The sequence below is a fragment of the Oryctolagus cuniculus genome, chromosome 19, assembly GCF_051225735.1.
Source record: "Oryctolagus cuniculus isolate XC-2025 breed Fujian yellow rabbit chromosome 19, ASM5122573v1, whole genome shotgun sequence".
Classification (NCBI taxonomy): domain Eukaryota; kingdom Metazoa; phylum Chordata; class Mammalia; order Lagomorpha; family Leporidae; genus Oryctolagus; species Oryctolagus cuniculus.
The window spans coordinates 11,730,535-11,801,181 of NC_142885.1; the positions used below are offsets into that span (position 1 = coordinate 11,730,535).

General features: G+C 57.2%; 3 pseudogenes; all 3 read left to right on the plus strand.

Moving 5' to 3' along the window:
• The first annotated feature begins 24,106 nt into the window (after nt 1–24,106).
• On the plus strand, nt 24,107–29,911 carry LOC149120351 (MAP/microtubule affinity-regulating kinase 4 pseudogene; annotated as a pseudogene).
• A 15,815-nt stretch (nt 29,912–45,726) lies between these two features.
• Nucleotides 45,727–51,502, plus strand: LOC149120352 (MAP/microtubule affinity-regulating kinase 4 pseudogene; annotated as a pseudogene).
• A 14,440-nt stretch (nt 51,503–65,942) lies between these two features.
• LOC149120353 (MAP/microtubule affinity-regulating kinase 4 pseudogene) lies at nt 65,943–67,186 on the plus strand (annotated as a pseudogene).
• The last annotated feature ends 3,461 nt before the right edge of the window (nt 67,187–70,647 follow it).

Consider the following 70,647-nt stretch of genomic DNA (forward strand, 5'->3'; position numbering starts at 1 on the left):
TAGTGAGGACAGCACGCCCACCACGTGGCAGAGCTGTGGCTCACACTGCACCCCTGCAGGCCAGAGGATAGTAGAGGACAGCACGCCCACCAGGTGGCAGAGCTGTGGCTCACACACTGCACCCCTGCAGGCCAGAGGATAGCAGAGGACAGCATGCCCACCATGTGGCAGAGCTGTGGCTCACACAATGCACCCCTGCAGGCCAGAGGATAGCAGAGGACAGCACACCCACCACGTGGCAGAGCCGTGGCTCACACCTCCCCCATGTGGCAGCTTCATGGGCCACCACGGCACCTCCAGCCACTGCTCACTGAGCCTCCTGCCATTGCATGTCACACTCTGCAGCAGGGGACGTGGCTTGGCCCAGGCCATGGGATGTCTGGAACCCTTCCTCCTGTAGCTGACTCCTGGCAGGGGTGGAGAGACCTCACACCCTGTCAGTCTCGTAGCAGGCCTGACTAGTGTGAGGTCAACACGGGGTCACTGGGATGTCCTCTGAGACACTGTCCCTTTTGCCGTGGTGCGGGCAGGAGTGAGCACAGGCTCTGGGCAGGACAAAGGGAACTGCTGGCCTCCCAGGGAGCACCCGGCTCCAGTTCTCTCGTGCAGGGACACCCCAGTTGTCCTACCCCAGGACTCAGGGCTCCCACTTGACACGTGCTGGCACTGGCACTCACAGTTGCAGCACAGAGCCTCTGAGGGAGCAAGGAGGGCCACCGGGCTGAGGCCGGACACAGGAGCAGGGCCTCCCATGGCGACACGGAGACCGGGGGCGCTGGGACTGCTGCCCACCTGCGGTGGCCTCCCCACACGTGTGCTGACCTCTGAAACCTCTGTCACACTAGCAGCTAATGGGTCGGTGGTGCAGGGATGGGGCAGGGCCCCGACCCAGTCCTGGTGTACGAAGGCTTCTACAGAGTGGGTGGCCGGATTGGGTGGCCAGGTGGTCCCGGCTGCATAAGGAAAACCCCAGAGGGCAGAGGACCTGCTGCTGTCTGTGCTGCCTGACATGGCCTGGGCCCTTCCTCCTGGGGGATGGCCATGGTTGACCAGTGCCAGGCACACGTGGCCAGGCCCTGCCTACCAGCCAGCCACAGTCAGCCTGGGGGCCACCTGCTCCCGCGTGCACACCCACTGCGCCAGGGGTGTTCTTTCTGGGCTCGCTGAGGCACACAGGATCCGTCCCCAAGAGCCCCAGGCTCCATCGCCGTGGATGGGCACGGCCCAAGGCCATATCAGTGGCAAGCTCCCCAGGGCCCGGGACTTTCTCCGGTGTTGGCCAAGGGCGGCCTCGGTGCGACAGCTCCTGACTGTGTCAGTTACGCCAGATGAGCCATGCCCTGCGGGTGGCCCTCCTACCCCCATCCCGGGAATGGTATCCTCCCATGGATGTCACTGCGGCCTCTGCCTGCTGGGGTCACTCATCCACTGCGCCCCTGACCCTGCTGCACCACCCAGGCTCTGCACTTCAAGACCTTGGGTCCTAGCTGGGAGCTCCTTTGTGGGGTGGCAGCCCCCGGCCCAGCCTCCCCCAGCCCTGCACCCAGCCTCTCCCAGCCCCCTACCCTGCCTCCCCCAGCCTCTGGCCCTGCCATCTCCAGCCCCGCACCCAGCCTCTCGCAGCCCCCCACCCTGCATCTCCCACCCCCCGGCCCTGCCTCCTACAGCCCCCACCCTGCCTCCCCCAGCCCCAACCCTCCCTCCCCGACCCCCCACCTTGCATCTCCCAGCCCAGGCCCTGCCTCCTACAGCCCCACCCACAGGAACTGAAAGGCAGCGACGGCCCCCAGGCTCTGCCTCCACATAGCGCTACACAACCCCACCATGGACAGACATGCATGGCCACATGGACAGACATGACAGGATCAGTGAAGGAAGCCTGGCACAGAAGGCAGCAGGCTCCTCTCCCACGAAACGTCCGCGACAGGAGGCAGAGCGGTGCGGCCAGGACTGAGGGGCTGGGGTCCCAGTGGGCTCAGGGCTCCTCCTGGTGGGAGTGGAGGTCCAGGAGCCGGAAGGCACCCAGCAGCTGAGTAGTCCCTGTGGCGACTGTGAACCCTGCACACCGGGCGGCTCACTCTAGAAAAACCTCCCGCCCATCCCTCTGCCCTCGGATGCGGTTCTGGTGGTCACGCCGGAGCCAGCCATGCCTGTACACGCCCCCAGTCCAGCTCAGGTAAGCGAAGCACAGGAAGGCATGGCAGAGCCGTGGTTCCCCCCCATGACTTCACTCCTGCCCGTGCACACCACCACGTGAGCAATCCCATGAGTTCCCACCATCCTGAGTTTCCCCTGGCAAAAATAAGCAGGTATGTGAACTACTTCTTTATCAAAAAGATTTATGTTTATTTCCTTTACTTGAAAGCCAGATTAGAGGGAGGTGAAGAGACGGCTCGTGTCCGCTGCTTCAGTCCCAAAATGGCCGCAATGGGCTGGGCAGGAGCAGGAGCCAGGAGCTCCCTCCGGGCCCCCCACGTGGGTGCAGGGATGGACCCCCTGGGCTGTCTTCCAGGGCTTCCCCCGGCCACCAGCAGGCAGCGGGAACAGAAGTGGGGCAGCCGTCCTCGATCCAGCACCCACGCGGGATGCCGGGGCCACGGGCGGCTTCACCCACTGCACCACAGCGCCGGGCCCCTCTGCAAACTCCTGGACCTCTGGTGCAAACTGTGATTTCCTCACAGAGCACCCAGCACGAGTCTCCAACACACAGAGAACATGCCAGCGTCCACCCCACGGCACCACCCACACCTGAGCTGGGGATCACACAGCATCCCAGCGTCCACCCACAGTACCACCCACACCTGAGCTGGAGAAAAGAGCATCCCAGTGTCCACCCCACGGCACCACCCACACCTGAGTTGGGGATCACACAGCATCCCAACGTCCACCCACACTACCACCCACACCTGAACTGGTGGACACAGCATCCCAGTATCCAGCACACAGCCCCACCCAACGTGAGCTGGGGGACACAGCATCCCAGTGTCCACCCACGACACCACCCACACCTGAGCTGGGGGACACAGCCTCCCAGTGTCCACCCACGTCACCACCCTCACCTGATCTGGACACAGGAAATCCCAGCGTCCACCCACAAAACCACCCACACCTGATCTGGAGAACAGAGCATGCCAGTGTCCACCCACAGTACCACCTACACCTAGGCTGGGGGACACAGCATCCCAGTGTCCACCCACACAACCACGCACACCTGAGCTGAGGGACACAGCATCCCAGTGTCCAGCCCATGGCACCACCCACACCTGAGCTGGGGCACACAGCACCCCAGTGTCCACCAACGGCAGGTCAAGGTCAGGCTGTGAGGGGCAGGAAGGCCACAGAGGTCACTGTGGAAGCTCCAGACAGAGAAGCTGCCCCAACAGGTCTCAAGTCTAAGTAACCGCTCCTGGGGCCAGCACCAGGTGGCATAGTGGGCAAATCCGCCACCTACAGTCCCAGCACCCCATCTGGGCACGAGCTCAAGTCCCGGCCGCCCACCTACGATCCGGCTCCTGGCTACAGCCCGGGAAAGCAGCGGAAGATGGCCCAAGTCCTTGGGCCCCTGCACCCGCACAGGAGACCCGGAGGAAGCCCCCGGCCCCTGGCCTCAGATCAGCCCAGCTCCAGCTATTGTGGCCAACCAGGGAGTGAACCAGTGGATGAAGACTTCTCTCTCTCTCTCTTTAACTCTTCCAACAACAAAAAAATAAATAGATAAATAGCTCCATGGGCCAGTGTTGGGCGCAGCAGTGAGGCTGCCACCTGTGCGTCCTTAATCCTGTGGGACACTGGTTCAGGTCCCGGCTACTCCACCTCTGCTCCAGCTCCCTGATGATGGCCCAGGAAAGCACCGGAAGATGCCCAAGAGCTGGGACCCCTGCACCCACATGGAGAGCTGAATGAAACTCCTGGCTTTGGCCTGGCCCAGCCCCAGCTGCCGGGGCCATCTAGGGAGTGAACCAATGGATGGAAGCTCTCTCTGTTTGTCTCTCCCTCTCTGAAACGCTTCCAAATAACACAATAAATCTTTTTTTTCAGACAGAGTTAGGCAGAGACAGAGAGAGAGACAGAGAGAAAGGTCTTCCTTTTCTATTGGTTCACCCCCCAAATGGCTGCTACCAAAGGCTCCCTGTGCCGATCCGAAGCCAGGAGTCAGGTGCCTCTCCTGGTCTCCCATGTGGGTGCAGGGCCCAAGCACCTGGGCCATCCTCCACTGCACTCCTGGGACACAGCAGAGAGCTGGCCTGGAAGAGGGACAACCGGGACAGAATCCGGCGCCCTAACTGGGACTAGAACCCAGGGTGCCGGCGCCACAGGTGGAGGTTTAGCCTAGTGAGCCACGGCGCCGGCCCACGATAAATCTTAAAAGAAAAAAGGAAACAGACCAGGCGTCTCTCCAGTGCCATAAGACTTCCTGCAGGCATCAGGAGAGGGCGTAACAGACAAGTGCAGGGGGCAGTGGTGAGCTTGGGGCACGGAGGCGGTGGTGTCGTGAGAGCACAGTGCTGGGGGCCGTGGTGAGCTGGGGGCCGTGTTGGAGCACAGTGCTAGGGGCCGTGGTGGAGTACAGTGCTGGGGGCAGTGGTGAGCTGGGGGCCGTGGTGGAGCACAGTGCTGGGGGCTGTGGTGAGCTAGGGGCTATGGTGGAGCACAGTGCTGGGGCCATGGTGGAGCACAGTGCTGGGGCCATGATGGAGCACAGTGCTGGGGGCCGTGAAGGAGTACAGTGCTGGGGGCCATGGTGAGCTGGGGGCTGTGGTGGAGCAGAGTGCGGGGACAATGGTGAGCTGGGGGCCATGGTGTCCTGAGAGCACAGTTCTGGGGGCCGTGGTGAGCTGGGGGCCATGGTGGAGCACAGTGCGGGGGAAGTGGTGAGCTGGGGGCCATGGGGGAGCACAGTGTGGGGGCAGTGGTGAGCTGGGGGACATGGTGGAGCACAGAGCAGAAGGCGGTGGTGACCTGCAGGCCATGGTGAGCTGGGGGCTGTGGTGGAGCACAGTGCGGGGGAAGTGGTGAGCTTGGGGCCATGGTGTCCTGAGAGCGCAGTGCAGGGGACAGCTCACCGCGGCCGCCAAGATCACTGCCACCTCTGCACTGAGCTCCCAGGGGCCAGACCCTCAGGTAGGGGGTAGAACACCTCTGGAGAACACGACTAGCCCTAAGAGAAGCCTAAACAGGGGCCGCGGGGCCTCATTAAGGCTTGGGCAGATGACCCACCAAAGGCAGATCCACACGCACCTCCCGGGCAGCCAGCTCAGAGCGGGGTGGAAGGCGATGTTTGCTGAGTCACAGCAGGGCCTGAGGCGGGGGCTCAAGTCCTCATGTCCCTGCTCCCACCCCAGACCAGGTGGAGCTCCCGGCTCCCAGTTGTTGTGGGTGTTTGGGAGTGAGCCAGTGAATATAGCTATCCTTTCACTCTTTCCAATAAATAAAAAGAAAGCTAAAAAAATGAAACCAAACCCTGCGATCACACACACACAGGACACTCCATGTGGCATCAGGGTTCCATGTGGCACCTGCTGGGCTCGCTCTCAGGAAACCGGCCATCCCCCCCTCCCCAGGAAACCAGGGGTGCAGCCCTGCACCTGCTCCCGACTCTTCCCAGGGTGGCGTCTGCAGTCCCCGCTCATGGGCTCACCCACCACCACATCTGCCTCTGCCCCTTCTCACCAGGACGGGGTTGTGACACAGCGGGCTCACCAGGACCCGGGCATCCTGGCCCTCATCTGGGAGCCTGGGCCACACTCCCCTCCTCCCCTTCCAGGGCATGGGCACCCCTCCCTTCCCAGCCCTCCAGGCCGAGCCCCAGTACCCTCAGTGCCCGATAGGGCCAGACCCTGTGCCACTACTCGTCCTACTGGGCCTAGCCCTGCTCCCATTTTTGCCCTCCAGGGCCGGGCCCTGCTCTTCTCAAAGCCCTCCAGAGCTGGACGCCAATCTTCTCCTCACCCTTCAGGGCCTGGGCCCCACTCCCTCCTCGCCCTCCAGGGCCTGGGCCCCCACCAATTGCACCTCGCCAAGGCCGGGCTCCTTCCCAATGCATCCCAACAGGGAAGGGCCACAATATCCTCAACACCCTATAGGGCCAGACCCTGCTCCCCTCCTAGACCTCCAGGGCCTGGGCTCCACTCCAATTCTCACCCTCCAGGGCCTGGGTCGCACACCCCTCCTCACCCTCCATGGCCTGCGCCCCATTCCCCTCACCCTCCAGGACATGGGCCCCACTCCAATTCTCTCCCTCCAGGGCTCAGCCCTGCTCCCAACCTTGCAATCCAAGGTCAGACCCCACTCTCCTCCTCACACTTCAGGACCTGGGCCCTGCCCCCCACACTGCTCTCCAGGGCTGGGCCCCACTCCTCTCAAGGCACCCCAGGGCCAGACACTGCCCCCCTCCTCGCCCTCCAGGGCCTGGGCACGCTCTGCTCGCTGCCCTCCAGGGCTGGACCCTGCTTCCCCTCCTTGCCTTCCAGGGCCTGACACCACTGCCCTCAAGGCCCTTCAGGGCTGGATCCTGCTCCACTCCTAGACCTCCAGGGATTGGATTCCACTCCCCACGCTGCCATCCATGGCCCAGCCCCACTCCCCTCAAGGCCCTCCAGGCCCGGACACTGCTCCCCTCCTCACCCTCCAGGGCCTTGGCCCCATTCCCCTCCTTGCCCTCCAACGCCAGTGCCAGCTCTCCTCCTCACACTCCAGGGTTGACCTGACACTTTCTTGTTGAGAAAAATAAAGCAGAGGAAAACAGACAATATTGCAGGGAACCGAACCTTTTATTCTGTAACAGGGTTAGGTCCAGAAAGGTCTCTGGACCTTGGACAATCTCTGCTTTGATTTGGAAACATTGCTCATGGCTCGGTGAGGTCTCAACAGTGAGGCTGTGAGCATGAAGTGGCCTTTGTCCTTTGTCCTATAGACTGTGTCCTTTCGCGTATGTCCTATGTCTTGTGTCCTGTAGGTCCAAGGTCCAGAGACCTTTCTGGATCTAACCCTGTTACAGAATAAAAGGTTCGGTTCCCCGCAATATTATCTCTTTTCCTCTGCTTTATTTTTCTCAACAAGAAAGTGTCAATTCAACCAGTGGTGGGTGAGGAGGAGAGCAGGCACTGGACTTTGTCCTTTGTGACATAAGTCACAGGACACATGCTACAGGATGGAGGCCACAGGCTACAGGACATAGGCCAAAGGCTACAGTACACAGGACACAGGCTACAGGAGATAGGACAGAGGACACAGGACACAGGCTACAGCACACAGGACATAGCCCAGATGACACAGGACACAGGATATAGGACACAGAATATGGAACCCAGGACACAGCCTAGAGGACACAGGCTACGGGACACAGGTTGCAGGACACAGGACATAGGCGACAAGCTACAGGACACAGGACAGAGGCTACAGGACACAGGCTACACAATCTAGGACACAGGCCACAAGACACAGGACACTATCCTATAGCCAGTGTCCGGTGTCTTGTTCCCTCTCTCTTTCAGCCTGTGTCGTGTAGCCTGTATCCTGTGTCGTGTAGCCTGCAGCCTGTATCCTTTGTTCTGTGGTCTGTTCTGTGTCCCATAGCCTCTGTCCTGGATCCTCTGTCATGTGTCCTGTGTCCTATGTTGTGTAGCCTGTGTCCTGAATCTTGTACCCTGTGGCCTATGTACGCATCCTGAATCTTGTGGCCTCTGTCCTGTAGCCTGTGACCTCTGTCCCCTAGCCTGTGTCCTGTGTCCTGAGCCTGTGGCCTGTAGTTTTTGTCCTAGTGCTGGTGTCCTCTTTGCTGTAGTCTGTGTCCTGTGTCCTGAAGCCCATTTCTTGTAGCCTGTGGACAATGTCCTGTAGTGTGTGTCCTGTGTCCTGTAGCCTGTTCTCTGAGCTCTGGGGCCTAGGTCCTGTAGCCTGTATCCTGTGATGTTTGTCATATGTTGTGTAGCCTGTGTCCTGTAATCTATGGCCTATGTCCTGTGGCCTATAGCCTGTAGCCTTTGGCCTTTTCCATGCAGGCTTTGTCCTGTGTCCTGTGGCCTCTGTCCTATAGCTGGTGTCCTGTGTCTTGTTTCCTCGTTCCTTCAGCCTGTGTCGTGTAGCTTGTGTCCTGTATCGAGTATGCTGTGTCCTGTAACCTGTGTGCTGTAGCTTGTAGTCTGTATTCCTTAACCAGTGTCCTGTATTCTGTGTCCTGTGTCCTTTGTTGTGTATCCTGTGTCCTGTAGCCCGGCTCCTATAGCCTGTGGACTATGCCATGCAGCCTTTGTCCTGTGGCCTGTGGCCTTTGTCATATAACCTGTGTCCTGTGTCTTATTTCCTGTGTCCTTCATCCTGTGTCATGTAGCCTGCGTCCTCTGTCTTGTAGCCTATGGCCTATGTATGCATTGAGGATCCTGTGTCCTGTGTCCTGTAGCCTCTGTCGTGCGTCCTGTGTCCTGTGTCCTGTGTCCTATGTCTTGTATCCTGTGTTCTAAATCCTGTGGCCTCTAGATGTAACCTATGTCCCATAGCCTGTGTTCTAGCCTGTGTCCTGGGTTCTGTGTTCTGTGTCCTGTATCCTGTGTCCTGTATCTTCTGGCCTATGCCCTGAATGCTGTAGCTTGTGTTCTATCTTGTGTAGCCTGTGTCCTGTAGCCTGTGTGCTGTAGCCTGTGTTCATGTCCTCAACCCTGTGTCCTGTGTTCTGTAGTCTGTGCTATATCCTGTAGCTGTGGCCTTTGTCCTGTGGCCAGTGTACTTTACACTTTGGCCTCTGTGCTTTGTCCTGTAGCCAGTGTCCTTGTCCTTTAGCCTGCTCATGTACCCTGATCCATTATCCTGTATCCTGAGCCCTTAGCCTGTCCCTGTGTCTTGTAGCCTGTGTCCTGTGTCCTATGTTTTTTAGCCTTTGTCCTGGCTCCTGTAGCCTGTAACCTCTGTCCTGTAGCCTTTGGCTCGTGTCCTGTAGCCTGTAACCTGTGTCCAGTAGCCTGTGTCCTGTGTTCGGTATTCTGTGTCCTATGTCCTGTGTCCTGTGTCATCTGGGCTATGCCCTGTGTCCTGTAGCCTGTGGCCTATGTGCTGTAGCCTGTGTCCTGTGGCCTCTGTCCTGTGTCTTGAGTCCTGTAGCCTGTATCTTATGCCCTTGTTCTGGGTCCTGTAGCCTGTGTATTGTGTCCAGTAGTCTGTGATGTCACAGGACACAGGCTACAGCACAGAGGCCACAGGCTACAGGACACAGGACACAGTCTATAGGACAAGGGACACAGGCTACAGGACAGAGGCCACAGGACACAGGACACAGGACATAGCCCAGATGACACAGGACACAGGATATAGGACACAGAATATGGAACCCAGGACACAGCCTATAGGACACAGGCTACAGGACACAGGTTGCAGGACATAGGACATAGGCAACAAGCTACAGGATACAGGACAGAGCCTACAGGAGACAGGACACAGGCCACAGGACAGTGGCTACAGGACACAGGCTACAGGACACTCTATCCTATAGCCAGTGTCCGGTGTCTTGTTCCCTCTCTCCTTCAGCCTGTGTCGTGTAGCCTGTGTCCAGTGTCGTGTAGCCTGCGGACTGTATCCTTTGTTCTGTAGCTCTGTCCTGTGTTTCATAGCCACTGTCCTAGACCCCCTATCCTGTGTCCTGTGTCCTATTTGTGTAGCCTGTATCCTGTGTCTTGTACCCTTTGGCCTATGTACACATCCTGAGTCCTGTGGCTTCTGTCCTCTAGCTGGTGTCCTGTGTCCCCTAGCCTGTGTCCTGTGTCCTGAGCCTGTGGCCTGTAGTTTTTGTCCTAGTGCTGGTGTCCTCTTTGCTGTAGTCTGTGTCCTGTGTCCTGTAGCCCGTTTCTTGTAGCCTGTGGACAATGTCCTGTAGTGTGTATCCTGTGTCCTGTAGCCTGTTCTCTGAGCTCTGGGGCCTAGGTCCTGTGGCCGGTGGCCTGTGACCTTGGCCTTTGTCCTATGTCGTGCAGCCTGTGTCCTGTAGTCTGTGGCCTATGTCCTGTGGCCTATACCCTGTAGCATGTGTTCTTTGTCCTCAATTCTTTGTCCTATGTCCTGTAGCCAGTGGCCTTTGCCCTGCAGCCTTTAGCCTGTGTCCTGTGGCCTCTATCCTATAGCCAGTGGGCTGTGTCTTGTTCCCTCTTTCCTTCATTCTGTGTCGTGTAGCCTGTGTCCTGTGTCGTGTATTCTATGTCGTGTATCCTGTGTCCCATAGCCTGTGTCCCATACCTGTGTCCTGTGTAATGTGTCCTGCAGCCTGTGTCATGTGCCCTGTTTCCTGTAGTCTGTATCCTTTAACCAGTGTCCTGTAATCTGTGCCCTGTGTCCTATGTTGTGTATCCTCTGTCCTGTAGCCCATCTCCTGTAGCCTGTGGACTATGCCCTGCAGCCTTTCCTGTGTCCTGTGTCCTCTGTCCTAGAGCCTGTGTCCTGTGTCTTGTTTCCTGTGTCCTTCAGCCTGTGTCATGCAGCTTGCATCCTCTGTGTTGTAGCCTGTGGCCTATGTATCCATTGAGTATCCTGTGTCCTGTCCTGTAGCCTCTGTCCTGTGTCCTGTGTCCTGTGTCCTATGTCTTGTATCCTGTGTTCTAAACCCTATGGCCTATAGTGTGTAACCTATGTCCCTTAGCCTGTGTTCTAGCCTGTGTCCAGGGTTCTGTGTTCTGTGTCCTGTATCCTGTGTCCTGTATCCCTCTGGCCTATGCCCTGAAAGCTGTAGCTTGTGTTCTATCTTGTGTAGCCTGTATCCTGTAGCCTGTGTGCTGCAGCCTGTGTCCATGTCCTCTACCCTGTGTCCTGTGTTCTGTAGTCTGTGTCCTATATTCTATAGCTGTGGCCTTTGTCCTGTGGCCAGTGTGCTGTACACTGAGGCTCAGTCCTGTGACCTGTAGCCAGTGTCCTCGTCCTTTAGCCTTTGTCCTGTGTCCTGTAGCCTGGGTCCTGTGTCCTGTATCCTGAGCCCTGTATCCTGTCCCTGTGTCCTATAGCCTGTGGACTGTGTCCTATATTGTTTAGCCTTTGTCCTGTCTCCTGTAGCCTGTAACCTGTGTCCTGTAGCCTGTGGACTATATCCTGGAGCCTGTAACCTGAATCCCATAGCCTGTGTCCTGTGTTCAAAATTCTGTGTCCTATATCCTGTGTCCTGTGTCATCTGGGCTATGTCCTGTGGTCTGTAGCCTGTGGCCTAATTCCTGTGTATTGTGGACTATATCCTGTATCATGTAACCTGTGTCCCATAGCCTGTGTCCTGTGTTCGGTATTCTGTGTCCTATATCCTGTGTCCTGTGTCATCTGGGCTATGCCCTGTGTCCTGTAGCCTGTGGTCTCTGTGCTGTAGCCTGTGTCCTTTGGCCTATGTCCTGTGTCTTGAGTCCTATAGCCTGTGTCTTATGTCCTGTATTCTGGGTCCTGTAACCTGTGTATTATGTCCAGTAGTCTGTGATGTCACAGGACAGAGGCCACAGGCTACAGGACACAGGACCAAGGCTACAGGACAGAGGACACAGGCTACAGGACACAGGACATAGCCCAGATGACACAAGACACAGGATATAGGACACAGAATATGGAACCAGGACACAGCCTAGAGGACACAGGCTACGGGACACAGGATGCAGGACACAAGACATAGGCGACAAGCTACAGGACACAGGACAGAGGCTACAGGACACAGGACAAAGGCTACACAATCTAGGACACAGGCCACAGGCCACAGGCCACAGGACAATGGCTATGGGACACAGGCTACAGGACACTCTATCCTATAACCAGTGTCCGGTGTCTTGTTCCCTCTTTCCTTCAGCCTGTGTCGTGTAGCCTGATTCCTGTGTCATGTAGCCTGTGGCCTGTATCCTTTGATCTGTAGTTCTGTCCTGTGTCCCATAGCCTCTGTCCTGAGCCTCTGTCCTGTGACCTGTGTCCTATGTATATAGCCTGTGTCCTGAGTCCTGTAGCCTGTCCTTATGTCCTGTAGCCTGTGTCCTGTGTCCTATGTTTTTTAGCCTTTGTCCTGTCTCCTGTAGCCTGTAACCTGTGTCCTGTAGCCTTTGGCCCATGTCCTGAGCCTGTAACCTGTGTCCTGTATCATGTGTCCTGTATTCGGTATTCTGTGTCTTATATCCCTTGTCCTGTGTTATCTGGGCTATGTCCTGTGTCCTGTAGCCTGTGGCCTCTGTGCTGTAGCCTGTGTCCTGTGACATCACAGACTACTGGACACAATACACAGGCTACAGGACCCAGAACAAGGGCATAAGATACAGGCTACAGGACTCAAGACACAGGACAGAGGCCACAGGACACAGGCTACAGCACATAGGCCACAGGCTACAGGACACAGGGCATAGCCCAGATGACACAGGACACAGGACATAGGACACAGAATACCGAACACAGGACACAGGCTACTGGACACAGGTTACAGGCTACAGGACACGAGCCAAAGGCTACAGGACAGAGGTTACAGGCTACAGGAGCCAGGACAAAGGCTAAAAAACATAGGACACAGGACACAGGCTACAAGACACAGGGACAGGCTAAGGGCTCAGGATACAGGATAATGGATCAGGGTACATGAGCAGGCTAAAGGACAAGGACACTGGCTACAGGACAAAGCACAGAGGCCAAAGTGTAAAGTACACTGGCCACAGGACAAAGGCCACAGCTACAGGATATAGCACAGACTACAGAACACAGGACACAGGGTTGAGGACATGAACACAGGCTACAGCACACAGGCTACAGGACACAGGCTACACAAGATAGAACACAAGCTACAGCATTCAGGGCATAGGCCAGAAGATACAGGACACAGGATACAGGACACAGAACACAGAACCCAGGACACAGGCTAGAACACAGGCTATGGGACATAGGTTACATCTAGAGGCCACAGGATTTAGAACACAGGATACAAGACATAGGACACAGGACACAGGACACAGGACGCACGACAGAGGCTACAGGACACAGGACACAGGATCCTCAATGCATACATAGGCCATAGGCTACAAGACAGAGGACGCAGGCTACATGACACAGGATGAAGGACACAGGAAATAAGACACAGGACACAGGTTATATGACAAAGGCCACAGGCCACAGGACAAAGGCTGCATGGCATAGTCCACAGGCTATAGGAGCCGGGCTACAGGACACAGGATACACAACAAAGGACACAGGACACAGAATACAGGACACTGGTTAAGGAATACAGACTACAAGCTACAGCACACAGGTTACAGGACACAGCATACTCGATACAGGACACAAGCTACACGACACAGGCTGAAGGAACGAGGAAACAAGACACAGGACACCAGCTATAGGACAGAGGCCACAGGACACAGGACAAAGCCTGCATGGAAAAGGCCAAAGGCTACAGGCTATAGGCCACAGGACATAGGCCATAGATTACAGGACACAGGCTACACAACATATGACAAACATCACAGGATACAGGCTACAGGACCTAGGCCCCAGAGCTCAGAGAACAGGCTACAGGACACAGGACACACACTACAGGACATTGTCCACAGGCTACAAGAAATGGGCTTCAGGACACAGGACACAGACTACAGCAAAGAGGACACCAGCACTAGGACAAAAACTACAGGCCACAGGCTCAGGACACAGGCTAGGGGACAGAGGTCACAGGCTACAGGACAGAGGCCACAAGATTCAGGATGCGTACATAGGCCACAGGGTACAAGATTCAGGACACAGGCTACACAACATAGGACACAGGACACATGACAGAGGATCCAGGACAGAGGCTATGGGACACAGGACAGACCACAGAACAAAGGATACAGGCTGCAGGCTACACGACACAGGATACAGGCTACACGACACAGGCTGAAAGAGAGAGGGAACAAGACACCGGACACTGGCTATAGGATAGTGTCCTGTGTCTTGTGGCCTGTGTCCTAGATTGTGTAGCCTGTGTCCTGTAGCCTCTGTCCTGTGTCCTGTAGCTTGTCGCCTATGTCCTGTGTCCTGCAACCTGTGTCCCGTAGCCTGTGTCCTCTAGGCTGTGTCCTGGGTTCCATATTCTGTGTCCTATATCCTGTGTCCTGTGTCGTCTGGGCTATGTCCTGTGTCCTGTAGCCTGTGTCCTGTGTACTGTAGCCTTTGGCCTATGTCCTGTAGCCTGTGGCCTCCATCCTGTAGCATGTGTCCTGTGACTTATGTCACAAAGGACAAAGTCCAGTGCCTGCTCTCCTCCTCACCCACCACTGGTTGAATTGACACTTTCTTGTTGAGAAAAATAAAGCAGAGGAAAAGAGATAATATTGCGGGGAACCGAACCTTTTATTCTGTAACAGGGTTAGATCCAGAAAGGTCTCTGGACCTTGGACCTACAGGACACAAGACATAGGACATACGCGAAAGGACACAGTCTATAGGACAAAGGACAAAGGCCACTTCATGCTCACAGCCTCACTGTTGAGACCTCACCGAGCCATGAGCAATGTTTCCAAATCAAAGCAGAGATTGTCCAAGGTCCAGAGACCTTTCTGGACCTAACCCTGTTACAGAATAAAAGGTTCGGTTCCCTGCAATATTGTCTGTTTTCCTCTGCTTTATTTTTCTCAACAAGAAAGTGTCAGGTCAACCCTGGAGTGTGAGGAGGAGAGCTGGCACTGGCGTTGGAGGGCAAGGAGGGGAATGGGGCCAAGGCCCTGGAGGGTGAGGAGGGGAGCAGTGTCCGGGCCTGGAGGGCCTTGAGGGGAGTGGGGCTGGGCCATGGATGGCAGCGTGGGGAGTGGAATCCAATCCCTGGAGGTCTAGGAGTGGAGCAGGATCCAGCCCTGAAGGGCCTTGAGGGCAGTGGTGTCAGGCCCTGGAAGGCAAGGAGGGGAAGCAGGGTCCAGCCCTGGAGGGCAGCGAGCAGAGCGTGCCCAGGCCCTGGAGGGCGAGGAGGGGGGCAGTGTCTGGCCCTGGGGTGCCTTGAGAGGAGTGGGGCCCAGCCCTGGAGAGCAGTGTGGGGGGCAGGGCCCAGGTCCTGAAGTGTGAGGAGGAGAGTGGGGTCTGACCTTGGATTGCAAGGTTGGGAGCAGGGCTGAGCCCTGGAGGGAGAGAATTGGAGTGGGGCCCATGTCCTGGAGGGTGAGGGGAATGGGGCGCAGGCCATGGAGGGTGAGGAGGGGTGTGCGACCCAGGCCCTGGAGGGTGAGAATTGGAGTGGAGCCCAGGCCCTGGAGGTCTAGGAGGGGAGCAGGGTCTGGCCCTATAGGGTGTTGAGGATATTGTGGCCCTTCCCTGTTGGGATGCATTGGGAAGGAGCCCGGCCTTGGCGAGGTGCAATTGGTGGGGGCCCAGGCCCTGGAGGGCGAGGAGGGAGTGGGGCCCAGGCCCTGAAGGGTGAGGAGAAGATTGGCGTCCAGCTCTGGAGGGCTTTGAGAAGAGCAGGGCCCGGCCCTGGAGGGCAAAAATGGGAGCAGGGCTAGGCCCAGTAGGACGAGTAGTGGCACAGGGTCTGGCCCTATCGGGCACTGAGGGTACTGGGGCTCGGCCTGGAGGGCTGGGAAGGGAGGGGTGCCCATGCCCTGGAAGGGGAGGAGGGGAGTGTGGCCCAGGCTCCCAGATGAGGGCCAGGATGCCCGGGTCCTGGTGAGCCCGCTGTGTCACAACCCCGTCCTGGTGAGAAGGGGCAGAGGCAGATGTGGTGGTGGGTGAGCCCATGAGCGGGGACTGCAGACGCCACCCTGGGAAGAGTCGGGAGCAGGTGCAGGGCTGCACCCCTGGTTTCCTGGGGAGGGGGGGATGGCCGGTTTCCTGAGAGCGAGCCCAGCAGGTGCCACATGGAACCCTGATGCCACATGGAGTGTCCTGTGTGTGTGTGATCGCAGGGTTTGGTTTCATTTTTTTAGCTTTCTTTTTATTTATTGGAAAGAGTGAAAGGATAGCTATATTCACTGGCTCACTCCCAAACACCCACAACAGCTGGGAGCCGGGAGCTCCACCTGGTCTGGGGTGGGAGCAGGGACATGAGGACTTGAGCCCCCGCCTCAGGCCCTGCTGTGACTCAGCAAACATCGCCTTCCACCCCGCTCTGAGCTGGCTGCCCGGGAGGTGCGTGTGGATCTGCCTTTGGTGGGTCATCTGCCCAGGCCTTAATGAGGCCCCGCGGCCCCTGTTTAGGCTTCTCTTAGGGCTAGTCGTGTTCTCCAGAGGTGTTCTACCCCCTACCTGGGGGTCTGGCCCCTGGGAGCTCAGTGCAGAGGTGGCAGTGATCTTGGCGGCCGCGGTGAGCTGTCCCCTGCACTGCGCTCTCAGGACACCATGGCCCCGAGCTCACCACTTCCCCCGCACTGTGCTCCACCACAGCCCCCAGCTCACCACGGCCTCCAGGTCACCACCGCCTTCTGCTCTGTGCTCCACCATGTCCCCCAGCTCACCACTGCCCCCGCACTGTGCTCCCCCATGGCCCCCAGCTCACCACTTCCCCCGCACTGTGCTCCACCATGGCCCCCAGCTCACCACGGCCCCCAGAACTGTGCTCTCAGGACACCATGGCCCCCAGCTCACCATTGTCCCCGCACTCTGCTCCACCACAGCCCCCAGCTCACCATGGCCCCCAGCACTGTACTCCTTCACGGCCCCCAGCACTGTGCTCCATCATGGCCCCAGCACTGTGCTCCACCATGGCCCCAGCACTGTGCTCCACCATAGCCCCTAGCTCACCACAGCCCCCAGCACTGTGCTCCACCACGGCCCCCAGCTCACCACTGCCCCCAGCACTGTACTCCACCACGGCCCCTAGCACTGTGCTCCAACACGGCCCCCAGCTCACCACGGCCCCCAGCACTGTGCTCTCACGACACCACCGCCTCCGTGCCCCAAGCTCACCACTGCCCCCTGCACTTGTCTGTTACGCCCTCTCCTGATGCCTGCAGGAAGTCTTATGGCACTGGAGAGACGCCTGGTCTGTTTCCTTTTTTCTTTTAAGATTTATCGTGGGCCGGCGCCGTGGCTCACTAGGCTAAACCTCCACCTGTGGCGCCGGCACCCTGGGTTCTAGTCCCAGTTAGGGCGCCGGATTCTGTCCCGGTTGTCCCTCTTCCAGGCCAGCTCTCTGCTGTGTCCCAGGAGTGCAGTGGAGGATGGCCCAGGTGCTTGGGCCCTGCACCCACATGGGAGACCAGGAGAGGCACCTGACTCCTGGCTTCGTATCGGCACAGGGAGCCTTTGGTAGCAGCCATTTATGGGTGAACCAATAGAAAAGGAAGACCTTTCTCTCTGTCTCTCTCTCTGTCTCTGCCTAACTCTGTCTGAAAAAAAAGATTTATTGTGTTATTTGGAAGCGTTTCAGAGAGGGAGAGACAAACAGAGAGAGCTTCCATCCATTGGTTCACTCCCTAGATGGCCCCGGCAGCTGGGGCTGGGCCAGGCAAAAGCCAGGAGTTTCATTCAGCTCTCCATGTGGGTGCAGGGGTCCCAGCTCTTGGGCATCTTCCGGTGCTTTCCTGGGCCATCATCAGGGAGCTGGAGCAGAGGTGGAGTAGCCGGGACCTGAACCAGTGTCCCACAGGATTAAGGACGCACAGGTGGCAGCCTCACTGCTGTGCCCAACACTGGCCCATGGAGCTATTTATCTATTTATTTTTTTGTTGTTGGAAGAGTTAAAGAGAGAGAGAGAGAAGTCTTCATCCGCTGGTTCACTCCCTGGTTGGCCACAATAGCTGGAGCTGGGCTGATCTGAGGCCAGGGGCTGGGGGCTTCCTCCGGGTCTCCTGTGTGGGTGCAGGGGCCCAAGGACTTGGGCCATCTTCCGCTGCTTTCCCGGGCTGTAGCCAGGAGCCGGATCGTAGGTGGGGTGGCCGGGACTCGAGCTCGTGCCCAGATGGGGTGCTGGGACTGTAGGTGGCGGATTTGCCCACTATGCCACCTGGTGCTGGCCCCAGGAGCGGTTACTTAGACTTGAGACCTGTTGGGGCAGCTTCTCTGTCTGGAGCTTCCACAGTGACCTCTGTGGCCTTCCTGCCCCTCACAGCCTGACCTTGACCTGCCGTTGGTGGACACTGGGGTGCTGTGTGCCCCAGCTCAGGTGTGGGTGGTGCCATGGGCTGGACACTGGGATGCTGTGTCCCTCAGCTCAGGTGTGGGTGGTTGTGTGGGTGGACACTGGGATGCTGTGTCCCCCAGCCTAGGTGTAGGTGGTACTGTGGGTGGACACTGGCATGCTCTGTTCTCCAGATCAGGTGTGGGTGGTTTTGTGGGTGGACGCTGGGATTTCCTGTGTCCAGATCAGGTGAGGGTGGTGACGTGGGTGGACACTGGGAGGCTGTGTCCCCCAGCTCAGGTGTGGGTGGTGTCGTGGGTGGACACTGGGATGCTGTGTCCCCCAGCTCAGGTTGGGTGGGGCTGTGTGCTGGATACTGGGATGCTGTGTCCACCAGTTCAGGTGTGGGTGGTAGTGTGGGTGGACATTGGGATGCTGTGTGATCCCCAGCTCAGGTGTGGGTGGTGCCGTGGGGTGGACGCTGGCATGTTCTCTGTGTGTTGGAGACTCATGCTGGGTGCTCTGTGAGGAAATCACAGTTTGCACCAGAGGTCCAGGAGTTTGCAGAGGGGCCCGGCACTTGGTGCAATGGGTGAAGCCGCCCGTGGCCCCGGCATCCCGCGTGGGTGCTGGATCGAGGACGGCTGCCCCACTTCTGTTCCCGCTGCCTGCTGGTGGCCGGGGGAAGCCCTGGAAGACAGCCCAGGGGGTCCATCCCTGCACCCTCGTGGGGGGCCCGGAGGGAGCTCCTGGCTCCTGCTCCTGCCCAGCCCATTGCGGCCATTTTGGGACTGAAGCAGCGGACACGAGCCGTCTCTTCACCTCCCTCTAATCTGGCTTTCAAGTAAAGGAAATAAACATAAATCTTTTTGATAAAGAAGTAGTTCACATACCTGCTTATTTTTGCCAGGGGAAACTCAGGATGGTGGGAACTCATGGGATTGCTCACGTGGTGGTGTGGACAGGCAGGAGTGAAGTCGCGGGGGGGAACCACGGCTCTGCCATGCCTTCCTGTGCTTCGCTTACCTGAGCTGGACTGGGGGCGTGTACAGGCATGGCTGGCTCCGGCGTGACCACCAGAACCGCATCCGAGGGCAGAGGGATGGGCGGGAGGTTTTTCTAGAGTGAGCCGCCCGGTGTGCAGGGTTCACAGTCGCCACAGGGACTACTCAGCTGCTGGGTGCCTTCCGGCTCCTGGACCTCCACTCCCACCAGGAGGAGCCCTGAGCCCACTGGGACCCCAGCCCCTCAGTCCTGGCCGCACCGCTCTGCCTCCTGTCGCGGACGTTTCGTGGGAGAGGAGCCTGCTGCCTTCTGTGCCAGGCTTCCTTCACTGATCCTGTCATGTCTGTCCATGTGGCCATGCATGTCTGTCCATGGTGGGGTCGTGTAGTGCTATGTGGAGGCAGAGCCTGGGGGCCGTCGCTGCCTTTCAGTTCCTGTGGGTGGGGCTGTAGGAGGCAGGGCCTGGGCTGGGAGATGCAAGGTGGGGGGTTGGGGAGGGAGGGTTGGGGCTGGGGGAGGCAGGTGGGGGCTGTAGGAGGCAGGGCCGGGGGGGTGGGAGATGCAGGGTGGGGGGCTGGGAGAGGCTGGGTGCGGGGCTGGAGAAGGCAGGGCCAGAGGCTGGGAGAGGCAGGGTAGGGGGCTGGGAGAGGCTGGGTGCAGGGCTGGGGGAGGCTGGGCCGGGGGCTGCCACCCCACAAAGGAGCTCCCAGCTAGGACCCAAGGTCTTGAAGTGCAGAGCCTGGGTGGTGCAGCAGGGTCAGGGGCGCAGTGGATGAGTGACCCCAGCAGGCAGAGGCCGCAGTGACGTCCATGGGAGGATACCGTTCCCGGGATGGGGGTAGGAGGGCCACCCGCAGGGCATGGCTCATCTGGCGTAACTGACACAGTCAGGAGCTGTCGCACCGAGGCCGCCCTTTGCCAACACCGGAGAAAGTCCCGGGCCCTGGGGAGCTTGCCACTGAGCTGGCCTTGGGCTGCACCCATCCACTGCGATGGAGCCTGGGGCTCTTGGGGACGGATCCTGTGTGCCTCAGCGAGCCCAGAAAGAACACCCCTGGCGCAGTGGGTGTGCACGCGGGAGCAGGTGGCCCCCAGGCTGACTGTGGCTGGCTGGTTGGCAGGGCCTGGCCACGTGTGCCTGGCACTGGTCAACCATGGCCATCCCCCAGGAGGAAGGGCCCAGGCCATGTCAGGCAGCACAGACAGCAGCAGGTCCTCTGCCCTCTGGGGTTTTCCTTATGCAGCCGGGACCACCTGGCCACCCAATCCGGCCACCCACTCTGTAGAAGCCTTCGTACACCAGGACTGGGTCGGGGCCCTGCCCCATCCCTGCACCACCGACCCATTAGCTGCTAGTGTGACAGAGGTTTCGGAGGTCAGCACACGTGTGGGGAGGCCACCGCAGGTGGGCAGCAGTCCCAGCGCCCCCGGTCTCCGTGTCGCCATGGGAGGCCCTGCTCCTGTGTCCGGCCTCAGCCCGGTGGCCCTCCTTGCTCCCTCAGAGGCTCTGTGCTGCAACTGTGAGTGCCAGTGCCGGCACGTGTCAAGTGGGAGCCCTGAGTCCTGGGGTAGGACAACTGGGCTGTCCCTGCATGAGAGAACTGGAGCCGGGTGCTCCCTGGGAGGCCAGCAGTTCCCTTTGTCCTGCCCAGAGCCTGTGCTCACTCCTGCCCGCACCACGGCAAAAGGGACAGTGTCTCAGAGGACATCCCAGTGACCCCGTGTTGACCTCACACTAGTCAGGATTGTTACGAGACTGACAGGGTGTGAGGTCTCTCCACCCTTGCCAGGAGTCAGCTACAGGAGGGAGGGTTCCAGGCATCCCATGGCCTGGGCCAAGCCACGTCCCCTGCTGCAGAGTGTGACATGCAATGGCAGGAGGCTCAGTGAGCAGTGGCTGGAGGTGCCGTGGTGGCCCATGAAGCTGCCACATGGGGGAGGTGTGAGCCACGGCTCTGCCACGTGGTGGGTGTGCTGTCCTCTGCTATCCTCTGGCCTGCAGGGGTGCATTGTGTGAGCCACAGCTCTGCCACATGGTGGGCATGCTGTCCTCTGCTATCCTCTGGCCTGCAGGGGTGCAGTGTGTGAGCCACAGCTCTGCCACGTGGTGGGCGTGCTGTCCTCTACTATCCTCTGGCCTGCAGGGGTGCAGTGTGAGCCACAGCTCTGCCACGTGGTGGGCGTGCTGTCCTCACTATCCTCTGGCCTGCAGGGGTGCTGCGTGTGAGCGGCGTCTCTGCCACGTGGTGGGTGTGCTGTCCTCTGCTACCCTCTGGCCTTTAGGGGTGCAGTGTGTGAGCCACAGCTCTTCCACGTGGTGGACGTGCTGTCCTCTGCTATCCTCTGGCCTGCAGGGGTGCAGCATGTGTTGCGGCGGTTCTGTCCAGGAGGTCCTCATCTAGAACGGGTTTCCCTTTTCTTCTCAGCTGCACCAGCAGGTCCTGGAGGGGCTTGGATGTGAGTTCAGAGACTGCGGTGGCCTGGTCTAGATCCCGGGGGGGGGCACTGGTCTACAGGTCTAGACCTTGGGAGGCCTGGTCTGCACCCAGGAGGGCTAGTCTACAAGTCAACACCCGGGACACCTGGCCTACACCCGGAAGGCCTGGTCTACATCTGGGAGGGCTTCATCTGCACACTGGGAGGCCTGGTCTATAGGTCTACACCCTGGGAGGCTTGGTCTAGACCCCGGGAGGGCTGGTCTACATCCCAGAGGGCTTGGTCTACACCCGGGAGTCATGGTCTACATCCGGGAGGCCTGGTCTACATCTGGGAGGGCTGGTCTACATCCCAGAGGGCTTGTTCTACACCTGGGAGACCTGGTCTACACCTGGGAGTCCTGGTCTACCCCCGGGAGGCCTGGTCTACACCTGGGAGGCCTGGTCTACACCCTGGAGGGATGTTCTACATCCCAGAGGGCTTGGTCTACACCAGGGAGGCTTGGTCTGCAGGCTGTTTTTGATCCTATAGGGCAACTTGAGGAAGTCTCTGCTGCCCCTGAACCCTGTGTGGTGCTGGGCCCTGCACTGCTCTGGGGGGCTCCCTTTTGCCCTTCTTCGTGCTCCCCGCTCTGTTGGCCCTGTAGCACCTCCCTGCTCCACCAGCCCGCTGACACTGCAGCACAGAAGGAGAGCAATTGACCTTCCATCCGCTGGTGCCCTCCCCGGATGTGTGCGGGGCTGGGCCAGGCTGGAGCCAGGGCCTCGTCTGAGTCTCCTGCGTGACCATGCCAGGGAGCACCCCAGGTGCATTAGCAGGAAGCTGCCTCGGAGCCGAGCAGCCGGGACTCAGGCCGGGCACGTGGGTGAGGGCGTCCGAAGGCACCCATGGGGGGGACCGGGAGGGAGCTCCTGGCTCCTGATCAGCGCGGCTCTGGCCATTGCAGCCATCTGGGGGGTGAACCAGTGGATGGAAGGCCTCTCTGTCTGTCTTTCCCTCTCACTGTCTGTAATGCTACCTCTCAAATAAATAAAATCTTTAAAAATAAATAAACAATTAAATATTAACAAAAGCTAAAAAATGTAATTAATCTATTTGAAAGACATACTTTCAGTGGGGAGAAACGGAGGGAAGGGGAGAGAAGGGGATGGAGAGAGCAAGAGTGAGAACAACACCACTTTCATTTTGAAGATCTCATAAACACGTTTCACAGTCTGCATTGCAAGAACTCAGGAGCCTGGAGGAGCGACAATAGGTCCATTACCTTCCCCAGGACTTCTCCCTCAGGAGGAAGACAGGGGCTGAGTGAGGCTGAGGCTGTAACCTGCTGTTCTATGGGGAAGGAAGCCTGGCTTGTTTGTGCAGTGTCTCCAGCAACATTGTTTCTATTCTCTCCGTGTGCTCTGAGTGTTTCACCTTCAGAAGACAAACAGAGCAGCAGGCTGATGGTGGGCAGCACCACCAGAACTCAGTTTGCAAATGCTCAATTCCTCTAAAGGGACACCTTTATGCCCCTGTTTTTGTTTTTGAACATACAAGTACATATGTGTGTGATGAACGTAGACATGAGTGAGGGAGCCACCATCTGTTCAAGCCATGACAGAGCTTGGAAATCCTTTGGGACAATGAGCTGAGCCTGCCTGGGCCAAGATGAGCAGTTGACTCCTCTTACTGGACATCTTTAATGGACAGGAACCAAGAGGAAATGAAAAAGGGGGTGGGAATAGAGACTGGGAGGATCAGTGCTTCTATACGTGTATTGAAACAATAGAAAAAGCCTGAAGAGGACTGTGCTAATTTATCAAATCCTAAATACCCATCTCCACCACCAACTTAAGCCAAAAGCTTTTGGGGTCCTTTCTCTTTAACCAAGTAGAAAGTTTCTTGAGAAAACCAGCCTGGTGTGTCCCCAGCTGTGATTGGTCTAGAGCCTCCTCTGCCCTCAGGGGGCCATTGTGATGTCATTCCAACTGCCTGAACAGTTCCCTGCTTGGGCTCGGTTCTGGTCAGTTGGCCCAGGAAGCTCTGTGGAGACTGCCTGAAGGATTGGACGACATCACTGGTTTTCCCTTGTCCTGTCATTTGTGGTGTTGTTTTGTCTCGTCTATTAGTTCTCCTTACCGTAGTGGTTCTTTTAGGTTTTCTTCTTCTTTTTTTTTTTTTTTTTTTTTTTGCTATTTTGTCAATTTCTCTCCCCCTCCCATTTTTACATTGTGTACTTGTGTATTTTCTGTAAATATTTATTTTTTGTTTTTTCTTTCACAGGCTAAATGTACTTGATGCTGTGTTGATTTTGTCCTCCTTGTGTTTCCTCCATTTTCTATTTTCTCATTTTTGATTCTTTGATTTAGATAAGACTGTTATAAGACTTATTGATTAGCATTGTTACCATAGTTACCATAGTTGGTGTTGCTTTCCTTCACCATTTTTAGTATTCTGTGTGTTTTAAAACTTTTAATTCTTAATTTTGATACAGTGTTAGTGATTAGTATACCATAGTTCATAGAGTTAGCATTATCTAGTAGAAATATTAGCATATTGAGTTGTTAATTTTGGTTTCCATTTAGCTTGTTTGATTTCTATTTGTTTCCCAGTTTTTGTTATTACTTTAGGTGACTTGTAAGTGTTCCCAGTGTCAGAGTGCAGGGTGGGGGGTGGGGTGGGGATCCCACCATGGAAGGCCTCACCGCCTTCAGCAGTGAGGAGGAGGTCCTGGATGGGTACCAGGTCCTCAGGGTCCTCGGCCAGGGCGGTTTTGGGCTGGTGATGCTGGCCTATCATTGGGAAAGCAGGACCCAGGTGGCTGTGAAGGTTGTGGAGAATGGTGGCCAGCACTCCTGCAGCTTCCAGCAGTTGTGCACAGAAGCAGAAATAATGAAGGGGCTGCATCACCCTCACATCATTCAACTACTGCAGGTCAGGCACACCACAGAGAGGGGCTACATTTTCATGGAATACGCAGTCAGGGGGGACCTTAGATGTTACATGGTAGAACGAGGGTACCTGCTGGATGGAGAGATTCGTCAGCTATTGAAACAAATTCTATCCGCTGTGCATTACTGCCATTCGCAGCACGTGGTGCACAGGGATTTAAAGTTAGAAAACCTGCTTCTCGACGCCCACCTAAACATTAAGTTGAGCGATTTTGGTCTCAGCTGCAAACTGGCTGGTGGAGAGCGCCTGAAGAGTCTGTGCGGGACCTTTGCCTACTGTGCGCCCGAGGAATTCTTAGGTGAGGAGTTCTGCGGGTACAAGGCTGATGCCTGGAGTGTGGGCGTGATCCTGTACGCCATGGTGGCAGGCTCACTGCCTTTTGTTGGAGAGGATTGTGTGGAGCTGCGGGCAGCCATCCTGTCTGGATACTACAGAATCCCCCACTATGGAAACCCAGAGCTGTGTAACCTGGTGGACAGCTTACTGACCCGGGACCCTGAGGCCAGGCCCACAGTGGCAGACATCATGGGCCACCCCTGGCTCCATGCAGGACATGGAGCACCTGGAACCAGTGACGAGTTTCTGTTTCTTCCCCAGGAGCAGGAAGTCTGGGAATTCCCATGGGGCCTCTGCCCTCCACTGTGGCTTCATGAATGGGATGACCCCTGGCCCCCTGTGCCACGCTGGGGGATCTCCCAACAGCAGGGCTTCAGCATCCCAGAAATACATGGGCGGAGCCAAGTGGAGCCTGCAGCACCTCCTCAGGGTCCTGAAGCCCTAAGCTCCCTTGAGGACCTGGGATTCCAGCTGGGCCATCAAGCAGGCTCCCTGCCACCCAGGCTCCCAGCCAGTGCCTTGTGCCCAGGACTTCAGCAGGATCACAGCAAAGGGAAGCCCACACCTCAGGCCATCCCCGGTGCTCAGAGCTGTCCCGCTCTCCAGTGCCTCCAGGGACACTCAGGCTGCAACAGAAGAGCCCGTGAGTGTGCCGCTCTCAGCTCCCAACCACTGGTGCTTGCAGGAGACCAGTCGGGGCAGACTCCTTTCCGTGGGACTCCCAGTGTGAGCATCAGTGAGTCCTGCAGGACAGACAGTCCCCAACGGGCCGTGTGGACAAGGAGCCCCGCTGCCTGTGCAGTCCTCAGCCAGGATGCTCTGACCTCTCTCTCCACCACACTGAGCACCAACAGCAGTGGGGCTGATGGAGAAGTCAGGAGCTGCTCCCCGGGTGCCTCAGAGGAGCAGAGCATCCCAGGAATGCAGCAGCAGGAGGAGGAGCAGGAGGCAGGGACCACAGACAGGCAGGCCAGAAAGGGCAAGGGGCGCCTGGGGATTGGCAGGAGGATCATCCAATGCTTCAGCTGGATGTGTTGTGTCCTGCCAGCCCCAGAGGAAAGCCCTTGAGTGCAGAGAGGAAAGTGGCCTCTCAGTATCCTCTTGGGAAATGCCCCCGAGGAGGGGCCCTTCCCTGAGGAGTGTAGCAATGAAGGGTAGTCATGGACTCCTGTCTGGGAGGAGGGCAGGTGAGGAGGCAGTAAGAGAAACTGCAGGCAGAGAGGGAATATATAGTGTTACATTTTTCAGATGGCCATCAGGAAACATGTTTTCATGGTTAGGGGTCATGACCTTTTCCTAAGATAGAGGAACATGGTGTTGGATTTTGTTTAGAATTGATCCATGAATATCACTCCCTAGTTAAACTTCCTGTACCCAGACCTTATTGGGCCCCTCCCTTAGTCCCCCTTCTGGCTTGCAAGAGTATGATTTTCTCACGAAAACCTATTTTGCTTTTTCTCCCTCACCCTCATGATCCGTGTTGGGATTATGTGAGAGAAAGAATGGACTTGAACTTCCTGCAGCATCGTTGGTGCCGTGACGTGGAGGGACTCAGCTCCATGGGAAAGGTGAGTAAGGCAGACTGCTCCTCTGGTGTTTGGAGAACCCCTGATCTTCTACATGGTCATTTATCTTTTAGATTCCCCAGGTCTCCGAGCCAGTTCAAAGCGATTGGTGTGGGATGCTGGTTGTAAGATACAGGGCCCACGTTGGATGACACTCTTTGTCCTCCTCCCACTTTATTCTGTCTTTGATTATTGCCTGCACTCTCTGCTCAGGCGGCTCTCTGCCCTGGGAAGTCTTCTCACCCTGATTTCCTTCTCCAAGCCCAAGTTCCCAGGTCCCTGGATGAGACACTCCTGCGACAGGTTAGAGCTCCTAGATCTGCACTGAGGAGCCTGCATTGCAGAGCGAGGTGGCCTCTCCCATTGAGCTGCCTTCTTGTGTGCCCCAAAGAACTCAGGACCCACATGTCTGGGAAGAAGTCACCTGGCACCTTAACTCGTGCCCATGCTTTCCGTTTTCCTGCCCAGGGTTTTCTTTGCCAAAGAACATGTTGGAAGTCATTCCTTCCCAGAGCCATGCTCCTGAAGGTGACTCCCAGGGAAAATTTCTATCCTCAGGCCACACCCACGTTCCCCCTCTGCACATTCAACAGTTCTGCACTTGCCCACCCTCAAACTTTGGCCACAAGAGAGTTAGTTGAGACCCCCTTTGTAGAGCCTCATTTCCAAGTTCAGACATGATGCAGGGACAGCAGGAGTGCCAGAGGACAGAGGCAAGGACTGCTAGGGCAGCGCGAACCTCAAAGACTCAGCGACTCCTGTGAGAATGGGGGTGGGGTCCTAAAACTCAGCTGCTGTTGGGGGGTGAGGGTGGACGAGGCAGCTTCTGGGGTCCACATGGTGACCTAGTGATTCAGTGGCAGTGGGAGTGCCCAGGGGAGGAGCTGGTGGGGCCTGGGGGCCGTGTGGTGGGGCCTGGGAGTTACAAGAGGGCCCAGATAACCACAGGGGAGCCCAAGAAGAAGTAGGAAGAATCCTCGGGCAATCACAGGGAGGCTGCTGGGGCCCGTGCTGGGGGCCCCATGACGGGTGGCTCCTGGTGGCTGCACTGGGGCATAAAGATGTGGCCTCACTCGGTGTGCCTGAGGAAGCAGAAGGAGGCAGCCAAGGCAGGCCATGAAGTGGCAGGTGCTGGGGAACCGTGCGGGCTGCCCAATGCTGCAGTGACAGCAGGGGCGCACAAAGATGGAGGCCGTGGCTGCTAGGGACCACCGAGTGACACCAGTGACTTATTGGCAGCAATGGGAGCTGGGCCCAGCCACTTAAGGTAAGAGGTGAGCAGGGTAAGGCCCTGGAGGGTGAGGAGGGCAGCTGGGCCAGGTCGTGGAGGACAAGGAGGGGAGCAGGGTTTGGCCCTGATGGTGTTGAGGTTAGTGGGGCCTGGCCCAAGAGAGCAGCGTGCTGAGAGGGGCCCAGCCCTGGAGGGGGAAGAGGAGAGCGGTGCCCAGCCCTGGAGGGCGAGGAGGAGAGTAGGGTCTGGCCCTGGAGGGTGAGGAGGGGAACAGGGTCCAGCCTTGGAGGGCAGTGAGTGGAGCTGGGCCCAGGCTCTGGTTTCAAGGTGGGGAGCAGGGTCCAGCCCTGGAAGGTGGCGAGCAGAGTGGGCCCAGGCCTTGGAGGGCGAGGAGGCAAGCAGGGCCCGGCCATGGAGGGTGTTGAGGGTAGTGTGGCCTGTCCCTGTCGGGAAGCCCTGAAGTGGGGCCCAGGCTCTGGAGTGTGAAGGTTGGAGTGGGTGCCAGGTTCTGCAGGGCAAGGAGAGGTGCGGGACCCAGGCCCTGGAAGGCCAGGAGCGGAGCAGGGGCTGGCCCTGAAGGTGTGGAGGGAAGCGGGGTCTGGCTCTGGAGGGAGGACAGGGATGGGCCTGTGGGGAGAAGGGCCTGGCTGTGGATGGGGAGGAGGGGAGCAGAGCCAGACCAAGAGTGCGAGGAGGAGATTGGTGCCTGTGGGGAGCAACTTGGACTATACTGTTACTGGAATTAAGAGTTATTCTATACATCTGCTCTCCACAATATGGCGCTGGGAGAGGAGCAAACAGCTTCTACCCAGCTGCCTCTCACCAACTTGATTGACTGAGCTGCAGGAGCTGATCTTGCTCCTGATTGGAGGAGAGCAGCGTACTCGGCATGTGGGTAGCAGAGTTGGGATTGGTGGAAGAGGACTATAAAGGAGGAGAGAGACAACATGCACCAGGAACATCTAAGGGGAACATCTATCTGAAGGAACACCTGTGCAGCCCCCGAGAGAGCCGGCCGGCGGTGTGCCGCTCCCCCGCGGAAGTGGGGAATGTGGCAGGGGGAACCGCCCTTCCACGGAGGTGGAAGGGTCGGTAGCCAACCCGGGAAGAACCAGCAGCAAACCCGGGCAGGGCCGAGCAGACAAAAGAACAGCGCAGGGTCCTGTGACGTTCCTCCATGAAGACGGGGAGCGACAGTGCCAGCCCTGGAGCATGAGGAGGGGAACACTGGCCCTGGAGGTGAGGAGGGGAGCAGAGTTTGGCCCTGGAGGGAGGCCAGGGCCGGGCCTGAGGGGAGAAGGGCCCGACCCTGCAGGCTGAGGAGGGGATTGGGGCCAAGCTCTGGAATGTGGTGAGGGGAGCAGGGCCTGGCCCTGAAGGACAGCAATGGGAGCTGGGCCCAGGCCCTGGTGGGCAACTAGGGGAGTGGGGCCCAGGCCCTGGAGGACAAGGAGAGTGGGGCAGCCCTGCTGGGTGTCTAGTGCCACAACTGAAGGGAGCAGGGCCTGGCTCTGTAGGGCATGGAGAGGAGAAGGAGCCCAGCCCTAGAGGGTGGCCAGGGCGCTGCCTGAGGGGATCATGGCCCTGGAGGGCAAGGAGGAGAGAGGGGCATGTCACTGGAGCGTGGCCAGGGCCCTGCCTGTGCTCTGGAGCCTATGTCCTGTGGCCTGTGACCTGTGTCCTGAAATCTGTCCTGTGTCCTGTAGCCTGAGTCCTTTCGCCTGTGTTCTGTGTTGTGTAGCCTGTATCTTGTAGCCTGTGTGTTGTGTTGTAGGCGTGTGTCCTGTGGCCTGTATCCTGTGTCCTATATTCTACAGTCTGTGTCCTGTAGCCTGTGTCCTGTGTCCTGTTTTGTGGCTAGTGTGTGTGTCCTGTGGCTTCTGTCTTCTTTCCTATAACTTGTGACCTATAGCTTGTCCTATAGAGTGTAGCTTGTGTGCTGTAGCCTGTGTCCTCTATCCTGTGTCCTATGTCCATTAGCCTTTTCATGTGGCCTGTGTCCTTGTCCTGTAGCCAGTGTCCCATTGCCTGTGTCCGATAGCATGTGTCCTATAGCCTGTGTCCTTTGTCCTGTGTCCTGTGTCCACTGGCCTGTTTCTTTCTGCATGTGTCCTGTGGCCTATGTCCTGTGTCCAGTGTAGTGTTGCCTCTGTCCTCTAGCTGGTGTCCTGTGTCTTGTTCCCTCTGTCCTTTAGCCTGTGTCATGTTGCCTGTGTCTTGTGTCCTGTAGCTTATTTCCTGTGGCCCATATCCTGTGTCTTGTGTCCTGTAGCCTGTGTCTTATGTCCTGTGTTCAGTGTCCTGTAGCCTTTGTATTATGTCTGATAGTCTGTTTCCTTTGTCCTTTGTCCTATAGGCTATATCCTATCCTCTGTGTCCCATGTCTTGTATCCTGTGATCTGTGTCCTGTAGCTGTGTCATGTGTTCCATATTCTGTGTCCTGTAGCCTCAGTCCTGTGTCCCGTGTCCTATGTTGTGTAGCCTGTGTCCAGTGTCTTGTAGCCTGTGGCCTATGTATGCAACCTGTGTCCTGTGGTCTCTGTCCTCTAGCTGGTGTCCTATGTCCCCTAGCCTGTGTCCCGTGTATTGAGCCTGTGTCCTGAGCCTGTGTCGAGTGTCCTGTAGTCTGTGTCCTGAGCCTGTGTCCTGTGTCCTATATCCTGTGGCCTGTAGTCTTTGTCCTAAAGCTGGTGTCTCTTTGTAGTAGCCTGTGTCCTGTGTCCTGAGCCTGTGTCGAGTGTCCTGTAGTCTGTGTCCTGTGTCCTGAGCCTGTGTCCTGTGTCCTATAGCCTGTGTCCTGTAGTCTTTGTCCTAAAGCTGGTGTCTCTTTATAGTAGCTTATATCCTGTGTACTGAAGCTGGTTTCTTGTAGCCTGTGGACAATGTCCTGTAGTCTGTGTGCTGTGTCCTGTAGCCTGTGCCCTGTGCTCTGGATCCTATGTCCTGTGGCCTGTGACCTGTGGCCTCTGTCTTGTGTCATGTAGCCTGTGTCCTGTAGTCCGTGGCCTATGTCCCGTAGCTGTGGCCTTTGTCCTGTGGCCGGTGTGCTGTATGCTGTGGTGCAGGATATTGGATATGGCTACAGAACACAGGTTACAGGACACAGGACAGAGGCCACAGGTCACAGGCCACAGGCTACAGGATTCAGGGCATAGGCCAGAGGAAACAGGACACAGGATAGAGGACACAGAATACAGAACCAAGGACAAGGGTAGAAATCAGGCTATGGGACACAGGACACAGGCTACATGACACAGAACACAGGACATAAGATAGAGGCTATGGGACACAAGACACAGGACATAGGCCACAGGACACAGGCTACAGCACAGAGGCCACAGGCTACAGGACACAGGACATAGCCCAGATAACACAGGACAAGGGATATAAGACACAGAATACCGAACACAGGACACACGATACAGGACACAGGTTACAGGCTCAGGACATGGGCCAAAGGCTACAGGACACAGGTTACAGGCTACAGGAGACAGGACAAAGGCTAAAAAACATAGGACACAGGACACAGGCTACAGGACATAAGGACAGGCTACAGGACTCAGGACACAGGCTATATACATAGGACACAGGTCACAGGACAGAGGCTCAGGACAGAGGCTATGGGACACAGGACAGAACTACAGATCAAAGGATACAGGCCACAGGCTACATGACACAGGAATCAGGCTACACGACACAGGCTGAAGGAAAGAGGGAACAAGACACCGGACACTGGTTATAGGATAGAGTGTCCTGTAGCCTGTGTCCCATAGCCATTGTCCTGTGGCCTGTGGCCTGTGTCCTAGATTGTGTAGCCTTTGTCCTGTGTCCTGTAGCCTCTGTCCTGTGTCCTGTAGCTTGTCGCCTATGTCTTGTGTCCTGCATCCTGTGTCCCGTAGCCTGTGTCCTCTAGGCTGTGTCCTGGTTCCATATTCTGTGTCCTATATCCTGTGTCCTGTGTCATCTGGGCTATGTCCTTTGTCCTGTAGCCTGTGTCCTCTGTCCTGTAGCCTTGGTCCTGTGTCCTGTAGCCTGTGGCCTCTGTCCTGTGACATCACAGACTACTGGACATAATACACAGGTTACAGGACCCAGAATACAGGACATAAGACACAGGCTATAGGACTCAAGACACAGGACATAGGCCAAAGGACACAGGCTACAGCACAGAGACCACAGGCTACAGGACACAGGGCATAGCCCAGATGACACAGGACACAGGATATAGGACACAGAATACCGAACACAGGACACAGGCTATGGGACACAGGTTACATGATACAGGATATAGTCCACAATACACAGGAATTAGGCCACAGGCTACAGACCACAGGACATAGCCCAGATGACACAGGACACAGGATATAGGACACAGAATTTTGAACACAGGACACAGGCTATGGGATTCAGGTTACAGGCTCCAGGATATAGTCCACAGGCTACAGGACACAGGTTACAGGCTACAGGAGACAGGACAAAGGCTAAACAATATAGGACACAGGACACAGGCTATAGGACACAGGGACAGGATACAGGGCTCAGGATACAGGACACAGGACCCAGGCTACAGGACACAGGACAAAGGCTAAAGGACGAGGACACTGGCTACAGGTCACAGGACTGAGCCTCAGTGTACAGCACACTGGCCACAGGACAAAGGCCACAGCTATAGAATATAGGACACAGACTACAGAACACAGGACACAGGGTAGAGGACATGGACACAGGCTGCAGCACACAGGCTACAGGATACAGGCTACACAAGATAGAACACAAGCTACAGCTTTCAGGGCATAGGCCAGAGGGATACAGGACACAGGATACAGGACACAGAACACAGAACCCTGGACACAGGCTAGAACACAGGCTAAGGGACATAGGTTACACACTATAGGCCATAGGGTTTAGAACACAGGATACAAGACATAGGACACAGGACACAGGACACAGGACAGAGGCTACAGGACAGGACACAGGATACTCAATGCATACATAGGCCAGAGGCTACAACACAGAGGATGCAAGCTGCATGACACAGGCTGAAGGACACAGGAAACAAGACACAGGACACAGGCTATAGGACAGAGGACACAGGACACAGGAAAGGCTGCAGGGCATAGTCCACAGGCTACAGGAGATGGGCTACAGGACAGAGGATACACAACATAGGACACAGGGCACTGATTACAGGACACTGGTTAAAGGATACAGACTACAGGAAACAGGGCACATGACACAGGCTGCAGGACACATTACACAGGACACAGGTATGGGACACAGGCTATGGGACACAGGATACACGACATAGAATACACGACACAGGACACAGGCTACACGACACAGAATGAAGGAAAGAGGGAACAAGACACAGCCCACTGGCTATAGGATAGAGGCCACAGGACACAGGCCAAAGGCTGCAGGGCAAAGGCCACTGGCTACAGGACATAGGACAAAGAATTGAGGACAAAGAACACATGCTACAGGGTATAGGCCACATGACATAGGCCACAGACTACAGGACACAGGCTGCACGACATAGGACAAAGGCCAAGGTCACAGGCCACCGGCCACAGGACCTAGGCCCCAGAGCTCAGAGAACAGGCTACAGGACACAGGATACACACTACAGGACAGTGTCCACAGGCTACAAGAAATGGGCTACAGGACACAGGACACAGACTACAGCAAAGAGGACACCAGCACTAGGACAAAAACTACAGGCCACAGGCTCAGGACACAGGACACAGGCTAGGGGACACAGGACACCAGCTAGAGGACAGAAGCCACAGGACTCAGGATGCGTACATAGGCCAAAGGGTACAAGATTCAGGATACAGGCTACACAAATAGGACACAGGACACAGGATAGGGGGTCTAGGACAGTGGCTATGAAACACAGGACAGAGCTACAGAACAAAGGATACAGTCCGCAGGCTACACGACACTGGACACAGGCTACACGACACAGGCTGAAGGAGAGAGGGAACAAGACACCGGACACTGGCTATAGGATAGAGTGTCCTGTAGCCTGTGTCCTGTAGCCACTGTCCTGTGGCCTGTGTCCTGTCTCCTGTAGGCTCTGTCCTGTATCCTGTAGCTTGTTGCCTATGTCCTATGTCCTGCAACCTGTGTCCCGTAGCCTGTGTCCTCTAGGCTGTGTCCTGGGTTCCATATTCTGTGTCCTATATCCTGTGTCCTGTGTCATCTGGGCTATGTCCTGTGTCCTATGTCCTGTGGCCTCTGTCCTGTAGCCTGTGTCCCTTGTCCTATAGACTGTGTCCTGTGTCCTGTAGCCTGTGGCCTCTGTGCTGTAGCCTGTGTCCTGCGACATCACAGACTACTGGACACAATACACAGGCTACAGGACCCAGAACAAGGGCATAAGATACAGGCTACAGGACTCAAGACACAAAACAGAGGCCACAGGACACAGGCTACAGCACATAGGCCACAGGCTACAGGACACAGGACATAGCCCAGACAACACAGGACACAGGACATAGGACACAGAATACCGAACACAGGACACAGGCTACTGGACACAGGTTACAGGCTACAGGACATGAGCCAAAAGCTACAGGACAGAGGTTACAGGCTACAGGAGCCAGGACTCATGTTAAACAACATAGGACACAGGACACAGGCTACAAGACACAGGGACAGGCTAAGGGCTCAGGATACAGGATAATGGATCAGGGTACATGAGCAGGCTAAAGGACAAGGACACTGGCTACAGGACAAAGCACAGAGGCCAAAGTGTAAAGTACACTGGCCACAGGACAAAGGCCACAGCTACAGGATATAGCACAGACTACAGAACACAGGACACAGGGTTGAGGACATGAACACAGGCTACAGCACACAGGCTACAGGACACAGGCTACACAAGATAGAACACAAGCTACAGCATTCAGGGCATAGGCCAGAAGATACAGGACACAGGATACAGGACACAGAACACAGAACCCTGGACACAGGCTAGAACACAGGCTAAGGGACATAGGTTACATCTAGAGGCCACAGGATTTAGAACACAGGATACAAGACATAGGACACAGGACACAGGACGCACGACAGAGGCTACAGGACACAGGACACAGGATCCTCAATGCATACATAGGCCATAGGCTACAAGACAGAGGACGCAGGCTACATGACACAGGATGAAGGACACAGGAAATAAGACACAGGACACAGGTTATATGACAAAGGCCACAGGCCACAGGACAAAGGCTGCATGGCATAGTCCACAGGCTACAGGAGCCGGGCTACAGGACACAGGATACACAACAAAGGACACAGAACACAGAATACAGGACACTGGTTAAGGAATACAGACTACAAGCTACAGGACACAGGTTACAGGACACAGCATACTCGATACAGGACACAAGCTACACGACACAGGCTGAAGGAACGAGGAAACAAGACACAGGACACCAGCTATAGGACAGAGGCCACAGGACACAGGACAAAGCCTGCATGGAAAAGGCCAAAGGCTACAGGCTATAGGCCACAGGACATAGGCCATAGATTACAGGACACAGGCTACACAACATATGACAAACATCACAGGATACAGGCTACAGGACCTAGGCCCCAGAGCTCAGAGAACAGGCTACAGGACACAGGACACACACTACAGGACATTGTCCACAGGCTACAAGAAATGGGCTTCAGGACACAGGACACAGACTACAGCAAAGAGGACACCAGCACTAGGACAAAAACTACAGGCCACAGGCTCAGGACACAGGACACAGGCTAGGGGACAGAGGTCACAGGCTACAGGACAGAGGCCACAAGATTCAGGATGCGTACATAGGCCACAGGGTACAAGATTCAGGACACAGGCTACACAACATAGGACACAGGACCCATGACAGAGGATCCAGGACAGAGGCTATGGGACACAGGACAGACCACAGAACAAAGGATACAGGCTGCAGGCTACACGACACAGGATACAGGCTACACGACACAGGCTGAAAGAGAGAGGGAACAAGACACCGGACACTGGCTATAGGATAGTGTCCTGTGTCTTGTGGCCTGTGTCCTAGATTGTGTAGCCTGTGTCCTGTAGCCTCTGTCCTGTGTCCTGTAGCTTGTCGCCTATGTCCTGTGTCCTGCAACCTGTGTCCCGTAGCCTGTGTCCTCTAGGCTGTGTCCTGGGTTCCATATTCTGTGTCCTATATCCTGTGTCCTGTGTCGTCTGGGCTATGTCCTGTGTCCTGTAGCCTGTGTCCTGTGTACTGTAGCCTTTGGCCTATGTCCTGTAGCCTGTGGCCTCCATCCTGTAGCATGTGTCCTGTGACTTATGTCACAAAGGACAAAGTCCAGTGCCTGCTCTCCTCCTCACCCACCACTGGTTGAATTGACACTTTCTTGTTGAGAAAAATAAAGCAGAGGAAAAGAGATAATATTGCGGGGAACCGAACCTTTTATTCTGTAACAGGGTTAGATCCAGAAAGGTCTCTGGACCTTGGACCTACAGGACACAAGACATAGGACATACGCGAAAGGACACAGTCTATAGGACAAAGGACAAAGGCCACTTCATGCTCACAGCCTCACTGTTGAGACCTCACCAAGCCATGAGAAATGTTTCCAAATCAAAGCAGAGATTGTCCAAGGTCCAGAGACCTTTCTGGACCTAACCCTGTTACAGAATAAAAGGTTCGGTTCCCTGCAATATTGTCTCTTTTCCTCTGCTTTATTTTTCTCAACAAGAAAGTGTCAGGTCAACCCTGGAGGGTGAGGAGGAGAGCTGGCACTGGCGTTGGAGGGCAAGGAGGGGAATGGGGCCAAGGCCCTGGAGGGTGAGGAGGGGTGTGGGGTCCGGCCATGGAGGGCGTTGAGGGGAGTGGGGCTGGGCCATGGATGGCAGCATGGGGAGTGGAATCCAATCCCTGGAGGTCTAGGAGTGGAGCAGGATCCAGCCCTGGAGGGCCTTGAGGGCAGTGGTGTCAGGCCCTGGAAGGCAAGGAGGGGAAGCAGGGTCCAGCCCTGGAGGGCAGCGAGCAGAGCGTGCCCAGGCCCTGGAGGGCGAGGAGGGGGGCAGTGTCTGGCCCTGGGGTGCCTTGAGAGGAGTGGGGCCCAGCCCTGGAGAGCAGTGTGGGGGCAGGGCCCAGGTCCTGAAGTGTGAGGAGGAGAGTGGGGTCTGACCTTGGATTGCAAGGTTGGGAGCAGGGCTGAGCCCTGGAGGGAGAGAATTGGAGTGGGGCCCATGTCCTGGAGGGTGAGGGGAATGGGGCGCAGGCCATGGAGGGTGAGGAGGGGTGTGCGACCCAGGCCCTGGAGGGTGAGAATTGGAGTGGAGCCCAGGCCCTGGAGGTCTAGGAGGGGAGCAGGGTCTGGCCCTATAGGGTGTTGAGGATATTGTGGCCCTTCCCTGTTGGGATGCATTGGGAAGGAGCCCGGCCTTGGCGAGGTGCAATTGGTGGGGGCCCAGGCCCTGGAGGGCGAGGAGGGAGTGGGGCCCAGGCCCTGAAGGGTGAGGAGAAGATTGGCGTCCAGCTCTGGAGGGCTTTGAGAAGAGCAGGGCCCGGCCCTGGAGGGCAAAAAGGGGAGCAGGGCTAGGCCCAGTAGGACGAGTAGTGGCACAGGGTCTGGCCCTATCGGGCACTGAGGGTAGTGGGGCCCGGCCTGGAGGGCTGGGAAGGGAGGGGTGCCCATGCCCTGGAAGGGGAGGAGGGGAGTGTGGCCCAGGCTCCCAGATGAGGGCCAGGATGCCCGGGTCCTGGTGAGCCCGCTGTGTCACAACCCCGTCCTGGTGAGAAGGGGCAGAGGCAGATGTGGTGGTGGGTGAGCCCATGAGCGGGGACTGCAGACGCCACCCTGGGAAGAGTCGGGAGCAGGTGCAGGGCTGCACCCCTGGTTTCCTGGGGAGGGGGGGATGGCCGGTTTCCTGAGAGCGAGCCCAGCAGGTGCCACATGGAACCCTGATGCCACATGGAGTGTCCTGTGTGTGTGTGATCGCAGGGTTTGGTTTCATTTTTTTAGCTTTCTTTTTATTTATTGGAAAGAGTGAAAGGATAGCTATATTCACTGGCTCACTCCCAAACACCCACAACTGGGAGCCGGGAGCTCCACCTGGTCTGGGGTGGGAGCAGGGACATGAGGACTTGAGCCCCCGCCTCAGGCCCTGCTGTGACTCAGCAAACATCGCCTTCCACCCCGCTCTGAGCTGGCTGCCCGGGAGGTGCGTGTGGATCTGCCTTTGGTGGGTCATCTGCCCAGGCCTTAATGAGGCCCCGTGGCCCCTGTTTAGGCTTCTCTTAGGGCTAGTCGTGTTCTCCAGAGGTGTTCTACCCCCTACCTGGGGGTCTGGCCCCTGGGAGCTCAGTGCAGAGGTGGCAGTGATCTTGGCGGCCGCGGTGAGCTGTCCCCTGCACTGCGCTCTCAGGACACCACGGCCCCGAGCTCACCACTTCCCCCGCACTGTGCTCCACCACAGCCCCCAGCTCACCATGGCCTCCAGGTCACCACCGCCTTCTGCTCTGTGCTCCACCATGTCCCCCAGCTCACCACTGCCCCCTCACTGTGCTCCCCCATGGCCCCCAGCTCACCACTTCCCCCGCACTGTGCTCCACCATGGCCCCCAGCTCACCACGGCCCCCAGAACTGTGCTCTCAGGACACCATGGCCCCCAGCTCACCATTGTCTCCGCACTCTGCTCCACCACAGCCCCCAGCTCACCATGGCCCCCAGCACTGTACTCCTTCACGGCCCCCAGCACTGTGCTCCATCATGGCCCCAGCACTGTGCTCCACCATGGCCCCAGCACTGTGCTCCACCATAGCCCCTAGCTCACCACAGCCCCCAGCACTGTGCTCCACCACGGCCCCCAGCTCACCACTGCCCCCAGCACTGTACTCCACCACGGCCCCTAGCACTGTGCTCCAACACGGCCCCCAGCTCACCACGGCCCCCAGCACTGTGCTCTCACGACACCACCGCCTCCGTGCCCCAAGCTCACCACTGCCCCCTGCACTTGTCTGTTACGCCCTCTCCTGATGCCTGCAGGAAGTCTTATGGCACTGGAGAGACGCCTGGTCTGTTTCCTTTTTTCTTTTAAGATTTATCGTGGGCCGGTGCCGTGGCTCACTAGGCTAAACCTCCACCTGTGGCGCCGGCACCCTGGGTTCTAGTCCCAGTTAGGGCGCCGGATTCTGTCCCGGTTGTCCCTCTTCCAGGCCAGCTCTCTGCTGTGTCCCAGGAGTGCAGTGGAGGATGGCCCAGGTGCTTGGGCCCTGCACCCACATGGGAGACCAGGAGAAGCACCTGACTCCTGGCTTCGTATCGGCACAGGGAGCCTTTGGTAGCAGCCATTTGGGGGGTGAACCAATAGAAAAGGAAGACCTTTCTCTCTGTCTCTCTCTCTGTCTCTGCCTAACTCTGTCTGAAAAAAAATTTATTGTGTTATTTGGAAGCGTTTCAGAGAGGGAGAGACAAACAGAGAGAGCTTCCATCCATTGGTTCACTCCCTAGATGGCCCCGGCAGCTGGGGCTGGGCCAGGCCAAAGCCAGGAGTTTCATTCAGCTCTCCATGTGGGTGCAGGGGTCCCAGCTCTTGGGCATCTTCCGGTGCTTTCCTGGGCCATCAGCAGGGAGCTGGAGCAGAGGTGGAGTAGCCGGGACCTGAACCAGTGTCCCACAGGATTAAGGACGCACAGGTGGCAGCCTCACTGCTGTGCCCAACACTGGCCCATGGAGCTATTTATCTATTTATTTTTTTGTTGTTGGAAGAGTTAAAGAGAGAGAGAGAGAAGTCTTCATCCGCTGGTTCACTCCCTGGTTGGCCACAATAGCTGGAGCTGGGCTGATCTGAGGCCAGGGGCCGGGGGCTTCCTCCGGGTCTCCTGTGCGGGTGCAGGGGCCCAAGGACTTGGGCCATCTTCCGCTGCTTTCCCGGGCTGTAGCCAGGAGCCGGATCGTAGGTGGTGTGGCCGGGACTTGAGCTCGTGCCCAGATGGGGTGCTGGGACTGTAGGTGGCGGATTTGCGCACTATGCCACCTGGTGCTGGCCCCAGGAGCGGTTACTTAGACTTGAGACCTGTTGGGGCAGCTTCTCTGTCTGGAGCTTCCACAGTGACCTCTGTGGCCTTCCTGCCCCTCACAGCCTGACCTTGACCTGCCGTTGGTGGACACTGGGGTGCTGTGTCCCCCAGCTCAGGTGTGGGTGGTACTGTGGGTGGACACTGGCATGCTCTGTTCTCCAGATCAGGTGTGGGTGGTTTTGTGGGTGGACGCTGGGATTTCCTGTGTCCAGATCAGGTGAGGGTGGTGACGTGGGTGGACACTGGGAGGCTGTGTCCCCCAGCTCAGGTGTGGGTGGTGTCGTGGGTGGACACTGGGATGCTGTGTCCCCCAGCTCAGGTTGGGTGGGGCTGTGTGCTGGATACTGGGATGCTGTGTCCACCAGTTCAGGTGTGGGTGGTAGTGTGGGTGGACGTTGGGATGCTGTGTGATCCCCAACTCAGGTGTGGGTGGTGCCGTGGGGTGGACACTGGGATGCTCTTTTCTCCAGCTCAGGTGTGGGTGGTACTGTGGGTGGACGCTGGGATGCTGTGTGATCCCCAGCTCAGGTGTGGGTGGTGCCGTGGGGTGGACGCTGGCATGTTCTCTGTGTGTTGGAGACTCGTGCTGGGTGCTCTGTGAGGAAATCACAGTTTGCACCAGAGGTCCAGGAGTTTGCAGAGGGGCCCGGCACTTGGTGCAATGGGTGAAGCCGCCCGTGGCCCCGGCATCCCGCGTGGGTGCTGGATCGAGGACGGCTGCCCCACTTCTGTTCCCACTGCCTGCTGGTGGCCGGGGGAAGCCCTGGAAGACAGCCCAGGGGGTCCATCCCTGCACCCACGTGGGGGGCCCGGAGGGAGCTCCTGGCTCCTGCTCCTGCCCAGCGCATTGCGCCCATTTTGGGACTGAAGCAGCGGACACGAGCCGTCTCTCCACCTCCCTCTAATCTGGCTTTCAAGTAAAGGAAATAAACATAAATCTTTTTGATAAAGAAGTAGTTCACATACCTGCTTATTTTTGCCAGGGGAAACTCAGGATGGTGGGAACTCATGGGATTGCTCACGTGGTGGTGTGGACAGGCAGGAGTGAAGTCATGGGGGGGAACCACGGCTCTGCCATGCCTTCCTGTGCTTCGCTTACCAGAGCTGGACTGGGGGCGTGTACAGGCATGGCTGGCTCCGGCGTGACCACCAGAACCGCATCCGAGGGAAGAGGGATGGGCGGGAGGTTTTTCTAGAGTGAGCCGCCCGGTGTGCAGGGTTCACAGTCGCCACAGGGACGACTCAGCTGCTGGGTGCCTTCCGGCTCCTGGACCTCCACTCCCACCAGGAGGAGCCCTGAGCCCACTGGGACCCCAGCCCCTCAGTCCTGGCCGCACCGCTCTGCCTCCTGTCGCGGACGTTTCGTGGGAGAGGAGCCTGCTGCCTTCTGTGCCAGGCTTCCATCACTGATCCTGTCGTGTCTGTCCATGTGGCCACGCGTGTCTGTCCATGGTGGGGTCGTGTAGCGCTATGTGGAGGCAGAGCCTGGGGGCCGTTGCTGCCTTTCAGTTCCTGTGGGTGGGGCTGTAGGAGGCAGGGCCTGGGCTGGGAGATGCAAGGTGGGGGGTTGGGGAGGGAGGGTTGGGGCTGGGGGAGGCAGGTTGGGGGCTGTAGGAGGCAGGGCCGGGGGGGGTGGGAGATGCAGGGTGGGGGGCTGCGAGAGGCTGGGTGCGGGGCTGGAGATGGCAGGGCCAGAGGCTGGGGGAGGCAGGGTAGGGGGCTGGGAGAGGCTGGGTGCAGGGCTGGGGGAGGCTGGGCCGGGGGCTGCCACCCCACAAAGGAGCTCCCAGCTAGGACCCAAGGTCTTGAAGTGCAGAGCCTGGGTGGTGCAGCAGGGTCAGGGGCACAGTGGATGAGTGACCCCAGCAGGCAGAGGCCGCAGTGACGTCCATGGGAAGATACCGTTCCCGGGATGGGGGTAGGAGGGCCACCCGCAGGGCATGGCTCATCTGGCGTAACTGACACAGTCAGGAGCTGTCGCACCGAGGCCGCCCTTGGCCAACACCGGAGAAAGTCCCGGGCCCTGGGGAGCTTGCCACTGAGATGGCCTTGGGCCGTGCCCATCCACTGCGATGGAGCCTGGGGCTCTTGGGGACGGATCCTGCGTGCCTCAGCGAGCCCAGAAAGAACACCCCTGGCGCAGTGGGTGTGCACGCGGGAGCAGGTGGCCCCCAGGCTGACTGTGGCTGGCTGGTAGGCAGGGCCTGGCCATGTGTGCCTGGCACTGGTCAACCATGGCCATCCCCCAGGAGGAAGGGCCCAGGCCATGTCAGGCAGCACAGACAGCAGCAGGTCCTCTGCCCTCTGGGGTTTTCCTTATGCAGCCGGGACCACCTGGCCACCCAATCCGGCCACCCACTCTGTAGAAGCCTTCGTACACCAGGACTGGGTTGGGGCCCTGCCCCATCCCTGCACCACCGACCCATTAGCTGCTAGTGTGACAGAGGGTTCGGAGGTCAGCACACGTGTGGGGAGGCCACCGCAGGTGGGCAGCAGTCCCAGCCACCCCGGTCTCCGTGCCGCCATGGGAGGCCCTGCTCCTGTGTCCAGCCTCAGCCCGGTGGCCCTCCTTGCTCCCTCAGAGGCTCTGTGGTGCAGCTGTGAGTGCCAGTGACGGCACGTGTCAAGTGGGAGCCCTGAGTCCTGGGGTAGGACAACTGGGCTGTCCCCGCATGAGAGAACTGGAGCCGGGTGCTCCCTGGGAGGCCAGCAGTTCCCCTTGTCCTGCCCAGGGCCTGTGCTCACTCCTGCCCGCACCACGCCGAAATGGACAGTGTCTCCGAGGACATCCCAGTGACCCCGTGTTGACCTCACACTAGTCAGGCCTGCTACGAGACTGACGGGGTGTGAGGTCTCCCCACCCTGCCAGGGGTCAGCTACAGGAGGAAGGGTTCCAGACATCCCATGGCCGGGGCCAAGCCACGCCCCCTGCTGCAGAGTGTGCCATGCAATGGCAGGAGGCTCAGTGAGCGGTTGCTGGAGGTGCCGTGGTGGCCCATGAAGCTGCCACATGGGGGAGGTATGAGCCACAGCTCTGCCACGAGGCGGGCATGCTGTCCTCTGCTGTCCTCTGGCCTGCAGGGGTGTAGTGTGTGAGCGGCGTCTCTGCCACATGGTGGGTGTGCTGTCCTCTGCTTCCCTCTGGCCTGTAGGGGTGCAGTGTGTGAGCCACAGCTCTGCCACGTGGTGGGCATGCTGTCCTCTGCTATCCTCTGGCCTGCAGGGGTGTAGTGTGTGAGCGGCGTCTCTGCCACGTGGTGGGCGTGCTGTCCTCTGCTATCCTCTGGCCTGCAGGGGTGCAACGTGTGTTGCGGCGGCTCTGTCCCAGGAGCTCCTCATCTAGAATGGGTTTCCCTTTTCTTCTCAGCTGCACCAGCAGGTCCTGGAGGGGCTTGGATGTGAGTTCAGAGACTGCGGTGGCCTGGTCTAGATCCCGGGGGGGCACTGGTCTACAGGTCTAGACCTTGGGAGGCCTGGTCTGCACCCAGGAGGGCTAGTCTACAAGTCAACACCCGGGACACCTTGCCTACACCCGGAAGGCCTGGTTTACATCTGGGAGGGCTTCATCTGCACACTGGGAGGCCTGGTCTACAGGTCTACACCCTGGGAGGCTTGGTCTAGACCCCGGGAGGGCTGGTCTACATCCCAGAGGGCTTGGTCTACACCCAGGAGTCATGGTCTACATCCGGGAGGCCTGGTCTACATCTGGGAGGGCTGGTCTACATCCCAGAGGGCTTGGTCTACACCTGGGAGGCCTTGTCTACACCTGGAGGCCTGGTCTACACCCGGGAGGCCTGGTCTACATCTGGGAGGTCTGGTCTACATCCCAGAGGGCTTGTTCTACACCTGGGAGGCCTGGTCTACACCCAGGAGGCCTGGCCTACACCCGGGAGGCCTGGTCTACACCTGGGAGGCCTGGTCTACACCTGGGAGGGCTGTTCTACATCCCAGAGGGATTGGTCTACACCAGGGAGGCCTGGTCTGCAGGCTGTTTTTGATCCTATAGGGCAACTTGAGGAAGTCTCTGCTGCCCCTGAACCCTGTGTGGTGCTGGGCCCTCCATTGCTCTGGGGGGCCCTGCACCCTGCACTGCTCTGGGGGGCTCCCTTTTGCCCTTCTTCGTGCTCCCCGCTCTGTTGGCCCCGTAGCACCTCCCTGCTCCACCAGCCCGCTGACGCTGCAGCACAGAAGGAGAGCAACGGACCTTCCATCCGCTGGTGCCCTCCCCGCATGTGTGCGGGGCTGGGCCAGGCTGGAGCCAGGGCCTCGTCTGAGACTCCTGCATGACCATGCCTGGGAGCGTCCCAGGTGCATTAGCAGGAAGCTGCCTCGGAGCCGAGCAGCCGGGACTCACGCCGGGCACGTGGGTGAGGGCATCCGAAGGCACCCATGGTGGGGACCGGGAGGGAGCTCCTGGCTCCTGATCAGCGCGGCTCTGGCCATTGCAGCCATCTGCGGGGTGAACCAGTGGATGGAAGGCCTCTCTGTCTGTCTTTCCCTCTCACTAACTGTAACGCTACCTCTCAAACAAATAAAATCTTTAAAAATAAATAAACAATTAAATATTAACAAAAGCTAAAAAATGTAATTAATCTATTTGAAAGACATACTTTCTGCGGGGAGGAACGGAGGGAAGGGGAGAGAAGGGGATGGAGAGAGCAAGAGTGAGAACAACACCACTTTCATTGTGAAGATCTCATAAACACGTTTCACAGTCTGCATTGCAAGAACTCAGGAGCCTGGAGGAGCGACAATAGGTCCCTTACCTTCCCCAGGACTTCTCCCTCAGGAGGAAGACAGGGGCTGAGTGAGGCTGAGGCTGTAACCTGCTGTTCTATGGGGAAGGAAGCCTGGCTTGTTTGTGCAGTGTCTCCAGCAACATTGTTTCTATTCTCTCCGTGTGCTCTGAGTGTTTCACCTTCAGAAGACAAACAGAGCAGCAGGCTGATGGTGGGCAGCACCACCAGAACTCAGTTTGCAAATGCTCAATTCCTCTAAAGGGACACCTTTATGCCTCTGTTTTTGTTTTTGAACATACAAGTACATATGTGTGTGATGAACGTAGACATGAGTGAGGGAGCCACCATCTGTTCAAGCCATGACAGAGCTTGGAAATCTTTTGGGACAATGAGATGACCCTGCCTGGGCCAAGATGAGCAGTTGACTCCTCTTACTGGACGTCTTTAATGGACAGGAACCAAGAGGAAATGAAAAAGGGGGTGGGAATAGAGACTGGAAGGATCAGTGCGTCTATACGTGTGTTGAAACAATAGAAAAAGCCTGAAGAGGACTGTGCTAATTTATCAAATCCTAAATACCGATCTCCACCACCAACTTAAGCCAAAAGCTTTTGGGGTCCTTTCTCTTTAACCAAGTAGAAAGTTTCTTGAGAAAACCAGCCTGGGGTGTCCCCAGCTGTGATTGGTCTAGAGCCTCCTCTGCCCTCAAGGGGGCCATTGTGATGTCATTCCAACTGCCTTAACAGTTCCCTGCTTGGGCTCGGTTCTGGTCAGTTGGCCCAGGAAGCTCTGTGGAGACTGCCTGAAGGATTGGACGACATCACTGGTTTTCCCTTGTCCTGTCATTTGTGGTGTTGTTTTGTCTCGTCTATTAGTTCTCCTTACCGTAGTGGTTCTTTTAGTTTTTCTTCTTTTTTTTTTGCTATTTTGTCAATTTCTCTCCCCCTCCCATTTTTACATTGTGTGCTTGTGTATTTTCTGTAAATATTTGTTTATTTTTTGTTTTTTCTTTCACAGGCTAAATGTACTTGATGCTGTGTTGATTTTGTCCTCCTTGTGTTTCCTCGTTTTCTGACTGTTTTCTCATTTTTTGATCCTTTGATTTAGATAAGACTGTTATAAGACTTATTGATTAGCATTGTTACCATAGTTACCATAGTTGGTGTCACTTTACATCACCCTTTTTAGTATTCTGTGTGTTTTAAAACTTTTAATTCTTAATTTTCATACAGTGTTAGTGATTAGTATACCATAGTTCATAGAGTTAGCATTATCTAGTAGAAATATTAACATATTGAGTTGTTAATTTTGGTTTCCACTTTGCTTTTTTGATTTCTATTTGTTTCCCAGTTTTTGTTGTTACTTTAAGGGACTTGTAAGTGTTCCCAGTGTCAGAGTGCAGGGTGGGGGGTGGGGTGGGGATCCCACCATGGAAGGCCTCACCGCCTTCAGCAGTGAGGAGGAGGTCCTGGATGGGTACCAGGTCCTCAGGGTCCTCGGCCAGGGCGGTTTTGGGCTGGTGATGCTGGCCTATCATTGGGAAAGCAGGACCCAGGTGGCTGTGAAGGTTGTGGAGAATGGTGGCCAGCACTCCTGCAGCTTCCAGCAGTTGTGCACAGAAGCAGAAATCATGAAGGGGCTGCATCACCCTCACATCATTCAACTACTGCAGGCCAGGCACACCACAGAGAGGGGCTACATTTTCATGGAATACGCAGTCAGGGGGGACCTTAGATGTTACATGGTAGAACGAGGGTACCTACTGGATGGAGAGATTCGTCAGCTATTGAAACAAATTCTATCCGCTGTGCATTACTGCCATTCGCAGCACGTGGTGCACAGGGATTTAAAGTTAGAAAACCTGCTTCTCGACGCCCACCTAAACATTAAGTTGAGCGATTTTGGTCTCAGCTGCAAACTGGCTGGTGGAGAGCGCCTGAAGAGTCTGTGCGGGACCTTTGCCTACTGTGCGCCCGAGGAATTCTTAGGTGAGGAGTTCTGCGGGTACAAGGCTGATGCCTGGAGTGTGGGCGTGATCCTGTACGCCATGGTGGCAGGCTCACTGCCTTTTGTTGGAGAGGATTGTGTGGAGCTGCGGGCAGCCATCCTGTCTGGATACTACAGAATCCCCCACTATGGAAACCCAGAGCTGTGTAACCTGGTGGACAGCTTACTGACCCGGGACCCTGAGGCCAGGCCCACAGTGGCAGACATCATGGGCCACCCCTGGCTCCATGCAGGACATGGAGCACCTGGAACCAGTGACGAGTTTCTGTTTCTTCCCCAGGAGCAGGAAGTCTGGGAATTCCCATGGGGCCTCTGCCCTCCACTGTGGCTTCATGAATGGGATGACCCCTGGCCCCCTGTGCCACGCTGGGGGATCTCCCAACAGCAGGGCTTCAGCATCCCAGAAATACATGGGCGGAGCCAAGTGGAGCCTGCAGCACCTCCTCAGGGTCCTGAAGCCCTAAGCTCCCTTGAGGACCTGGGATTCCAGCTGGGCCATCAAGCAGGCTCCCTGCCACCCAGGCTCCCAGCCAGTGCCTTGTGCCCAGGACTTCAGTGGGATCACAGCAAAGGGAAGCCCACGCCTCAGGCCATCCCCGGTGCTCAGAGCTGTCCCGCTCTCCAGTGCCTCCAGGGACACTCAGGCTGCAACAGCAGAGCCCGTGAGTGTCCCGCTCTTGAATCACAACCACTGGTGCTTGCAGGAGACCAGTCGGGGCAGACTCCTTGCCGCCATGGGACTCCCAGTGTGAGCATCAGTGAGTCCTGCCGGACAGACAGTCCCCAACGGGCCGTGTGGACAAGGAGCCCCGCTGCCTGTGCAGTCCTCAGCCAGGATGCTCTGACCTCTCTCTCCACCACACTGAGCACCAACAGCAGTGAGGCTGATGGAGAAGTCAGGAGCTGCTCCCCGGGTGCCTCAGAGGAGCAGAGCATCCCAGGAATGCAGCAGCAGGAGGAGGAGCAGGAGGCAGGGACCTCAGACAGGCAGGCCAGAAAGGGCAAGGGGCGCCTGGGGATTGGCAGGAGGATCATCCAATGCTTCAGCTGGATGTGTTGTGTCCTGCCAGCCCCAGAGGAAAGCCCTTGAGTGCAGAGAGGAAAGTGGCCTCTCAGTAGCCTCTTGGGAAATGCCCCCGAGGAGGGGCCCTTCCCTGAGGAGTGTAGCAATGAAGGGTAGTCAGGGACTCCTGTCTGGGAGGAGGGCAGGTGAGGAGGCAGTAAGAGAAACTGCAGGCAGAGAGAGAATATATTGTTGCATATTTCAGATGGCCAGTAAGGAAACATGTTTTCATGGTTAGGGGTCATGACCTTTTTCTAACACAGAACATGGTGCTGGATTTTGTTTAGAATATTAATCCATGAACATCACTCCCTAGTTAAACTTCCTATACCCAGGCCTTATTGGGCCCCTCCCTTAGTCTCCCTTCAGGCTTGCAAGAGTATGATTTTCTCACGAAAACCTATTTTGCTTTTTCTCCCTCACCCTCATGATTCGTGTTGGGATTATGTGAGAGAAAGAATGGACTTGAACTTCCTGCAGCATCGTTGGTGCCGTGACGTGGAGGGACTCAGCTCCATGGGAAAGGTGAGTAAGGCAGACTGCTCCTCTGGTGTTTGGAGAACCCCTGATCTTCTACATGGTCATTTATCTTTTAGATTCCCCAGGTCTCTGAGCCAGTTCAAAGCGATTGGTGTGGGATGCTGGTTGTAAGATACAGGGCCCACGTTGGATGACACTCTTGTCCTCCTCCCACTTTATTCTGTCTTTGATTATTGCCTGCACTCTCTGCTCAGGCGGCTCTCTGTCCTGGGAAGTCTTCTCACCCTGAGTTTCCTTCTCCAAGCCCAAGTTCCCAGGTCCCTGGATGAGACACTCCTGCGACAACTTAGAGCTCCTAGATCTGAACTGAGGAGCCTGCATTGCAGACCGAGGTGGCCTCTCCCATTGAGCTGCCTTCTTGTGCGCCCCAAAGAACTCAGACCCACATGTCTGGGAAGAAGTCACCTGGCACCTTAACTCGTGCCCATGCTTTCCGTTTTCCTGCCCAGGTTTTTCTTTGGCAAACAACATGTTGGAAGTCATTCCTTCCCAGAGCCATGCTCCTGAAGGTGACTCCCAGGGAAAATTCTATCCTCGTGCCACACCCACATTCCCCCTCTGCACATTCAACAGTTCTGCACTTGCCCACCCTCAAACTTTGGCCACAAGAGAGTTAGTTGAGACCCCCTTTGTAGAGCCTCATTTCCAAGTTCAGACATGATGCAGGGACAGCAGGAGTGCCAGAGGACAGAGGCAATGACTGCTAGGGGCAGCGCAAACCTCAAAGACTCAGCAACTCCTGGGAGAATGGGGGGGGGTCCTAAAACTCAGCTGCTGTGGGGGGGTGAGGAAGGAGGAGGCAGCTTCTGGGGTCCACGTGGTGACCTAGTGATTCAGTGGCAGTGGGAGTGCCCAGGGGAGGAGCTGGTGGGGCCTGGGGCCGTGTGGTGGGTCCTGGGAGTTACAAGAGGGCCCAGATAACCACAGGGGAGCCCAAGAAGAAGTAGGAAGAATCCTCGGGCAATCATAGGGAGGCTGCTGGGGACCGTGCTGGGGGCCCCATGACGGGTGGCTCCTGGTGGCTGCACTGGGGCATAAAGATGTGGCCTCACTCGGTGTGCCTGAGGAAGCAGAAGGAGGCAGCCAAGGCAGGCCATGAAGTGGCAGGTGCTGGGGAACCGTGCAGGCTGCCCAATGCTGCAGTGACAGCAGGGGCGCACAAAGATGGAGGCAGTGGCTGCTAGGGACCACCGAGTGACACCAGTGACTTAGTGGCAGCAATGGGAGCCGGGCCCAGCCGCTTAAGGTAAGAGGTGAGCAGGGTAAGGCCCTGGAGGGTGAGGAGGGCAGCTGGGCCAGGTCGTGGAGGACAAGGAGGGGAGCAGGGTTTGGCCCTGATGGTGTTGAGGTTAGTGGGGCCTGGCCCAAGAGAGCAGCGTGCTGAGAGGGGCCCAGCCCTGTAGGGGGAAGAGGAGAGCGGTGCCCAGCCCTGGAGGGCGAGGAGGAGAGTAGGGTCTGGCCCTGGAGGGTGAGGAGGGGAACAGGGTCCAGCCTTGGAGGGCAGTGAGTGGAGCTGGGCCCAGGCTCTGTTTTCAAGGTGGGGAGCAGGGTCCAGCCCTGGAAGGTGGCGAGCAGAGTGGGCCCAGGCCTTGGAGGGCGAGGAGGCAAGCAGGGCCCGGCCATGGAGGGTGTTGAGGGTAGTGTGGCCTGTCCCTGTAGGGAAGCCCTGAAGTGGGGCCCAGGCTCTGGAGTGTGAAGGTTGGAGTGGGTGCCAGGTTCTGCAGGGCAAGGAGAGGTACGGGACCCAGGCCCTGGAAGGCCAGGAGCGGAGCAGGGGCTGGCCCTGAAGGTGTGGAGGGAAGCGGGGTCTGGCTCTGGAGGGAGGACAGGGATGGGCCTGTGGGGAGAAGGGCCTGGCTGTGGATGGGGAGGAGGGGAGCAGAGCCAGACCAAGAGTGCGAGGAGGAGATTGGTGCCTGTGGGGAGCAACTTGGACTATACTGTTACTGGAATTAAGAGTTATTCTATACATCTGCTCTCCCACAATATGGCGCTGGGAGAGGAGCAAACAGCTTCTACCCAGCTGCCTCTCACCAACTTGATTGACTGAGCTGCAGGAGCTGATCTTGCTCCTGATTGGAGGAGAGCAGCGTACTCGGCATGTGGGTAGCAGAGTTGGGATTAGTGGAAGAGGACTATAAAGGAGGAGAGAGACAACATGCACCAGGAACATCTAAGGGGAACATCTATCTGAAGGAACACCTGTGCAGCCCCCGAGAGAGCCAGCCGGCGGTGTGCCGCTCCCCCGCGGAAGTGGGGAATGTGGCAGGGGGAACCGCCCTTCCACGGAGGTGGAAGGGTCGGTAGCCAACCCGGGAAGAACCAGCAGCAAACCCGGGCAGGGCCGAGCAGACAAAAGAACAGCGCAGGGTCCTGTGTCGTTCCTCCATGAAGACGGGGAGCGACAGTGCCAGCCCTGGAGCATGAGGAGGGGAACACTGGCCCTGGAGGTGAGGAGGGGAGCAGAGTTTGGCCCTGGAGGGAGGCCAGGGCCGGGCCTGAGGGGAGAAGGGCCCGACCCTGCAGGCTGAGGAGGGGATTGGGGCCCAGCTCTGGAATGTGGTGAGGGGAGCAGGGCCTGGCCCTGAAGGACAGCAATGGGAGCTGGGCCCAGGCCCTGGTGGGCAACTAGGGGAGTGGGGCCCAGGCCCTGGAGGACAAGGAGAGTGGGGCAGCCCTGCTGGGTGTCTAGTGCCACAACTGAAGGGAGCAGGGCCTGGCTCTGTAGGGCATGGAGAGGAGAAGGAGCCCAGCCCTAGAGGGTTGCCAGGGCCCTGCCTGAGGGGATCATGGCCCTGGAGGGCAAGGAGGAGAGAGGGGCATGTCACTGGAGCGTGGCCAGGGCCCTGCCTGTGCTCTGGAGCCTATGTCCTGTGGCCTGTGACCTGTGTCCTGAAATCTGTCCTGTGTCCTGTAGCCTGAGTCCTTTCGCCTGTGTTCTATATTGTATAGCCTGTATCTTGTAGCCTGTGTGTTGTGTTGTAGGCGTGTGTCCTGTGGCCTCTGCCCTGCGTCCTGTATCCTGTGTCCTATGTTCTGCAGCCTGTGTCCTGTGTCCTGTTTTGTGGCTGGTGTGTGTGTCCTGTGGCATCTGTCTTTTTTCTTATAGCCTGTGACCTATAGTTTGTCCTATAGAGTGTAGCCTGTGTGCTGTAGCCTGTGTCCTCTATCCTGTGTCCTGTGTCCATTAGCCTTTTCATGTGGCCTGTGTCCTTGTCCTGTAGCCAGTGTCCCATTGCCTGTGTCCTATAGCATGTATCCTATAGCCTGTGTCATTTGTCCTGTAGCCTGTGTCCTGTGTCCTCTGGCCTGTTTCTTTTTGCATGTGTCCTGTGGCCTATGTCCTGTGTCCAGTGTAGTGTTGCCTCTGTCCTATAGCTGGTGTCCTGTGTCTTGTTCCCTCTGTCCTTTAGCCTGTGTCCTGTAGCCTGTGTCTTGTGTCCTGTTACTTGTTTCCTGTGGCCTATGTCCTGTGTCTTGTGTCCTGTAGCCTGTGTCTTATGTCTGATAATCTGTTTCCTTTGTCCTTTGTCCTATAGGCTATGTCCTATCCTCTGTGTCCTATCTCTTATATCCTGTGTTCTGTGTCCTGTAGCTGTGTCATGTGTTCCATATTCTGCATCCTGTAGCCTCGGGCCTGTGTCCCGTGTCCTATGTTGTGTAGCCTGTGTCCAGTGTCTTGTAGCCTGTGGCCTATGTATGCAACCCATGTCCTGTGGTCTCTGTCCTCTAGCTGATGTCCTATGCCCCCTAGCCTGTGTCCTGTGTATTGAGCCTGTGTCCTGTGTCCTGAGCCTGTGTCGAGTGTCCTGTAGTCTGTGTCCTGTGTCCTGAGCCTGTGTCATGTGTCCTATAGCCTGTGGCCTGTAGTCTTTGTCCTAGAGCTGGTGTCTCTTTGTAGTAGCCAGTGTCCTGTGTACTGAAGCCGGTTTCTTGTAGCCTGTGACAATGTCCTGTATTCTGTGTCCTGTAGCCTGTAGCCTGTGCCCTGTGCTCTGGATCCTAGCTCCTGTGGCCTGTGGCCTCTGTCTTGTCTTGTGTAGCCTGTGTCCTGTAGTCCGTGGCCTATGTCCTGCAGCTGTGGCCTTTGTCCTGTGTCCACTGTGCTGTATGCTGTTGTGCAGGATATTGGATGTAGGCTACAGAACACAGGTTACAGGACACAAGACAGAGGCCCAAAGCAAAGGCCACAGTCTACAGGATTCAGGGCATAGGGCAGTGGACACAGGACACAGGATAGAGGACACAGAATACAGAACCCATGACACAGGCTAGAACACAGGCTATGTGACATAGGTTGCACGCTACAGAACACAGGATCCAGGAGAAAGGACACAGGCTACAGAACACAGGCTACAGGACATAGGACACAGGCTACAGGGCACAGAAGAGAGGCTACAAGACACAGACTATGGGACACAGGACACAGGCTATGGGACACAGGACACAGGACATAAGATACAGGCTATGGGACACAAGACACAGGACAAGGCCACAGGACACAGAACACAGGACATAAGACACAGGCTATGGGACACAGGACACAGGCTACAGGACACAGAGCACAGGACATTAGACACAGGCTATGGGACACAGGACACAGGCTACAGGACACAGAACACAGGAAATAAGACCCAGGCTATGGGACACAAGACACAGGACATAGGCCACAGGACACAGGACATAGGACACAGGACACATACTACAGGACATTGTCCACAGGTACAAGACACCGGCTTCAGTATACAGTACACAGGCTACAGCAGAGAGGAAGTCAGCCCTAGGACAAAGAATACAGGCCACAGCTCAGGACACAGGACACTGGCTCAGGACACAGGACACCAGCTAGACGACAGAGGCCACAGAACACAGGTTGGATACATAGGCCTGAGGCTACAAGACATAGGACACAGGCTACACAACATAGAACACAGGATACAGGATACAGGACATAGACAAAAGGACATAGGCCACAGACTGCAAGACAAAGATAAACGACACAACACAGAGGCCACAGACTACACGACACAGGACACAGGCTAGACCACACAGTGTGAGGGAACCACTCAGGACACAGGCTAGAACACAGGCTACGGAACAAGGTTATAGCCTATAGATCACAGGATATAGAACACAGGATACAAGACATAGGACACAGGACACATACACAGGACAGAGGCTAAAGCACAGGACACAGCGACATCACACAGGATACAGGACATAGGCTATAGTAAAAAGGACAAAGGAAATAGACTATCAGACACAATACACTGGCTACAGGACCCCGAACACAGGACAGAAGACATAGGCTACAGGACTCAAGACACAGGACATAGACCACAGGACACAGGCTGCAGCACAGAGGCCACAGGCTACAGGACACAGGACATAGCCCAGATGATATGGGACACAGGATATAGGACACAGAATACCAAACACAGGACACAGGCTATGGGACACAGGTTACAGGCTACAGACAAGGACACAGGCTACAGGACACAGGGACAGGCTACAGGACTCAGGACACAGGCTATACAACATAGGACACAGGTCACAGGACAGAGGCTCCAGGACAGAGGCTATGGGACACAGGACAGAGCTACAGAACAAAGGATACAGGCCGTAAGCTACAGGACACTGACACATGCTACACAACACAGGCTGAAGGAAAGAGGGAACAAGACACCGGACACTGGCTGTAGGATAGAGTGTCCTGTAGCCTGTGTCCTGTAGCCACTGTCCTGTGGCCTGTGGCCTGTGGCCTAGATTGAGGAGCCTGTGTCCTGTGTCCTGTAGCCTCTGTCCTGTGTCCTGTAGCTTGTCGCCTATGTCCTGTGTCCTGCAATCTGTGTCCCGTAGGCTGTGTCCTCTAGGCTGTGTCCTGGGTTCCATATCCTATGTCCTATATCCTGTGTCCTGTGTCGTCTGGGCTATGTCCTGTGTCCTGTAGCCTGTGTCCTCTGTCATGTAGCCTGTGGCCTCTGTCCTGTAGCCTGTGTCTTGTATCCTCTGTCCTGTAGCCTGTGACCTGTGTCCTGTAGCCTGTGTCCTGTGACTTATCACAGACTACTGGACACAATACATAGGATACAGGACCCAGAACACAGGACATAAGACACAGGCTACAGGACATAGGCCACAGGACATAGGACACAGGACACAGGCTACAGCACAGAGGCCACAGGCTACAGGACACAGGACATAGCCCAGACAACACAGAACACAGGACATAGGACACAAAATACGGAACACAGGACACAGGCTACGGGACACAGGTTACAGGCTACAGGAGACAGGACAGAGGCTAAACAATATAGGACACAGGACACAGGATAGAAGACACAGGGACAGGCTACAGGACTCAGGACACAGGACACAGGCTACAGGACACATGATAAAGGCTAAATGATGAGGACACTGGCTACAGGACAAAGCACAGAGGCCAAAATGTACAGCACACTGGCCACAGGACAATGGCCACAGCTACAGGATATCAGACACAGACTACAGAACACAGGACACAGGGTTGAGGACATGAACACACCTGCAGCACACAGGCTACAGGACACAGGCTACACAAGATAGAACACAAGCTACAGCATTCAGGGCATAGGCCAGAGGATAGAGGACACAGGATACAGGACACAGAACACAGAACACAGAACACAGGACACAGGCTAGAACACAGGCTACGGGACATAGGTTACACGCTAGAGGCCACAGGATTTAGAACACAGGATACAAGACATAGGACACAGGACACAGGATGCAGGACAGAGGCTACAGGACACAGGACACAGAATACTCAATGCATACATAGGCCACAGGCTACAAGACAGAGGATGCAGGCCATACAGGCTGAAGGACACAGGAAACAAGACACAGGCTATAGGACAGAGGCCACAGGACACAGGACATAGGAAAAGGCTGCATGGCATAGTCCACAGGCTACAGGAGCCGGGCTACAGGACACAGGATACACAACATAGGACAGAGGGCACAGATTACAGGACACTGGTTGAAGGATATAGACTATAGGCTAAAGGACACAGGCTACAGGACACAGCACACTTGACACTGGACACAAGCTACACGACACAGGCTGAAGGAAAGAGGGAACAAGACACAGGACACCAGCTATAGGACAGAGGCCACAGGAAACAGGACAAAGGCTGCAGGGTAAAGGCCACAGGCTACAGGATATAGACCACAGGACAGTGGCCATAGATTACAGGACACAGGCTACAGGACATAGGACAAATGTCACAGGATACAGGCTACAGGACCTAGGCCCCAGAGCTCAGAGAACAGGCTACAGGACACAGTACACAGACTATGGGACATTGTCTACAGGCTACAAGAAATGGGCTTCAGGACACAGGACACAGAGTACAGCAAAGAGGACACCACACTAGGACAAAAACTACAGGCCACAGGCTCAGGACACAGGCTAGGGGACATAGGACACCAGCTAGAGGACAGAGGCCACAAGATTCAGGATGTGTACATAGGCCACAGGGTACAAGACACAGGACACAGGCTACACAACACAGGACACAGGACAGAGGCTCCAGGACAGAGGCTGTGGGACACAGGACATAACTACAGAACAAAGGATACAGGCCACAAGCTACAGGACACTGACACAGGCTACACGACACAGGCTGATGGAAAGAGCGAACAAGACAGCGGACACTGGGTATAGGATAGAGTGTCCTGTAGCCTGTGTCCTGTAGCCACTGTCCTGTGGCCTGTGTCCTAGATTGTGTAGCCTATGCTCTGTCTCCTGTAGCCTCTGTCCTGTGTCCTGTAGCTTGTTGGCTTTGTCCTGTGTCCTGCAACCTGTGTCCTGTAGCCTGTGTCCTCTAGGCTGTGTCCTGGGTTCCATATTCTGTGTCCTATATCCTGTGTCCTGTGTCGTCTGGGCTATGTCCTGTGTCCTGTAGCCTGTGGCCTCTGTCCTGTAGCCTGTGGCCTCTGTCCTGTGACTTATGTCACAGACTACCGGACACAATACACAGGCTACAGGTTCCAGAAACAAGACCTAAGACAGAGTTAATAGGACTTAAGACACTGGATATAGGCCACAGGCTACAGCACAAGGGCCACACGCTACAGGACACAGGACATAGCCCAGACGACACAGGACACAGGATATAGGACACAGAATACAGAACCAAAAACACAGGGTTGTACACAGGCTACGGGACGTAGGTTACACGCTACAGGCCACAGGATATAGAACACAGGATTCAAGACATAGGACACAGGACACAGGATGCAGGACAGAGGCTACAGGACACAGGACACAGGATACTCAATGCATACATAGGCCGCAGGCTACAACACAGAGGACGCAGACAACATGACACAGGCTGCAGGACACAGGAAAGATGACACAGGACACAGGCTATAGGACAGAGGCCACAGGACACAGGACACAGGACGCAGGACAGAGGCTACAGGACACAAGACATAGGACATAGGTGAAAGGACATAGTCTGTAGGATAAAGGATAAAGGCCAGTGCATGCTCTTCTCCTCACCCGCCACATGTTGAGCTGACACTTTCTTGTTGAGAAAAATAAAGCAGAGGAAAAGAGATAATATTGCAGGGAACCGAACCTTTTATTCTGTAACAGGGTTAGTTTTAGAAAGGTCTCTGGACCGTGGACCTACAGGACACAAGACATAGGACATACGCGAAAGGACACAGTCTATAGGACAAAGGACAAAGGCCACTTCATGCTACATCCTCACTCTTGAGACCTCACCAAGCCATGAGAAATGTTTCCAAATCAAAGCAGAGATTGTCCAAGGTCCAGAGACCTTTCTGGACCTAACCCTGTTACAGAATAAAAGGTTCGGTTCCCTGCAATATTGTCTGTTTTCCTCTGCTTTATTTTTCTCAACAAGAAAGTGTCAGGTCAACCCTGGAGTGTGAGGAGGAGAGCAGGCACTGGGCTTGGAGGGCAAGGAGGGGAATGGGGCCAAGGCCCTGGAGGGTGAGGAGGGGTGTGGGGTCCGGCCCTGGATGGCGTTGAGGGGAGTGGGGCTGGACCATGGATGGCAGTGTGGGGAGTGGAATCCAATCCCTGGAGGTCTAGGAGTGGAGCAGGATCCAGCCCTGGAGGGCCTTGAGGGCAGTGGGGTCCAGCCCCGGAAGGCCAGGAGGGGAAGCAGTGTCTAGCCCTGGAGGGCAGCGAGCAGAGCATGCCCAGGCCCTGGAGGGCAAGGAGGGGGGCAGTGTCTGGCCCTGGGGGGCCTTGAGGATAGTGGGGCCCAGCCCTGGAGAGCCATGTTGGGGGCAGGGCCCAGGCCCTGAATGGTCATGAGGGGAGCGGGGTCTGACCTTCGATTGCGTTTCGGGAGCAGGACCCAGCCCTGGATAGAGAGAATTGGAGTGGGGCCCAGCCCTGGAGGGAGAGGATTGGAGTGGGGCCCATGTCCTGGAGGGTGAGGAGGGAGTGGGGCCTAGGCCCTGGAGAGTGAGTATTGGAGTGGGGCCCAGGCCCTGTAGGTCTAGGAGGAGAGCAGGGTCTGGCCCAATAGGGTGTTGAGGGCAGTAGGGCCCGAAAATGGGGGTTGCAATGGGAGGGGCCCCAGGACATGAAGGGTGAGGAGAGAGTGGGGTCCAGGCCCTGGAGGGTGAGGAGGGGAGCAGGGTTCATCCCTGGAGGGCTTTGGGAGTATTGGGCCCAGCCCTGGAGGGCAGTGTGGGGTGTGAGGTATGGCCCTGGTGTGCAGCGTGGGAAGTTGAGCCCAGGCCCTGGAGGACGAGGATTGGAGTCGGGTACAGGCCCTGGAGAGTGAGGATTGGAGTGGGGACCAGGCCCTGGAGGGGTGCAGGTTGAGCAGAGCCCAGGCCCTGGAGGTCTAGGAGGGGAGCAGGGTCTGGCCCTATAGGGTATTGAGGGCAGTGGGGCCTGGCCCTGGAGGGCAGTGTGGGGTGTGAGGTATGGCCCTGGAGGGCAAGGAGGGAGTTGGGCCCAGGCCCTGGAGGGCTAGGAGGGAGTTGGGCCCAGGCCCTGGAGGACGAGGAGGGGTGTGGGATACAGGCCCTGGAGAGTGAGGATTGGAGCAGAGCCCAGGCCCTGGAGGTCTAGGAGGGGAGCAGGGTCTGGCCCTATAGGGTGTTGAGGGCAGTGGGATCCGGGCCTGGAGGGATATGATGGGAGGGGGCCCGGCACTGGAGGGATGTGATGGGAGGGGGCCCAGGCCCTGGAGGGCGAGGAGGCCGTGGGGCTCAGACCCTGGAGGGTGAGGAGGAGATTGGCGTCCAGCTCTGGAGGGCTTTGAGAAGAGCAGGGCCTGGCCCTGGAGGGCAAAATGGGGAGCAGGGCTAGGCCCAGGAGGATGAGGAGTGGTACAGGGTCCGGCCCTATACAGATGGCACTGAGGGTAGTGGGGCCCGGCCCTGGAGGGCTGGGATGGGAGGGGAGCCCATGCCCTGGAAGGGGAGGAGGGGAGTGTGGCCCAGGTCCCAGATGAGGGCCAGGATGCCCGGGTCCCGGTGAGCCCGCTGTGTCACAACCCCATCCTGGTGAGAAGTGGCAGAGGCAGACGTGGTGGTGGGTGAGCCCAGGAACGGGGACTGCAGACGCCACCCTGGGAAGAGTCAGGAGCAGGTGCAGGGCTGCACCCCTGGTTCCCTGGGGAGGGGGGGCGGCTGGTTTCCTGAGAGCGAGCCCAGCAGGTGCCACATGGAACCCTGATGCCACACGGAGTGTCCTGTGTGTGTGTGATCGCAGGGGGTTGGTTTCATTTTTTTAACTTTCTTTTTATTTATTGGAAAGAGTGAGAGATAGCTCCGTTCACTGGCTCACTCCCGAACACCCACAACAGCTGGGAGCCGGGAGCTCCACCTGGTCTGGGGTGGGAGGCAGGGACATGAGGACTTGAGCCCCCGCCTCGGGCCCTGCTGTGACTCAGCAAACATTGCCTTCCACCCCGCTCTGAGCTGGCTGCCTGGGAGGTGCGTGTGGATCTGCCTTCGGTTGGTTGTCTGCCCAGGCCTTAAGGAAGGCCCCGTGGTCCCTGTCTGGGCTTCTCTTAGGGCTAGTCGGGTTCCCAGAGGTGTTCTACCCCCTGCCTGGGGGGCTGGCCCCCGGGAGCTCAGTGCAGAGCTGGCAGTGATCTCAGCGGCCGTGGTGAGCTGTCCCCTGCACTGCGCTCTGAGGACACCACGGCCCCGAGCTCACCACTGCCCCCGCACTGTGCTCCACCACAGCCCCCAGCTCACCATGGCCTCCAGGTCACCACTGCCCGCTGCTCTGTGCTCCACCATGACCCACAGCTCACTACTACCCCCGCACTGTGCTCCCCCACGGCCCCCAGCTCACCACTGCCCCCGCACTGTGCTCCACCACGGCCCCCAGCTCACCACTGCCCCCACACTGTGCTCTACACAGCCCCCAGCTCACCACTGCCCACACACTGTGCTCCATTACAGCCTCCAGCTCATCACGGTCCTGCACTGTGCTCCACCACGGCCCCCTGCACTGTGCTCCACCACAGCCCCCTGCACTGTGCTCCAACACAGCCCCTAGCTCACCACGGCCCCCAGCACTGTACTACACCATGTCCCCCAGCTCACCATGGCCCCAGCACTGTGCTCCACCATGGCCCCCAGCTCACCACGGCTCCAGCTCACCACGGCCCTCAGCACTGTGCTCTCACGACACCACGGCCCCTGAGCCCCAAGCTCACCACTGCCCCCTGCACTCGTCTGTTACGCCCTTTCTGCTGCCTGCAGGAAGTATTCTGGCACTGGAGAGACGCCTGGTCTGTTTCCTTTTTCTTTTAAGATTTATCGTGGGCTGGCGCCGCGGCTCACTAGGCTAATCCTCCAGTTAAAGAGAGAGAGAGAAGTCTTCATCCGCTGGTTCACTCCCTGTTTGGCCACAATAGCTGGAGCTGGGCTGATCTGAGGCCAGGGGCCGGGGGCTTCCTCCAGGTCTCCCGTGTGGGTGCAGGGGCCCAAGGACTTGGGCCATCTTCCGCTGCTTTCCCGGGCTGTAGCCAGGAGCCGGATCATAGGTGGGGTGGCCGGGACTCAAGCTCGTGCCCAGAGGGGATGCTGGGACTGTAGGCGGCGGATTGGCCCACTATGCCACCTGGTGCTGGCCCCAGGAGCGGTTACTTAGACTTGAGACCTGTTGGGGCAACTCCCCTGCCTGGAGCTTCCACAGTGACCTCCATTGCCTTCCTGCCCCTCACAGCCTGACCTTGACCTGCCGTGGGTGGACACTGGGATGCTGTGTCCCCCAGCTCAGGTGTGGGTGGTGCCATGGGCTGGACACTGGGATGCTGTGTCCCTCAGCTCAGGTGTGGGTGGTGCCGTGGGTGGACACTGGGATGCTGTGTCCCCCAGCTCAGGTGTGGGTGGTGCTGTGTGTGGACACTGGGACTCTCTGTTCTCCAGCTCAGGTGTGGGCGGTGGTTTGGGTGGATGTTGGGATGTCCTCTGTCCAGCTCAGGTGTGGGTGGTGGTGTGGGTGGACACTGGGATGCTGTGTCCCCCAGCCTAGTTGTGGGTGATACTGTGGGTGGACGCTGGGATGCTGTGTCCCCCAGCTCAGGTGTGGGTGTTGGCGTGGGCTGGACACTGGGATGCTCTGTTCTCCAGCTCAGGTGTGGGTGGTGCCGTGGGGTGGACGCTGGCATGTTCTATGTGTGTTGGAGACTCGTGCTGGGTGCTCTGTGAGGAAGTCACAGTTTGCACCAGAGGTCCAGGAGTTTGCAGAGGGGCCCGGTGCTGTGGTGCAGTGGGTGAAGCCGCCCGTGGCCCCGGCATCCCGCGTGGGTGCTGGATCGAGGACGGCTGCCCCACTTCTGATCCCGCTGCCTGCTGGTGGCCTGGGGGAAGCCCTGGAAGACGGCCCAGTGTGTTCTGTCCCTGCACCCATGTGGGGGGCCCGGAGGGAGCTCCTGGCTCCTGCTCCTGCCCAGCCCTTTGCAGCCATTTTGGGACTGAAGCAGCGGACACGAGCCGTCTCTCCGCCTCCCTCTAATCTGGCTTTCAAGTAAAGGAAATAAACATAAATCTTTTTGATAAAGAAGCAGTTCACATACCTGCTTATTTTTGCCAGGGGAAACTCAGGATGGTGGGAACTCATGGGATTGCTCACGTGGTAGTGTGGACAGGCAGGAGTGAAGTCATGGGGGGGAACCACGGCTCTGCCAAGCCTTCCTGTGCTTCGCTTACCTGAGCCAGACTGGGGGCGCGTACAGGCTTGGCTGGCTCTGGCGTGAGCACCGGAACCGCATCCAGGGGCAGAGGGGATGGGCGGGAGGTTTTTCTAGAGTGAGCCACCCGCTGTGTGGGGTTCACAGTCGCCACAGGGAGGACTCAGCTGCTGGGTGCCTTCCGGCTCCTGGACCTCCACTCCCACCAGGAGGAGCATGAGCCCACTGGGACCCCAGCCCCTCAGTCCTGGCCGCACCGCTCTGCCTCCTGCCGCGGATGTTTCGCGGGAGAGGAGCCTGCTGGCTTCTGTGCCAGGCTTCCTTCACTGATCCTGTCGTGTCTGTCCATGTGGCCACGCGTGTCTGTCCACGGTGGGGTCGTGTAGCACTGTGTGGAGGCAGAGCCTGGGGGCCGTCGCTGCCTTTCAGTTCCTGTGGGTGGGGCTGGCAGAGGCAGGGAGATGCAGGGCCGGGGGCTGGGGGAGGCTGGGTGCGGGGCTGGGAGAGGCAGGGACGGGGACTGCCACCCCACAAAGGAGGTCCCAGCTAGGACGCAAGGTCTTGAAGCGCAGAGCCTGGGTGGTGCAGCAGGGTCAGGGGTGCAGTGGATGAGTGACCCCAGCAGGCAGAGGCCGCAGTGACGTCCATGGGAGGATACCATTCCCGGGATGGGAGTGGGAGGGCCACCCGCAGGGCAGGGCTCATCTGGAGTAACCGACACAGGAGCTGTCACACAGAGGCCAACACCGGAGAAAGTCCCGGGCCCTGGGGAGCTTGCCACTGAGCTGGCCTTGGGCTGCGCCCATCCACTGCGATGGAGCCTGGGGCTCTTGGGGACGGATCCTGCGTGCCTCAGCGAGCCCAGAAACAACACCCCAATCGCAGTAGGTGTGCACGCGGGAGCAGGTGGCCCCCAGGCTGACTGTGGCTGGCTTGTAGGCAGGGCCTTGCCACGTGTGCCTGGCACTGGTCAACCATGGCCATCCCCCAGGAGGAAGGGCCCAGGCCATGTCAGGCAGCACAGACAGCAGCAGGTCCTCTGCCCTCTGGTTTCCTGCAGCCGGACCACCTGGCCACCCAATCCGGCCACCCTCTCTGTAGAAGCCTTCGTACACCAGGACTGGGTCGGGGCCCTGCACCATACCTGCACCACCGTCCCTTTAGCTGCTAGTGTGACAGAGGGTTCGGAGGTCAGCACACGTGTGGGGAGGCCACCGCAGGTGGGCAGCAGTCCCAGCCACCCCGGTCTCCGTGCCGCCATGGGAGGCCCTGCTCCTGTGTCCGGCCTAAGCCCGGCACCCTCCTTGCTCCCTCAGAGGCTCTGTGGTGCAACTGTGAGTGCCAGTGCCGGCACGTGTCGAGTGGGAGCCCTGAGTCCTGGGGTAGGACAACTGGGCTGTCCCCGCACGAGAGAACTGGAGCCGGGTGCTCCCTGGGAGGCCAGCAGTTCCCCTTGTCCTGCCCAGGGCCTGTGCTCACTCCTGCCCACACCACGCCGAAAGGGACAGTGTCTCAGAGGACATCCCAGTGACCCCGTGTTGACCTCACACTAGTCAGGCCTGCTACGAGACTGACAGGGTGTGACATCTCCCCACCCCTTCCAGGAGTCAGCTACAGGAGGAAGGGTTCCAGGCATCCCATGGCCTGGGCCAAGCCACGCCCCCTGCTGCGGAATGTGACATGCAATGGCAGGAGGCTCAGTGAGCGGTGGCTGGAGGTGCCGTGGTGGCCCATGAAGCTGCCACATGGGGCAGGTGTGAGCCACAGCTCTGCCATGAGGCGAGCATGCTGTCCTCTGCTATCCTCTGGCCTGCAGGGGTGCAGTGTGTGAGCCACAGCTCTGCCACGTGGTGGGCGTGCTGTCCTCTGCAATCCTCTGGCCTGCAGGGGCGCAGCGTGTGAGCCACAGCTCTGCCATGTGGTGGGGGTGCTGTCATCTGGTATTCTCTGGCCTGCAGGGGTGCAGCGTGTGAGCGGCGGCTCTGTCCCAGGAGCTCCTCATCTAGAACGGGTTTCCCTTCCTAGCTGCACCAGCAGGTCCTGCGAGGGGCTTGGATGTGAGTTCGGAGACTGCGGTGGCCTGGTCTAGACCCCGGGAGGGTGGTCTACAGGTCTAGACCTTGGGAGGCCTGGTCTACACCCAGGAGGGCTAGTCTACAAGTCAACACCTGGGACGCATGGCCTACACCCGGGAGGCCTGGTCTACATCTGGGAGGGCTTCATCTACACGCTGGGAGGCCTGGCTACAGGTCTACACCCTGGGAGGCATGGTCTAGACTCCAGGAGGGCTGGTCTACATCCCAGAGGGCTTGGTCTACACCTGGGAGGCCTTGTCTACACCTGGAGGTCTGGTCTATACCCGGGAGGCCTGGTCTACATCTGGAAGGTCTGGTCTACATCCCAGAGGGCTTGTTCTACACCTGGGAGACCTGGTCTACACCTGGGAGGCCTGGTCTACACCCGGGAGGGCTGTTCTACATCCCAGAGGGATTGGTCTACACCAGGGAGGCCTGGTCTGCAGGCTGTTTTTGATCCTATAGGGCAACTTGAGGAAGTCTCTGCTCCCCTGAACCCTGTCTGGTGCTGGGCCCTGCACTGCTTTGGGGGGCCCTGCTCCCTGCACTGCTCTGGGGGGGCTCCCTGCACCCTGCCGGCCCCCCTCAGGCTCCCTGCACCCTCCACTTTCTCTGGGGGACAGCGGCCCGGCCCCCCTCGGGCTCCCTGCACTGCTCTGGGGGGCCCTGTACCCTGCACTGCTCTGGGGGGCTCCCTGTTGCCCTTCTTCGTGCTCCCCGCTCTGTTGGCCCCGTAGCACCTCCCTGCTCCACCAGCCCGCTGACGCTGCAGCACAGAAGGAGAGCAATTGACCTTCCATCCGCTGGTGCCCTCCCCGGATATGTGCGGGGCTGGGCCAGGCTGGAGCCAGGGCCTCGTCTGAGACTCCTGCGTGACCATGCCTGGGAGCACCCCAGGTGCATTAGCAGGAAGCTGCCTCGGAGCCGAGCAGCCGGGACTCACGCCGGGCACGTGGGTGAGGGCATCCGAAGGCACCCATGGGGGGGACCGGGAGGGAGCTCCTGGCTCCTGATCAGCGCGGCTCTGGCCATTGCAGCCATCGGGGGGGTGAACCAGTGGATGGAAGGCCTCTCTGTCTGTCTTTCCCTCTCACTAACTGTAACGCTACCTCTCAAATAAATAAAATCTTTAAAAATAAATAAATAAATATTAACAAAAGCTTAAAAATGTAATTAATCTATTTGAAAGACATACTTTCCGCGGGGAGAAACGGAGGGAAGGGGAGAGAAGGGGATGGAGAGAGCAAGAGTGAGAACAACACCACTTTCATTGTGAACATCTCATAAACACGTTTCACAGTCTGCATTTTAAGAACTCAGGAGCCTGGAGGAGCGACAATAGGTCCCTTACCTTCCCCAGGAATCCTCCCTCAGGAGGAAGACAGGGGCTGAGTGAGGCTGAGGCTGTAACCTGCTGTTCTATGGGGAAGGAAGCCTGGCTTGTTTGTGCAGTGTCTCCAGCAACATTGTTTCTATTCTCTCCATGTGCTCTGAGTGTTTCACCTTCAGAAGACAAACAGAGCAGCAGGCTGATGGTGGGCAGCACCACCAGAACTCAGTTTGCAAATGCTCAATTCCTCTAAAAGGACACCTTTATGCCTCTATTTTTGTTTTTTTTTTAACATACAAGTACATATGTGTGTGATGAACGTAGACATGAGTGAGGGAGCCACCATCTGTTCAAGCCATGACAGAGCTTGGAAATCTTTTGGTACAGTGAGCTGAGCCTGCCTGGGCTAAGATGAGCAGTTGACTCCTCTTACTGGACATCTTTAATGGACAGGAACCAAGAGGAAATGAAAAAGGGGGTGGGAATGGGGGTGGAAATAGAGACTGGGAGGATCAGTGCTTCTATACGTGTATGGAAACAATAGAAAAAGCCTGAAGAGGACTGTGCTAATTTATCAAATCCTAAATACCGATCTCCACCACCAACTTAAGCCAAAAGCTTTTGGGGTCCTTTCTCTTTAACCAAGTAGAAAGTTTCTTGAGAAAACCAGCCTGGTGTGTCCCCAGCTGTGATTGGTCTAGAGCCTCCTCTGCCCTCAGGGGGGCCATTGTGATGTCATTCCAACTGCCTTAACAGTTCCCTGCTTGGGCTCGGTTCTGGTCAGTAGGCCCAGGAAGCTCTGTGGAGACTGCCTGAAGGATTGGACGACATCACTGGTTTCCCCTTGTCTTGTCATTTGTGTAGTTGTTTTGTCTCGTCTATTAGTTCTCCTTACCGTAGTGGTTCTTTTAGTTTTTCTTCTATTTTTTTTTTTTGCTATTTTGTCAATTTCTCTCCCCCTCCCATTTTTACATTGTGTGCTTGTGTATTTTCTGTAAATATTTATTTATTTTTTGTTTTTTCTTTCACAGGCTAAATGTACTTGATGCTGTGTTGATTTTGTCCTCCTTGTGTTTCCTCGTTTTCTGACTGTTTTCTCATTTTTTGATCCTTTGATTTAGATAAGACTGTTATAAGACTTATTGATTAGCATTGTTACCATAGTTACCATAGTTGGTGTCGCTTTACATCACCATTTTTAGTATTCTGTGTGTTTTATAACTTTTAATTCTTAATTTTCATACAGTGTTAGTGATTAGTATACCATAGTTCATAGAGTTAGCATTATCTATTAGAAATATTAACATATTGAGTTGTTAATTTTGGTTTCCATTTAGCTTGTTTGATTTCTATTTGTTTCCCTGTTTTTGTTATTACTTTAGGTGACTAGTAAGAGTTCCCAGTGTCAGAGTGCAGGGTGGGGGGTGGGGTGGGGATCCCACCATGGAAGGCCTCACCGCCTTCAGCAGTGAGGAGGAGGTCCTGGATGGGTACCAGGTCCTCAGGGTCCTCGGCCAGGGCGGTTTTGGGCTGGTGGTCCTGGCCTATCATTGGGAAAGCAGGACCCAGGTGGCTGTGAAGGTTGTGGAGAATGGTGGCCAGCACTCCTGCAGCTTCCAGCAGTTGTGCACAGAAGCAGAAATAATGAAGGGGCTGCATCACCCTCACATCATTCAACTACTGCAGGCCAGGCACACCACAGAGAGGGGCTACCTTTTCATGGAATACGCAGTCAGGGGGGACCTTAGATGTTACATGGTAGAACGAGGGTACCTGCTGGATGGAGAGATTCGTCAGCTATTGAAACAAATTCTATCCGCTGTGCATTACTGCCATTCGCAGCACGTGGTGCACAGGGATTTAAAGTTAGAAAACCTGCTTCTCGACGCCCACCTAAACATTAAGTTGAGCGATTTTGGTCTCAGCTGCAAACTGGCTGGTGGAGAGCGCCTGAAGAGTCTGTGCGGGACCTTTGCCTACTGTGCGCCCGAGGAATTCTTAGGTGAGGAGTTCTGCGGGTACAAGGCTGATGCCTGGAGTGTGGGCGTGATCCTGTACGCCATGGTGGCAGGCTCACTGCCTTTCGTTGGAGAGGATTTTGTGGAGCTGCGGGCAGCCATCCTGTCTGGATACTACAGAATCCCCCACTATGGAAACCCAGAGCTGTGTAACCTGGTGGACAGCTTACTGACCCGGGACCCTGAGGCCAGGCCCACAGTGGCAGACATCATGGGCCACCCCTGGCTCCATGCAGGACATGGAGCACCTGGAACCAGTGACGAGTTTCTGTTTCTTCCCCAGGAGCAGGAAGTCTGGGAATTCCCATGGGGCCTCTGCCCTCCACTGTGGCTTCATGAATGGGATGACCCCTGGCCCCCTGTGCCACGCTGGGGGATCTCCCAACAGCAGGGCTTCAGCATCCCAGAAATACATGGGCGGAGCCAAGTGGAGCCTGCAGCACCTCCTCAGGGTCCTGAAGCCCTAAGCTCCCTGGAGGACCTGGGATTCCAGCTGGGCCATCAAGCAGGCTCCCTGCCACCCAGGCTCCCAGCCAGTGCCTTGTGCCCAGGACTTCAGCAGGATCACAGCAAAGGGAAGCCCACGCCTCAGGCCATCCCTGGTGCTCAGAGCTGTCCCGCTCTCCAGTGCCTCCAGGGACACTCAGGCTGCAACAGCAGAGCCCGTGAGTGTCCCGCTCTTGAATCCCAACCACTGGTGCTTGCAGGAGACCAGTCGGGGCAGACTCCTTGCCGCCATGGGACTCCCAGTGTGAGCAGCAGTGAGTCCTGCCGGACAGACAGTCCCCAACGGGCCGTGTGGACAAGGAGCCCCGCTGCCTGTGCAGTCCTCAGCCAGGATGCTCTGACCTCTCTCTCCACCACACTGAGCACCAACAGCAGTGAGGCTGATGGAGAAGTCAGGAGCTGCTCCCCGGGTGCCTCAGAGGAGCAGAGCATCCCAGGAATGCAGCAGCAGGAGGAGGAGCAGGAGGCAGGGACCACAGACAGGCAGGCCAGAAAGGGCAAGGGGCGCCTGGGGATTGGCAGGAGGATCATCCAATGCTTCGGCTGGATGTGTTGTGTCCTGCCAGCCCCAGAGGAAAGCCCTTGAGCCCAGAGAGGAAAGTGGCCTCTCAGTAGCCTCTTGGGAAATGCCCCCGAGGAGGGGCCCTTCCCTGAGGAGTGAAGCAATGAAGGGTAGTCATGGACTCCTGTCTGGGAGGAGGGCAGGTGAGGAGGCAGTAAGAGAAACTGCAGGCAGAGAGGGAATATATAGTGTTACATTTTTCAGATGGCCATCAGGAAACATGTTTTCATGGTTAGGGGTCATTACCTTTTCCTAAGATAGAGGAACATGGAGTTGGATTTTGTTTAGAATTGATCCATGAACATCACTCCCTAGTTAAACTTCCTGTACCCAGACCTTATTGGGCCCCTCCCTTAGTCCCCCTTCTGGCTTGCAAGAGTATGATTTTCTCACGAAAACCTATTTTGCTTTTTCTCCCTCACCCTCATGATCCGTGTTGGGATTATGTGAGAGAAAGAATTGACTTGAACTTCCTGCAGCATCGTTGGTGCCGTGACGTGGAGGGACTCAGCTCCATGGGAAAGGTGAGTAAGGCAGACTGCTCCTCTGGTGTTTGGAGAACCCCTGATCTTCTACATGGTCATTTATCTTTTAGGTTCCCCAGGTCTCCGAGCCAGTTCAAAGCGATTGGTGTGGGATGCTGGTTGTAAGATACAGGGCCCACGTTGGATGACACTCTTTGTCCTCCTCCCACTTTATTCTGTCTTTGATTATTGCCTGCACTCTCTGCTCAGGCGGCTCTCTGCCCTGGGAAGTCTTCTCACCCTGAGTTTCCTTCTCCAAGCCCAAGTTCCCAGGTCCCTGGATGAGACACTCCTGCGACAACTTAGAGCTCCTAGATCTGCACTGAGGAGCCTGCATTGCAGACCGAGGTGGCCTCTCCCATTGAGCTGCCTTCTTGTGTGCCCCAAAGAACTCAGACCCACATGTCTGGGAAGAAGTCACCTGGCACCTTAACTCGTGCCCATGCTTTCCGTTTTCCTGCCCAGGTTTTTCTTTGCCAAAGAACATGTTGGAAGTCATTCCTTCCCAGAGCCATGCTCCTGAAGGTGACTCCCAGGGAAAATTTCTATCCTCAGGCCACACCCACATTCCCCCTCTGCACATTCAACAGTTCTTCACTTGCTCACCCTCAAACTTTGGCCACAAGAGAGTTAGTTGAGACCCCCTTTGTAGAGCCTCATTTCCAAGTTCAGACATGATGCAGGGACAGCAGGAGTGCCGGAGGACAGAGGCAATGACTGCTAGGGGCAGCGCGAACCTCAAAGACTCAGCGACTCCTCGGAGAATGGGGGGGTCCTAAAACTCAGCTGCTGTGGGGGGGTGAGGAAGGAGGAGGCATCTTCTGGGGTCCACGTGGTGACCTAGTGATTCAGTGGCAGTGGGAGTGCCCAGGGAAGGAGCTGGTGGGGCCTGGGGGCCGTGTGGTGGGTCCTGGGAGTTACAAGAGGGCCCAGATAACCACAGGGGAGCCCAAGAAGAAGTAGGAAGAATCCTCGGGCAATCACAGGGAGGCTGCTGGGGACCGTGCTGGGGGCCCCATGACGGGTGGCTCCTGGTGGCTGCACTGGGGCATAAAGATGTGGCCTCACTCGGTGTGCCTGAGGAAGCAGAAGGAGGCAGCCAAGGCAGGCCATGAAGTGGCAGGTGCTGGGGAACCGTGCGGGCTGCCCAATGCTGCAGTGACAGCAGGGGCGCACAAAGATGGAGGCAGTGGCTGCTAGGGACCACCGAGTGACACCAGTGACTTAGTGGCAGTAATGGGAGCCAGGCCCAGCCACTTAAGGTAAGAGGTGAGCAGGGTAAGGCCCTGGAGGGTGAGGAGGGCAGCTGGGCCAGGTCCTGGAGGACAAGGATGGGAGCAGGTTTTGGCCCTGATGGTGTTGAGGTTAGTGGGGCCTGGCCCAAGAGAGCAGCGTGCTGAGAGGGGCCCAGCCCTGGAGGGGGAAGAGGAGAGCGGTGCCCAGCCCTGGAGGGCGAGGAGGAGAGTAGGGTCTGGCCCTGGAGGGTGAGGAGGGGAACAGGGTCCAGCCTTGGAGGGCAGTGAGTGGAGCTGGGCCCAGGCTCTGTTTTCAAGGAGGGGAGCAGGGTCCAGCCCTGGAAGGTGGCGAGCAGAGTGGGCCCAGGCCTTGGAGGGCGAGGAGGCAAGCAGGGCCCGGCCATGGAGGGTGTTGAGGGTAGTGTGGCCTGTCCCTGTAGGGAAGCCCTGAAGTGGGGCCCAGGCTCTGGAGTGTGAAGGTTGGAGTGGGTGCCAGGTTCTGCAGGGCAAGGAGAGGTACGGGACCCAGGCCCTGGAAGGCCAGGAGTGGAGCAGGGGCTGGCCCTGAAGGTGTGGAGGGAAGCGGGGTCTGGCTCTGGAGGGAGGACAGGGATGGGCCTGTGGGGAGAAGGGCCTGGCTGTGGATGGGGAGGAGGGGAGCAGAGCCAGACCAAGAGTGCGAGGAGGAGATTGGTGCCTGTGGGGAGCAAATTGGACTATACTGTTACTGGATTTAAGAGTTATTCTATACATCTGCTCTCCCACAATATGGCGCTGGGAGAGGAGCAAACAGCTTCTACCCAGCTGCCTCTCACCAACTTGATTGACTGAGCTGCAGGAGCTGATCTTGCTCCTGATTGGAGGAGAGCAGCATACTCGGCATGTGGGTAGCAGAGTTGGGATTGGTGGAAGAGGACTATAAAGGAGGAGAGAGACAACATGCACCAGGAACATCTAAGGGGAACATCTATCTGAAGGAACACCTGTGCAGCCCCCAAGAGAGCCGGCCGGCGGTGTGCCGCTCCCCCGCGGAAGTGGGGAATGTGGCAGGGGGAACCGCCCTTCCACGGAGGTGGAAGGGTCGGTAGCCACCCCGGGAAGAACCAGCAGCAAACCCGGGCAGGGCCGAGCAGACAAAAGAACAGCGCAGGGTCCTGTGTCGTTCCTCCATGAAGACGGGGAGCGACAGTGCCAGCCCTGGAGCATGAGGAGGGGAACACTGGCCCTGGAGGTGAGGAGGGGAGCAGAGTTTGGCCCTGGAGGGAGGCCAGGGCCGGGCCTGAGGGGAGAAGGGCCCGACCC